Source organism: Amblyomma maculatum, chromosome 5 (genome assembly GCF_055883805.1).
Source record: "Amblyomma maculatum isolate TAMU_Amacu chromosome 5, ASM5588380v1, whole genome shotgun sequence".
NCBI classification, from domain to species: domain Eukaryota; kingdom Metazoa; phylum Arthropoda; class Arachnida; order Ixodida; family Ixodidae; genus Amblyomma; species Amblyomma maculatum.
Genome location: NC_139348.1, coordinates 69476302 through 69548390, shown reverse-complemented (window position 1 = coordinate 69548390; position 72089 = coordinate 69476302).

The following is a 72089-nucleotide window of genomic DNA, read 5'->3' as shown; positions in this document are numbered from 1 at the left end:
GAAATGGGTCAACATTCACTGCAATGTGCAGTACAAATCATGAGGCAGTGGTGGCAGAAGGTGGAGGTGCAGTGAGTAAGGTCTTACAGCACTTGAGTGCCATGCGAATTTATCATTTATTGCCTTTTAAAAGAGAGAAAGAGCAAAAAAGGACACCATGTTCATGCAAGGCTTTAGTTTTTACATGAAATCGAACTTGGTTGCATTCGTAATCACGTCTTCATGCTTCAGAAGTACTTCCACAAGATTTAGACAAATTTTATAATGAAAAAATCACACAAAGAGATGATAAAAGCGAGATGGAAGGTATTTAGGTTTTTTTTCATTAAGCAACAAGACGTGTCCAGTAAGTGCCTATTTAACTACTAGACAGAACTATCAAGACCATGCAATCACAGACCACTGATACAGTAAAGAACATGATATAGTAAATATTTTCGCTGGCCTCAGTGGCTTTACAATAAAGGGGTTCTACTGTATATATTGAAGGCTTATAGCCACACATTCTTCTTTTAGAGCACTTTGCGACAGGTTTCTGGGCCTGCAAGGGCATGCAGCATCTTATGACGTAGGGATAATAAACATATATGCAAAATAATATCCATTCCAGACACAAAAGAAAGATATTTGGAAGGAAAAACCTGCTTCTGGCAAACCGATAAATTCAGGTGGATGCTTAGTGTTCATATAGAATTACAGTTCCTGAAAATATGACGGTTCAGGCTCCAGAACTTTCAATTTTTAAAAAATTCGCAATCATTCCTGCAATAGACAATATGGATTACTAAGCATGCAAAACTGGATATTAAAGAACACAATAAAGAATATTTTTCTGCAGTAGACCAGTTACAGGCACGCATACATTACTGCGGCCAGAATAAAGAAATAATTGCCCTGACAGAATCAATCAAGCCATCTTCAATCAGCTAACTGAGGAAGATGTGTACATCGCAGATATTCTCAAGGCTGTGTACGCATATAATATTCTCAAGATAACCGTACCATTTCAAGTTCCAGCTTCTTAATTTTCACAGCTCTATTGCTTGCTGCATTCTACTATAAATAATTGCCTTACTTGTAAGGTACCAAGGAATAGTTTTCATACAGTGCTCATTATAAATTAAAGACACCAGAACAACATGCACACAAACAAGAAAAGAAGAACGGGACAGGGCACCATTCACAACAGATTTATTGAGCGGAATAAAGTACATATATATCTCACTGCCGGCATTTGCGCAAGGAACCCATTCAGCATCATGTAGTTTAAGATAAGATATGTTCAAGAAGCCCATGCCTCATACCACAGCCTCTTTCTCTGAGAAAGCATTTCTTGAACATAGATTATCTTAAACTACTTGATGCTGAATGTGATGTAGCTGAACGTGCTCCTTGCGCATGTGCCGGCAGTGAGATATATATGTACTTCGTTCTGCACAATAAATCAGTTGTGAGTGGAACTCTGTCCCGTTCTTTTCTTGTGTGCGTGCATTGTTTTGGCGCCTTCAGTTTATAATAAATAAACACGAACAAGCCCAACAAGAAGTTCTAGTAATCATACAGTGCATGCTTGTTCAGGTAAAATTATTAGTCAGCCTGCAATGAGCAACTGAGCAAGTACTACAAATTGACTTTGCATAGGCAGAAAAATGTTATGCTAGATCTCAGTGCAATGATATCTTACTTCCTTATCAGCTAGCAGCCTACCAGGTATCCATTTTCGCTCATCACAGCTAATCATATGGCCATACCATCGGCAGCCTTCCACGTGCAAGATTATATTCCGTTAGGCATACATGGGCTATTTTATGTCCAGGTACCAGGTGTGGTGCTCGGGCATCTGATTTCTTCAAAGCAATTCACAGTAGATGATGGTATAGAGAATAGTAATCTGCCTGAATATCTGAGGCCAAATATTATTTTCATTGCTTAAGCACACCTTAAAATACAATGCTTGATGTGACTACGGGATCATAAAAAATGATACATCTAGCATGACAGTGATTTTTCACTTTCACCCTATCACAAGTTCTTTGAAAAACCAGTTTAATCCTGAGCCGAAACGTTGTTTCGCACACATTTTATATTTCAGTATCTATGAAATGTTGCTATTTTGTGAATATATTTAAAAATCAAAATTTCTTAGCAGCCTCAAAAATTATTTTTTTTTTTCAAAAATGGACAATGTTTTCTACGCAAATTAAAAATAAGATTGTGTCTGGAGAAATAGTATTGTTTGCAGAACAAAACAGCACATACGCAAAAAGCACCAATATCGCTCAAATTTATTGCGCAATACACGAACTGAGAGTTCACCTAAAATTACAAGTACATTAGCCCTGTCTACATGGATTCGACACAACCGGGTTGAATCAGCGTTGAGTAAGCAAGGTTATCATTCTCGACCCGGCTGATGTCTACATGAACTCGCTTTCTAGTGAGTAAGTATCGTAGCAGAGCGTAGCATCGAGATTCGAAGTTATTGTGCAAGTTCTTACTCGTATTTGATCCCATTGTCTTTTACTATCGAAAGCTTCGATTATTTTTTATCGTTGATGAGCGCTAAAAAGCATTCATTTCGAGTGACGCTCGTCGCCGCTCCAGAGGTTTTTTCATATCCCAGAGTTCCCCATAACTAGACTCCCTGACTGGACAGCGTGTACATGCCTTTAGATAAGCGGGTCAAGCGAATTAACCTACTCCCTGCAAGCGAGTTAACGCGACCCGCTCCGCCGCCTATTTTACTCGACCCGACTGTGTATAAATGAACCCCACAACTGATTTTTCACTCGACAGACGTACTCGACCCAATTCTGCCGAGTTCATGTATACAGGGGTGGAACGCACGTGTAACAAGTAACAATGCTGCTAAGAATCCAATCTGCTTTCTTCTGGCTCCCCATCCAGTTTTCTAAAAAAACATCTTGTGTGACAAAGGAGGATATTTGGAGTTAAGCAGCTAAGCAACACAAGATCCATATGCTTGCTCTAACGCATGACTCCTCAGTGCACTTACAGTTGTAATTTGCTTGGTCATGTGGCAGTTCACTAAACCGTCTGACTAGACATGACAATCTAAAAAAAACCGGGGGATCATTTCTACTTTTATTAAGACATGCAAAAGCTTTTTTGTTGTTGACATAGCATTCAGAGACTGCGGGAGTTTGGCAGTTTTATACGTCTTATTTTGTTTGGCAGCTGTAAGGGGATGTAGAAAAAAAATATAAGTAGGGAATATAAGGGGTGACAACATCCCGAAACGAAACTAATGGACCAATGATGCACACTGCGTATCTTAAATGGCGTCACTGGTAACGTCAAACACAGAAAACCGTCCTTGAGTATGACAAATTAGAAGCCCAGGAGGTGAGTTGGTTGTGGGCAGGTAGTTGGAAACGGCAGTCCCCCTGAGAGGTAGGCGACAAGATCACTGCCACCCATTATGGGGAAAGCCCTGGCAAGCATGCAGGCAAAGGTGCACGTATATAAGAGCAATAAATGCACAAGGAATGCACGCCTGAATGAGCAGTTGCACTAATAATTTCCTTTTGTCTTGCAGCCCACCCCTCCTGCACTGTAAGCAAGTCAGCTCTGTTTTCCGAACACAGAAGCTTATGCAAAAACAAACAGAATGTTCTCTAAAATTTACAAAATTTGAACGAGTATTGCATGATGATCTCCTTTCTGCAAATGTCTTGCTCTAGGGTTACAGAATAAATTCATTGCAGCTGCGAATAAAGCGAGTTGGGAGCTAATGGCGAATCTCAATGGCTTGGGGAGAGAATTATTTATCATTGTCACTTTGAGCAAAGTAAATAGCCTGGCTTAGATCAAAGTAATATTACATGTACATGGCTGAAGCCAGTGTAGGCAACCAGAAATGTACAAGCAGTCAGTAACTGCATGTCTGTATGAAAAAATACATACAGTGCAGGCAGCAGTAAAGAAGGGAGAGTGGAAGGCGAATAACCTGAGCAATACTGAATGGCTTTCTTCTCTGCAACCTCAATACAGGCTTTCTGCGAATTCTTGTAATGCAAGCATAATCAAGTATGCTAAATATTCTATCACTTAAAGCACCTGTACTTCCCTGTTACGCAAATGACTACTTCGTCAGTTCAACAAGCTATGTCTGTTATTGTGCTATTACACAACAGGTTCACTTAATCATGCCTCAACTTGAAATAGTCACATACTGTTGAAATAAAGCAACGAAATATAGCACCAACTATTAAAGCATTGCCAGGGACATGAAGGATATCATTTTCTGCATACTGTGGGCAAGACTTCTGAACAAGTAAGTCTTGAGCTAAAAAGCCAGAAAAAGTCATATAGCATGCAATCATATAGCAAAAAGCCAGCAGAGCATTTAAATCCTTTATATAATGCAAAACAAAGGCAATGTGTCATACCTACCGAGGCAATGTTTCCTTACACACAGCATGTTTCATGGCAAGGGTCCCACAGTTGTTGACAGTTTATGCAGCGCCAAAATGTTGACGATGTTGTCTGCCTCACATTCAGGCAGCACCCCTTTGATGGCAGATGATCGCTTTTGCAACAGCAGTGCGATGATACAAGTGGAGCAGCTGGACTGCGGGCGTTATAGGCCAAAGAGCCCTAAATGCAAGTAAAGAAAGTCTCCATTAAATCGATGCCTCTAAATCATGATAACAGCATACCACGGCTCTTCTCTGTTTAGTTAATCTATGATTTCAATTGAAAGCTGTCTCAAACAATGGACTAATTGCGACTCTATGTTACACATGGCGTAACATAGCTGTGCCAGGGCGGTGGGGCGATCAGTTAGCATAACGACCGGAAAATGCATACTGATGTTTCATGAAGTCTTGATGCTGGAGCAAAGTGTCATGGTGTGAAGAACAAAATTAAAAGCATGCACGGGCGCCAAACGTGTGCTACACAACCGACGCGACTACAGGTGCGCACGGGCATAAATTTTGAGCCCGACCCGGGCCTCGTGCTACAAACCCGAACCCGGCTTGGAACTGAAATTGCCTGAGCCCACCCAGCGCTCACACTTAAGGCTCCGGCCCTGCTCGATATGCTACAACAGACCAGTTGCAAAACCTACAAGTCGGCTTCCCTGTGAGGCAGGTATTCATGCACAGTGGCGACAGAACCTGATTCAGGGATAATAGTTAGGTGCAGTACATGCATCTACCACAGTCCACACTGCTTAGGATGCAGTTCCCCACGCACAGGCCATTGTCAGAGAAAGGTTTTCGGGCATTCTTACACTGGAATAAAGGGGAAGCACTGTCCCCCTAGGGGTAAAGAAAGAAAATTTAGAAAAGGGACACTAACCGGAGAGGGTAATAGTGGGGCGACAACGCGCACGCGAATACTGTGACGAATGGGCAAGAGGTGCGGGAATTACCCTACCCGTCAGGCGATGTGCTAGCGCTGTACCCAACTATTACCCCAAAGTCTATGCCGCCATTGTGCACGAATGTCTGCCGCACCGGGAAGCTGACGTGTAGGTTTTGCAACTGATCTATTGCAGCTGAAGCAACGATATAGAAAGAATAAAATAGGCGACAATCCTTGGCGATGCATCGCGCGACGACGACGCCAACACCTGTCGCTGCCGCTGGTGCACATCGCACAGAGCGATGGACCTCAGCGACAGAGACGCGTTTTCAGCCTTGCTTTGTTAGCGCCGCCTCTTCATTTGGTAAATGAGTACAGTTACGCTATATCCAGTTTCTTCCACTAAACAGCAACACTGATGAAATTTCTTGAACCCCCCCCCTCCCCCCCCCAAAAAAAAAATGGTCCCAGCGCAGCGGCGTGCTACTATACTGCGGTGCAGACATGATTGAAAGCAGTGGAGTTTTTCTGCAACTTTCGAAAATTAGCAATATCTAGCCACACTAGCCTTTTTTGTTTTGCAATACTACCCTGCCAAGCTTTTACTAAATCGTCTCGCGGCGCTCATATATGCACGGATCAGACGAAATGACCGTCTGCAGGATTTTCGTTCATATCGGACTAGGGAAACAAACTTTGCATGCCAAAAAAAAAAAACCCAAAAAAACAACGATGGTGAGTACCCCAAAGCTTTTGCAATAGGCTGCCTCGCGAGCTGGTTCCAGCATCATGAGCGATTTTCTAAAAACCCAGAACCTGGGCGACAGCGCTGAGCGGCAATGCTTTAGCGGTCCTCAGCGCACTGCGCATCGTGCTGCCGCGCGGCTCATGCTGTTAGCGTTTTATTGCACCAGACACGAGAAAATATGCTTTTGTCCTGACTCCGCTGACTCCACCTGAGGTCACCCGAGGGAACCCGAGCGGCCGAGCCACGCGACGGCTATACGCCGTTCCAGCCACTGTAACGCCGTGAATATCCGAAGTTGGCTTTTAGGGCTACGATGCCACGCAGTTGTTTACTTTAGGAAATCAGTACTCTGCAAAACAGTAACAATTTAACTTGAAATAAGCTGCAAAATTATCTGCATCAAGTCGCGCACACTTGAGAACCAGTTTTGAAAAGTTAACAACGTAAGAAATATGCTAAAAGACGACAAATCTCCCTAGCACATGGCTTACGCAGCCTGCAGCAACAATGAAATGTAAGACAACGCTTGTAATTTAAAAAATACTCAATCTAAGAGGCTAATATTTTGCTCCAATATACACAAACGCTTTATGAAATCTGAATGAAAAAATTTGAAAACTTGCACGGAATATGTCTTGAAGAAAGAAGCATTTTCCGTGCGCGGTGCCACCGAACGTCGAGCCGAGCGAACGAGTGGCCGTTGGATGGACGAAAGAATGGAGCGCCCTCTTTGAAACAAAATACAACTGTCGCGGTCATGCCGGCTAAGCGATTCTCGCGTCATCCTTCGAGCTTTTTAGTAATCGCTTTTTCAGCAGCAGTAGTATAGATGCGCTACTCTGTGCCAGCAGCGAAGCGCGTCGTCGCCCTGGAGAGGCGCCTAGCTGCTTTGTTTATAACACCGAAACCTGTTCAAGTTGTATTTTGTGAATGCTGCGTTCTACTACGAATACCCAAACCTGTTCAAGTTGTATTTTGTCAACGCTGTGTACTACTACGAATAGTTTGCTCACTTTTAGCATACCAACAAAAATGTTTTCATACAAAAGTCCTCAATCGATTGGAATATATCAATCACACTGAAATGAGGATTTGAAGCAAGTTTGTTGAAAATTATTGAGCTAAGCATCTCAGTACCACGACTTGCCACCTCTTTATAAGCTTGTTGATACGATGCTTACATTTTTTCTCATATATCCGCACCGTCAGCATCATTCTATCTGCTAGATTAGTCGTTTGTTGGCCCGATTCATTAGGCGCTTGTTTCTTTCTCACGGTTTAGTTTCTTGAGTATATTTTATTGGCCAAGAAAATGCGGTAAAAGCACATTTATCTATGCAACCTGTTATGAGAGCCCGGAAATGTTGAAAGAAGTCTCCAGTCTGTTAGCGTTCGTATTTTTATTACTGCGCAATTCCTTGCCCTGGGCAGCGGCCGTCTTCCCCTTGGACCCTGAGTGGTGCGTCGACCCGTCCACCGCATTGGTGCACCTGCGTGGATTTCGACGCGCGCATGCAACCTCGGACCACCCCGCCGGGGTGGCGCAGTGGTTACGGCGCTCGACTACTGTTCCCAAGAACGCGGGATCGAATCCCGGCCTCGGCGGCAGCTTTTTGATGGAGGCTAAAAGCAAGGCGCCCGTGTGCTGTGCGATATCAGTGCACGTTAAAGAACCCCAGGTGGTCCAAATTTCCGGAGTCCTCCACTACGGCGTCTCTCATAGCCTGAGTTGCTTTGGGACGTTAAACCCCACCAACCAACCGCCCAACCTTGGACCTTGCTCGCATCGCATGCGGCGAGAGAGTGCGATCTGGGGAACGACAGGAGGGCAAAGTGCGCGAAGACGGGATTGAGCGGTGTGTCAGCACGGATAGCAGGCGCTGGAAAACTGTTGCGAACGAGCGTGTGCGAAACAAACATGTGTCATTGTAATCCAGTTGTTAATATACCCATTGTACCTTTTCGTATATTATTTGTGTTTCCAGTCTTTTCTTTCACATTTTTTTTTTGTTGTAATGCGAACAAGTCAGTTTACATGTGGGTATCATCTCTACATACACAATATTTGTAAAAAAAAACCACCTTCCCCGCGCACGCCTGTACTGTTCCACCAGGGAGGGAATTAGAGAATAAATAAGCTTTTATACCGATTAAGCCTAATTGTAAAACAACGACTGCTTTATTTAGTTTTTGAACTCTACAGTTATTCCTTCTTGCCATATGTAGCGCAAGCATCGTATTGCAGTGAACGACGACGGAATGGCGAAATTGGGGGTGTGAATAAAAGCGGAGAAACGTTACAGACTTCTTGTTTTCGCACTTGTGCAAAAAAAAAATAATCCAGAAATTCAAAAATTATGCTATCAATGCACTTGCATTGCATCGAATCAAATGTTGTTCTGCTGAGCTGCCGTTCTTGTATACTGGCTGCTACACGAAGCTATTTAGATTTCCTATGAAATTCAGTGTGACAAAGCCCCACGCGGATATATTTCGCGTTTCAAGTTCTTGTGAAATGTGGAAGCCGGCCCGTCGCCGTGCCGCCGGCGACTCTAGCTGACTCTGCGATCATTATTGACACTGCAGTGATTTGTATATTCGCGGCTTGTTTAGCAAATAGCCGGTGTACTCGTTTGCCGAATGAGTGTTCAAAGCTAATCATAGAGCATTTACCAGTGCCGTATGTGTGCGATATTCCATCAGTGATTAATGCGCCATGGTCATTGCAGTCGTACTTTTGATTATACACGTATGGAATGGTCTACTCTTGCAAAGCCTAAGACGTAAGTTACGCTAGCTCTACGTATGTCAAATAGGTATATGAAAGAAAAAGAGCCTTAAAGTATAGCGGTTGACGCATTGCGTCGTAAATTCCCGCCCCGGCGGCAGCCGTGTGCACCTTGAACCAGACGTGGAGCGTCAGGGCCTGCGTCTTGGATTGCATCGCGCAGCGTGTAACCCGACAACCCCACCTGCAGAGCGCATTCACTCGGGCAAGTCGGCGCCGCTGTTGCTGGCGCCATGCCTCCATGTTTTTCTTCCTTTGCTTGTGATGTTTTAGTTGCACCTAGTAAGCAGCGAACAGAGCGTCCATATTTCGGCGCGAGTGAGTGCCATCAGTGGACTGGAACAGAAGTGCGCGGTGTGTTGTAAACAAGGGCGGACGCTTGAGAAAAAACAAATGTGCGAACGAGTGCGATGAAGAAAAGTGAAACTGTAACCCAGTTATTTGTTTCAGCATATCCTTAATATTATTCATACTGAGATTGTACGTGCAGTGGTTTATCTCCATTTTTTTCTAATACTTCACATCTTAGAGCGACAACGAAACAAGAAGCGTCGATAACGATTTGCCATATGTGGGAAAGTCCATGCATATGCGGGCCGACGTTTAATTTACCGCTCAATAACCCAGCTTTAATTTAGATCACTATTGTTAAATCATTTAAGCGAACGTATGTGCTGCGATGCTTCGTATTCGTATAGCTCAAACGGCCTAGTGTATTTTTAAAGTGTATTTCGATGGAAGCGCGCTCGCTATAGTCGACCTGAGTCACGTACGAGCCTTAATAGGCCGACGCTTATAGCTCATTTTTTGCATCGCACTGCATGCGTGTCCTGCGGTAATCGTCTGTTCGAAGCCACTGTTGTTAAAACTAATACACTCAAGGGCAAAGAAATTTGCTAAAACTTTTGCAATTCTCTTCACCCAGAGCAGCAAGAATCACCCCGGGAGCAGCCATGGAATAACCTAGACCACAGCCGAATAGAATACAAAAAATAGCAACCATTGCCTATGCACGATATATGACATGTTTGTTTTGATACTTTCTAATCTCCCGGTCGGCGTGGAGCTATTTATCGCCGCCGCCGCCTTGACGGACCAGCAAACGGTGGTGAACTTTTTGATATTTGACGCCGTTGACCGATCGTCGGTCTCATCCAAATTCGTCACAGTATACATGTGGATTGATTACAGTGCCAGCTTAAGTCAATGAAGATCTAGTGTAAAAGAACATGGTGTAATCCCAAGCAACATCAACAACAGCTAGGTGGGATTAAATCAAACACGACGGAAACTAGCACCGCTGAACTATAACTATTTAGACACAAGATTTCCGAAGTATTTAAAATTGCAAAGGTAACTTGAAAACATCGATTATAACATCACAGTTAACAACTCCAAATATTAAATGAGCCTGCCAACCGCAAAAGCACGCTAATGCGGTTTCCCACGGAATATTTCCAGCCACATGCTAATTTGCATCTAATATTGACCAGTAGCTGAAATAGACAAGACAATGTTTACTAAAGTATATGCCAATGCATCTGGCGGGACATGGTAACAGAACTGACAGTATTGTCCAGCATATGCCATATATTAGCCAATGTCAGTGGAGTAATGGCTAATGCTGTTCGAAATAGCCATCCTTATGAAATGTCGATGCCAATACTGTTGATATGTAAGGTATGCCAGTGTATATCTCCATTGGCGGACCATTGTAACAAAGGTCAAATTATTGTCCAGCATATGTCGAATATTGGCCAACATCAGTGGACTGACAGCTAATGCTGTCCTTTATAGCCATCCTTATCTCATGGCAGCGCCAATACCGGTGATATGCCGGATATCCAGGCCCATCATTGCCATCCTTGTATAATGGTACCACCGATATTGTGAATGTCGTTATCATTATAAATAGGTACGAACAACATTGGTTACCAATGGAATCCTTAGGGCCAGTGTTGGACGTGTTATAGAATGGCACAACCAATACCATCCATAAGCTGGCAGCGCTGGGCCTACACAGGGCTGATCTTTGTCAACTCCCTGACAATATTGGCCCGGGCTCTTGTGCTGCCTGGGAGGTAGCGTAAGAGGGTTCTAGCACAGCTTTCGCCTTCGCTCTTGATCACGTTCTACGGGACGCTGGCGGTAACAAAGGACGTTCTACGTCCGCCGCTATGGCTTAGGGTGGCGCTGGTGAACACTCTCAAGGTTCGTATACAGACAACATAAATACCCAAGCAAGTAGCAGTGGGGACAGCGGCCGATGTAGCTCAGTTGGAAAAGCACCGGACGCGATATTCGGAGGTCGTGGGTTCGGTTCCTACCATCGGCACGTTGTTTATTCATCTACTTTGTGTTTAATTATCCTTTCCCTAAACAGGTTACATTACTAATTTTTGTGATCATCTAAGCAAAAATTAAAATAAGAGATATAATTACCATCCCCCATGCTTTCCTTGGCCTCGCCGACTGTTGACTTCTTTCCTTCGTGCATTATAACGAGCACCCTCATTTCCCCTTAATTGATCTGCTTGTAGCTTACGGGGGTCTCGGTTCTGGCAGCCTTGAAGCCATAGGTAGCGTAAGAGGGTTCTAGCACAGCTTTCGCCCTCGCTCTTGATCGCGTTCTACGTGACGCTGGCGGTAACAAAGGACGTTCTACGTCCGCCGCTATAGCTGAGGGTGGCGCTGGTGAACACTCTCAAGGTTCGTATACAGACAACACAATTACCCAAGCAAGTAGCAGGGCGGACAGCGGCCGATGTAGCTCAGTTGGAAGAGCACCGGACGCGATATTCGGAGGTCGTGGGTTCGGTTCCCACCATCGGCACGTTGTTTTTTATTCTACTTTGTGTTTAACTATCGTTCCCCTAAACAGATTACATTACTAATTTCTGTGATCATCTAAGCAAACATTAAAAAAAGACATAAAAGTACCATCCCCAACGCTTTCCTTGGCCTCGCCGACTGTTGGCTTCTTTCCTTCATGTATTATAACGAGCACCCTCATTCCCCCCCCCCCCCTATATATATATATATATATATATATATATATATATATACTATGAGATACGCTGTAATGGAGGGCTCCGGAAATTTCGACACCTGGGGTTTTTTAACGTGCACTGTCATCGCACAGCACGCGGGCACCTTAATTGCTTTTCGTCTCCATCGAAAAGCATGGTGCCCGTGTGCTGTGCTACGTCAGTGTACGTTAAAGAACCCCAGGTGGTATGTTTGGTATCATAATTATTTAGTGCGCTGGCGTGTCAGCATGACAAGGTCATTCTGGTTGAGCTTAATCGATCGGCCCGGCTTCTGTTCTGAAGCGGAAATACTCTGCCCGGTATCAGTTCCAGAAATGATGGGTTCGTCCGGTTTCTGGTTATTTAATACAGGCTGAACCGAAATGAAACCGCGCGGAGTTTTCATTCCGGAAATTCCTGTATGGTCCGCGGCCCTTGTTTCAGAAAAAAAAAACGACGTCAGACTTGAAAAAGCATACAGAGATAAAAATGACATGACCGCATTTAAAAAAGAAAAAAAAACAAATAAAAGTTTAAACTTCGTTATTCGAACTTCGGTCTTTACGGTCAACAAACACACACCCGTTGCGGTGTTTATATTTCTATTTATGTAGTCGACATTGCTCTTTCGTACTTAGTGCATTTTTGCAGGGTGTAGAATTTATGGTCGTAATTTACCGATCGCCCTTTAAACACGGTGAATCTTTATCTTGGATATCCTGAAGGGTTATCCGTGTACCGCATCTTTACAATGTATCGCTTTCTTGCAGACAAACCTCAGAATGTCGCAATTTACTAGTGCTGATGTGTTTTGTCATCGTCTTCGAACGCATGTAATATTTCTACATACAGAGATAGGCGGTTCACCAACGTTTTAATACAGCTTGTTTTAGCTTCACCTGCTGCGAGCGGAGCAGCGGCGTCAATGAATTTACTTCCGACCAAGTGTTTTGCATATGTAAACACTCGAGGAAGCGACTCCCCATGTCCGGCTAACTGGTGCACATTTCGATGGTCAGCGATGTATTTCTGTTATTCTCGAACGTATTTTTATCCTTGCTAAAGAAATGCTATGTTCTTGTTTTAACTTCCGCAGTGAAGGTGGCAGATCTTCACTCGCTGATATGAAGATGCACCGCAAGATCGTACAAGCTGCAGCGGCTGTTGCACACGCAAAAGCAAAGCTAAGCGCGTATGTACTTGCTAGCGAACACATCCACGGCTTCATATCTTCGAGGTATTTGTGAACGAAGTGTCTAAAGCTATGTCCGACGTACCCATTCGATTCTCGTAAAGATACGGCGGACGTTGATATACAGGCTCATGGCTGTGTGCACGTCGAACACGTATGACCGCATTCCGCTTGCTACGCTGTGATATCAATTAGCCGCGACTCCCGTTGAGGGGCTACGAAGAGTTCATCCATTCTAACATAGATCACGCTCTTCACTCAGGATTGTGTACGGCAAGTATCGCTGTCACGCACATAACTGCAGGCGATGCGAAGTATTGCACCAGCTCCACCAGCTGGCATCGAGATACGCACATTCACGAGCAGCTTTCGCTTCTCACTGAACTATCACCTCAATCTGCCCGTAATGCAAGCGAGCTATTCCTAGCATTTACGCTGTCTTAGATGCTACATCTACCTCCCAAGATCGAGCGCCGGCAGAAAACACACACCTCGCCGTGCAGAACGTTCGGCAGTCCAAAGTATGTATGTGAAATGACATTATGTTCGTCCCTCACACGCAGACCGAGGAAACAGGATGTTTCTAGTTAAATTCTTCGTTTGAATTCTACCTCAGAGCTGTGGCAAAAGGCATGCCGACAGATGGCTACGACGCTACTGCGGCGAGGTGCTCGTCGACGCGTTGAGGCGAAGACCTGCTACATTGCAATACATGAATGCACAACGAGAAAGCCGGAAACGCGAATGATCCGAATTCCCTACGAAAAGCAATATTGCTTGGTATTTAGGGGAAGACTAGACAAGTGCTCAGCCTGCATCTTTTTCTTGTCGTTGAATTTTCCGTACCATCATCATCATCAGCCTGATTATACCCACTGCAGGGCGAAGGCCTCTCCCATATCTCTCCACTTAACCCGGTCTCTTGCTAGCTGCATCCACTTGACCCCTGCGAACTTCTTAATCTCATCCGCCCACCTAACTTTCTGCCGCCCCCTGCTACGCTTTCCTTCCCTTGGAATCCAGTTTGTTACCCTCAGCGACCATCGGTTATCCTCTCTTCGCACTACATGTCCTGCCCATGTCCATTTCTTCTTCTTAATTTCCACTAGAATGTCGTTAACTTGAGTTATTTCTCTAACCCACTCTGCACGCTTTCTATCTCTTAATGTTACCCCTACCATTTTTCGTTCCATAGCCCTCTGGGTTGTCCTCAACTTAAGTAGAACTCTCTTGGTTAGCCTCCACGTTTCAGCCCCATAGGTGAGTACAGGCAAGATGCACCTGTTGTATACTTTCCTCTTGAGCGATACCGGTAAGCTGCTAGTCATAATCTGCGAGTGCTTGCCAAAAGCGCTCCATCCCAATCTTATTCTTCTTGTTATTTCCTTTTCATGATCCGGATCTGCGGTTACTACCTCTCCTAAGTAGATATATTCGCCTACTACTTCCAGTATTTCGCTACCTAATGTAAACTCCTGTTCCTTCCCGTACATGTAGTTTAAACCCCCGCATGCTCGAGGTTAGCGTGACCCGACTGAACGGCCGCGGAGCTTTGAAACGAGCGAGATAGGCATGCGTCGCCGGAGTTAGGTGCGCGGCAGAAAATGTGAGCTGCACATTTCGTTGCAGAAGGTGATTCTTGAAATTTTGCAGAGTATGCCATGCAAGTGATCGTTGCTACAACCCCGCTTCAATGTTACCACGGCTGGCCTACCCCGATGCGCATAAATGTTCAACCGCGGACGTATCAATGATCGAAGAGGGGACGGATTTTCATACTTTTGGGCGCGAAATCGATAGCTACCAGTGCTCAGTGTTCGAGAAAGTCTGCCGTGACCATGAACAATTCAGTGTTTCAGGTGTAGTCAGTAGCTATAAGTTTGAACAGTTCGCCTTTCAAGTCAGCGGCGCCAGCGATGGACCGGCGGAGCGAATTTCCACGCTACACCGCTGTCTTGCAAGAAAGCCTACCTAGGCGGCGTTTGACATTCTGCTTTTTGCGGGCCCCGTAATTTAAAGCAACGCCTTCAGAAACGCTTTAAATGTTCAAAAATGTATTCTCTTTAACAGTTTCACTCCAGGCTGTCAAAGCGGGCGGACCTTGATAAAACAGTTGAACACTGCAGTCGTAACGAAACACCCGGGCGTCTTTAGAGATCTGTAGAATCGCCTGGTGTAGACAATCGTCGCTATTATAAGCTACATGTTCTTGACAGCTCAATTGATTTTGTTCACATGTGTGCTTGTTTTCTTTTTTCTAAAACCTGCTAAATAATGCTAAAGAACTGTAATGATTATTATCATCCTGTCAATCAATAAAACATCAGGAGGGGCATGAAATAAAACCTTTCTAAAGCATTTATTCTGTTCTTGAGGTTTATCACGAAAGTGCTACTACAAGACGTATGAGTTGCCTTTTTAGCACTGCTGTAATCATTCTGGACGCATCACACCTCAAATTGTATTTACCCAAGCGACCAGAAACTTCTACTAGAGCTTGTTGAGGGCCTGGATCGTCTAGTGACGTAGATATTCCGGCAGTCAGGGAGACGTGTCCACTTGCCAAGGCTGCAGTACATGTGATAAAACCCCACTCATAAACAAAATTAACCAAGCATAGTGTGTGGGACATTTTATTCAGATACAACTGTGCAAGCTTTCCATGTTTTAAATTCCCATGCTTGATTCCCCAATACTGTCTGCTGCATTATGTCGGTCAACAAAAAAAGGAAAGTTCTGAAACAAAAGCTTTTTTTAATGGCATCTTCTGAAACCCCCAGAAGCTTCATAATCATCATCATCATCAGCCTGACAATACCCACTGCAGGGAGAAGGCCTCTCCCATATTTCTCCACTTAACCCGGTTCTTTGCTAGCTGCATCCACTTGACCCCTGCGAACTTCTTAACCTCATCCGCCCACTTAACTTTCTGCCGCCCCCTGCTACGCTTTCCTTCCCTTGGAATCCAGTTTGTTACCCTAAGCGACCATCGGTTATCCTCTCTTCGCACTACATGTCCTGCCCATGCCCATTTCTTCTTCTTAATTTCCACTAGAATGTCGGTAACCCGAGTTATTTCTCTGACCCACTCTGCACGCTTCCTATCTCTTAATGTTACATCTACCATTTTTCGTTCCATAGCCCTCTGGGTTGTCCTCAACTTAAGTAGAACTCTCTTGGTAGCCTCCACGTTTCAGCCCGTAGGTTGGTACAAGTAAGACGCAACTGTTGTATACTTTCCTCTTTAGCGATACCGGTAAGCTGCTAGACATAATCTGCGAGTGCTTGCCAAATGCGCTCCATCCCAATCTTATTCTTCTTGTTATTTCCTTTTCATGTTTCGGATCTGCGGTTACTACCTGTCCTAAGTAGACATATTCTGGCGGTGTAGAGTGGGCACGGTGTACCCGGCAACTGTTCTTCGTTGTGCAGGCTTTGCTGGGAACCGCCGCAGTATCAACGGCTTCGAACTTCAACTGCGCAGATCACCATATCAGCATCGACAAGAGCAAACTCGTGCGAACTATCGAACACTTTGCAGTATCAGCTCCTCGTGGTCCTGATCTTCTGGCGACACCTTTTGGTCAGCGCCGCGTGACGTCATGGGTAGCCATACCTATAAAAGAGACCCTCTGTTGCTTCAGCTTCAATGGGCACGGTGGACCCGGCGCTGCAAAGATGCTGACAAGGCAACTATTCGTTGTGCTGGTTGGTCCTTCTGTGACATTTAGCAGCGTTCGTAGTGACAACCGTTGCATTGTGGTCCTGCCGTGCCCACAGCAGTTTGCCAGTCTTGCTTACGAGTGTTTTCTGGTGTGTAAATTAGTTCTATTGGTTTGGTTTGGTAAAACTTTATTTCCCACAGTAGAGGTCCTGGAGGACACTCGACTAGACGCCAGGTGTAGAGGGCAGCTCCCACGTCGGCACAGAGAGCCCGAAGCTCTCCGCCGCCGCGCGGGCCTCCTGGACAGCCCTAAGCTGATCATGTAGTGAAGCACTTTTTAAAACTTTGTCCCAACATTTCTTGTTCTTGGCGTAGGCGTCGCTCGATGCACAACCACACAGCATATGGTTTGTCTACACGGTCACTGCACCGTTCACACACATGTTGTCCGTCGTAGTCTGGGTCGATGTGCTTCCTGCGCCAGGGGTTGGGGTATGAGTTCGTTTGGAGCAAGCGTAACGTGACTGATTGGCTGCGGGTTAATTTCTTATCCGGAAGGGGAAATGCAAGTCTGCCTAGATAAAAGTGCTTAGTGAGCTCGTTGTACGTGAATAATTGATCTCTGTACTCGATATGTAGAGTAGCAGGGGAAACCGGAGGGACGCGGTCGATGAGTCCTCGCGCCACCTCGTGTGCGACCTCATTGAGATTCCGCAGGCCGCCCCCTAAGCTGCCCATGTGTGCCGGGAACCATACGATGGAGTTATCGGTGATGTTACTTCCGCCTAAGATCCGTAGCGTCGTCTTGTCTATCCCGCCCTTGGCGTAAGCTCGAGTGGCTGCTCTAGAGTCGCTGTATACAGTTGTGAAGTCCGAGTCTTTTAGAGCTAGTGCTATCGCTGCTTGTTCAGCTACCTCTGGCTCCTTGGTGTAAAGTGTGAGTGAGTTGCGCGTACGCCCGTGTCCGTCGACTACTGCTAATGAGTAGGCATGCTTTCCCGGTATGTACGCTGCATCCACGAAAGCTGTCTGGTCGGGGACCTGTGCCGCGTCCGCAGCGAGGGCTTTGGCTCGGGCGAGCCTTCTTCCTTGATTGTGGATCGGGTGTACGTTTCTTGTGAAGGGGGACACTTTGATTGCTTCTCGCACGACTTTAGGTAACTGCAGGATGTTGTCCTTTTCTACTATGGTGTTCAGGCCGAGCTTAACGAGAATCTCTCGGCCCGCTTTGGTGCTTGATAGTTCTATGCGGCGATGTAGAAACAAATCCAGGACCAACGCAGAAGGAATTGTACGAACAAATATTTGAGGGCCAAAAAACTATTCTTGATGAAGTAAATGGAATTAAAACACAGTTATGCAGCCTTAACAATGTACTTGCCACCCTGCAAAGTGCAGTAAAAGAAATAGACACTAAATTACATCAGTCTTCTACAACCGAGTTCCAAGCTGGTCAAGTAGAAACGAAGCTGAAATCTTTAGAACAAGTGATGTCCTTTCAGACAAAGAAGCTAACCAATTTGGAGGACTATAACAGGCGTTCCAATCTGATTATATATGAAATTAAGGAGTCGGACGATGAAACAGAATCTACGATAAAAGAAAAAGTAGTCAGTGAGGTATTTCAGAATAAGCTGGGCGTGAAGTGTGAGTCAATTGGCCGAATACACAGACTAGGAAAAAAAACAAGGAAAACCGCCCAATAATTATCCACCTTCAAGATTACAACGAAAAGAAGGCGATTTTTGCAAACTGCAAGAAACTAAAAGGGTCTAATATTTATGTCCAGAATTATTATTCTCCATCCACATTCAAAAAACGAAAACTTCTCTGGGAGAGTTGTAAACAGGAAAGAGGTCTTAAAATAAAAGCTTCACTAATCCATGATAAGCTTGAAGTTGGTAAAAACACTTTTTATTGGGATGAAGGTTTAAACAAGCGTGTAAAAATATCCCTAGCAACCTCTCCCGGAACGTACATGTCTGGCGATTCCTCAAACATACAGGATTGACGGGACACTGAAGGACCTCTTAAGCAGCTCAGGCTTAAAAATGTCAATGCCCGTAGTGTAAGAAATAAAACTGATGAATTAGAAATGTTATTACTGAAACATGATCCTCATTTTACAGTATTAACGGAGACTTGGCTAAATGAAGAAATAGGTGACGATGTATTTCCTTCACGCTATACAGTTTTTCGAAAAGATAGAGGCACCAGAGGTGGCGGTGTAGCCATCCTTATCAAAAATAGCATATCTGCCTATCAGCTGGAAGATATCCCTGACCTTGAATGTTTGCGTGTCAAGATAAAGAGTTGGGGAAACAACTTTATTGTTTATGCTGTCTACAGGCCACCCGATGCCCCTGTTGAATATTTGCAAAAATTGGAAGAAGGAAAAGTCAGACATGCGAATAATAATATTGTAATAATGGGAGACTTTAATTTGCCAAATACTGATTGGGAGCGCCTTAATGCGGGGAATGTGCAGAACAAAAACATTAGCCCTACTTTCAACGTTATGCTGCGTTACAACCTAACGCAGATGGTACATGAACCAGCACGTGTGCAGGGAACATGCAGCTCAATTCTGGATTTGGTTTTTGTTAGCCGGGATTTCCCAGAATATTTCGTTTCTATAGAACAAGGACTGTCTGATCACTGCATGGTGAGCGTTACCCTTCCACTTATGCAAATTGGGGAAAACTATTCTTCAGTGCTTTCTTACAAAGATTATTCTCATTCTGATGACGTTTCTATCATAAATTACATGGAAAATATTCTTGCCGATTTTAACAGCGCCAGTGTCTGTTCCCTTTGGAATACTTTCAAAAGTATGTGTCTTCACTGCGTAGAAAAATTCATACCTACCAAGAGAAATAAAGATTACAAGTTACAGCCTGGATGACACGCGATGTGATTCATGCTAAACGAAAGTTAAAAAGGTTAAAGAAAAAGCATATCAATCTGAAAAATAAAATAAGCTCAGGATGTGCTTGAACAGAAGGTGAACGCAGCTAAACATTATTACTATAATACTTCACTGCCCAACTTCATTAAAAATGATCCTGATAAATTCTGGAAGCATATGAAGGAGAAAAAGAAATCAATTCCGCAATTAACAGTGGATGACACACTGACAGCTGATGACATAGACATAGCGCAGCACTGTAATGAATATTTTCAAAGTGTCTTTTAAGTATCAAATGTTATTACCGGGTTTTCCAAGAAGCGTGAATTTGATGCCAGTTTTGTTTTTTATGCTGGTATTGTCATTATGCTGGTAAATCTCAAAACCAAAACTACATGTGGCCCTGAGGAAATACCGAATATCGTCCTAAAGCGGTATCCTGAGCATGTCGCGAAATTTCTTGTTAAATTTTTTTCTGTTTCACTTTCGTCGGGGGAGCTCCCGGCTGACTGTAGGGTGGCCCGAGTTGTTTCGGTATTCAAAAAGGGAGATCAAAAAATACTCCAAGATTATCGCCCCATCTCTTTAACATCTCAATGTTGCAAGCTCTTGAAGCACATTGTGGCAAATTGCATCAATGAATTCTTGGCTGAAAACAATGTGCTTACAGACCTTCAGCATGGTTTCAGAAAGCGTTATTCGACTGTAACACAACTGGTATCCGCAATTCATAATTTTGCGTTATCCCTCGACAATATTGGACAACTAGATGTAATATTTTTAGATTTCACCAAAGCGTTTGATAAGGTGCCTAAGAATGATTGGCATACCTGACATTTTTGTACACCGGATTGTTAGTTATCTCACTAACGAACGCAGTACGTTAAAATTGGCGAATGCAGCTCGGCCATTCTTCCAGTCACGTGAGGGGTGCCCCAAGGTAGTGTACTGGGTCCCCTGTTATTCCTGATATATATTAATGACATCGTGAATGTTGTGAGTCCAGGTGTTTAAATCAGACTGTTTGCTGATGATTGTATTTTGTATAAAGATGTAACAACTCCACATGATCACATTGTCCTTCAAAATGATTTAAGCAACATATTAAATTGCTGCAGTGAATGGGGGATGTTTATAAACGCTGACAAATCAGTATTCCTACGTGTTACTCCTAAGAAAGCCCTGCTTGTTTTCTCTTACTCCGTTGGTTCTTCACCACTGCCAAGTACTAACAGCTACAAATACTTAGGTGTTACCTTAACTTCTACTCTGTCCTGGAGCTTACATATTAACACTATCTGCTCCTCTGCCTTCCGCAAACCCTGTTTCTTGAGACACAAACTAAAAAATGCACCCTCTTCAGTAAAGTTACTATCTTACATCTCTTTCATTATACCTAAGTTAGATTATGCATGCCTAGCATGGGATCCTCACACTAGTCAGATATCAAGCACCTTGAGAAAATCGAAAAGAAAATCAGTTCGGTTTATATTTAATAAATTCTCTAGGTTTGACTCACCCTCTCAAGCAATGAAAGATATATTCCCACCACTTGAATCCCGCGGAAAACAGCTGAGGCTAGAATTACTTTCTCTCCTGGAATAACAAGCTTGCAATAAATCAGTCCGCTTATATATCTCCCGCATCAACACACTATTCGAGACCTCATCATCCTTACTCCCTGACACCCTACTATGCACGAACTAACACGTTTATGTTCTCCTTTTTCCCTCGCACAATATCAGATTGCAACACTAATTTACAGATGGCTATGCATTGCGATTAACATTGTATAATTTCTTTATACTTTTGTTGCCGTTCTTTGTTATTATTTATACTCAACTATGCCCCTCTGCTTGGACCCAAGGGTCTGCAGTATGTAATAAATAAATAAAAATATTCGCCTACTACTTCCAGTACTTCTCTACCTAATGTAAACTGCTGTTCCTTTCCGAGGATGTTGAGCAATGCCTTAGTCTTCTGCATATTGATTTTCAAGCCTACCTTTCTACTTTTTCTGTCTAGGTCATCAATCATTATTTGCAGTTCATCCCCCGAGTTGCTTAGCACGGCAATGTCATCAGCAAATCGCAGATTAGTGAGGGATTCTCCATCTATCCTTATTCCTAACTGCTCCCATTCCAAGTCTCTGAATACTTCCTCTAAGCAAGCTGTGAATAGTGCTGGGGAGATTGTGTCTCCTTGCCTAACATCTTTTTTTATGGGAATTTTGTTACTTTCTTTATGCAGAACTAAGGTTGCTGTGCAGCCACTATATATATCTTCCAGCACTTTCACTTACGGCTCGTCTACCCCCTGATTTCGCAATGCCTGCATCACCGCCGAGGTTTCACCTGAGTCAAATGATTTTTCGTAATCAATGAATGCTATGTATAAGGGCTGGTTATATTCCGAGCATTTTTCTATCACCTGATTGATGATATGGACATGATCGATAGTAGAGTACCGTTTCCGAAACCCTGCTTGATCCTTTGCTTGATTGCAGTCTAAGGTTGTCCTGATTCTATTAGCGATTACCTTTGTAAATACCTTATACGTAACAGACAGTAAGCTTATTGGTCTGTAATTTTTAAGGTCCTTAGAGTCCCCTCTCTTATGAATGAGGATAATGTTTGCATTCTTCCATGATTCCGGTACCATCGATGACATCAGGCACTTCGTATACAGACAGGGTGGGCAGCTTTTCTAACACGATACCCCCCCCCCCGTCCATCAGGAAATCTGTAGTTATCTGATCCTCTCCAGCTGATTTCCCCCTTTTGATAGTTTCTAATGCTTTCTTGACCTCGTACTTCGTAAGAGTTGGAACGTCTGACTGTTTTTCCCTACCACCAATCTCCTTACGGTCCTGACTACTTTGGCTACTGTAGAGATCTATATAGAACTCCTCGGCTACTTTGACTATCTTATCCATATTCGTGATGACGTTGCCCTCCTTGTGCCTTATCGCGTACATCGGTTTTTGCCTATGCCCAATTTCTTTTTTACCGCTTTAAGGCTTGCCCCATTCTTTACAGCATGCTCAATTTTCTCCATGTTATACTTGCTTATATCGGCCAACTTGCGCTTATTGATTAGCTTAGATATCTCGGCCAATTAAATCTGGTCTGTTGGATTGGTAGCTTTCATACTCTGGCGTTTCTTAATCAAATTTTTCGTCTCCTTAGACAGCTTACCGGTATCCTCTCTAACGATCCTACCGCCTACTTCTACCGCACATTCAGTAATGATATCTCAGAAATTATTGTTCATTGCTTCTAGGGTAATGTCGCCATCCTCGTTTAGAGCTGAATATCTGTTCTGTAACGAGATCCTGAACTCTTCTGCCCTCCCCCTCACCACTAATTCATTGATGGGTTTCTTTTTTACTAATTTGTTGCGTTCCTTTTTCAGATTTAGGCTAATTCGGGACCTCACCATCCTGAGGTCACTGCATCGCACTTTCCCGATTACCTATACATCTTGTATAATGGCGGGGGTTGAACATATTGTTACGGGGTAGTTCAGCTTGTAGCAGAGGGCGGACGCCGAAGACAAAGCTTTCCAACGGACGTTCTCTGTGGGCACCAGCCGACGCTGTTGATCGTCGTCTTCTCTCAAAAACTCGCGACAGTCTTCTTCTTCTTTCCTTATGCGTATGCGTTCTTCTTTCCTTATGCGTTGCACCGCCTAATGTGACAATATTATGAAGTCAATTTCATTTTTAGTCTCCCCGTTAGGACTTTCCCATGTCCATTTCCGGTTCTTCCGTTTGCTGAAGAAGGTATTCATGATTCTTAAGTTATTGCGCTTTGCAAACTCAAGTAGTACTCCCTCCTGCTATTCCTAGAACCGATGCCATAGTCACCTACTGCCTGGTCTCCTGCCTACTTTTTCCCTACCTTGGTATTGAAGTCGCCCATTAGTACAGTACACTGCGTCTTTACTTTTCGCATTGCCGATTCTACATCTTCGTAGAAGCTTTCAACTGCTTGGTCATCATAACTAAATGTAGGTGCATAGGCCTGTAAGACATTCAGTTTATATCGCTTATTAAGCCTAATAACGATGCCTGCCACCCTCTCATTAATACTATAGAATTCATCTATATTACCCGCTGTATACTTATTGACAAAGAAACCTACTCCTAGTTGTCGCCTCTCTGGTAAACCTCGATAACACAGTACATGCCCATCCTTCAGTACAGTATATGCCTCATTCGGCCTCCTAACCTCACTAAGCCCTAAGCTTCATAATGCGAAACCATATTTCATGCAATCAAAGCTGGGTAGAGCCTGTAACAATTTCGCTATTGTGTGTTCAGTGGTTGGGATCCGGTTGGACAGAAAAACTAGATGTGTACATTGAGATGTTTCCGTAGGCACATAGGCTGTTAATCCTGTGGGGCTTTAGAATGGGATAAATATGTTTTCTCCACTTAGTCGCGGCAGACAGTCAAAACCGCCCACCCCACGAAGTGGTCGCAGGCGCTACTGAGCGCACGGCGACCACTGCGGGTCGTGCTCTTGGAAACAAAGGAACAACACGGGCTGACAACAAACAGGCATTTATTGCTGCAGTAACAACGCCAGTTAGCATAAAACACTCTAATCAATCTAGGTCATTCGACTCACTAGCAGGGCTACGGGAGAATGTTCGCCAACGCTAGGGCAGGGAATGTATTGTCTCCGTCCCGCAAAGAGTGAGCAGATCAGGTGGATTCTCTTCTGGGCGCTCTTCCTCGATGCTGAAGAGAAACAGTTGAATTCGGATATCCGTCCTGGAAGCGCGATAGTAGGCACGGTGTGGCACGGGCGCGTATCTTAGATGGATCAGGGCCCGTATCCCGAGTTTGCGTCGTTATCGAAAGTGTCGCTATCTCCCCGACCTCGAGTCATCTAATTGATGGAAATGCCGGAACATGATGCTGCCACCTCTTCCGGTTCCACATTGGCAACACCCGGTTCCGGATTTCGACCAATCAGATGACTCGGGGTCACGTGAGGTACCGACACTTCGATAACGACACAAAACTCGGCATACAGCCCAGTTCTGCTTCCTAGTCGTTACTATTATGTCCGCCACTGACCTAAATCAAGGCGTTTGTGGTCAGAAGAGAACTATATGTATTGATAAGAAGTGGCAAGCCGATTAAAACAAAGCATCGAACAGAGAGAAGATGTTCGATGACCGTGATATGAGGTTGAATGAAATTTCTGCAGTGCATTCGGAACTTTTATTCCTGCAGCACACAGTCTTGTCTGGAAGCATGACCGCCAGATAAACACAGAAAACAATTACTCTTTTAGATGTCTTTTAAGAGGAGAATGGCGAATGCCTACCCTTATTCTTATCATTTGCCTCTCATCGTTTGCCTCTTATCGGCGTTTGTCGCAGTGCTACATATAACTACATTTGGTTTAAAGGAAAAAAAAAAGGCACATTATCTGTCACGCTTTCTTCGCCGAGCGTGCTTAGACGGCACACCATGGCTTATGGTTTGTGGCGTTCTTTGGCGCAGATTCAAATGAGGAATTGCAGATGGCAGGAACGCTAGACAAGGAGAACACATCTCGCGGAATCTCGCGCACAGATCCAACACCTTCTTATAGGAGGCGTTGACAGATCTCGCGCACAACTCTTCCGCACGAGATTGCGTTTCATGAGCCTAGAAAGATTTTGCTTTAACAACGTTTGATAACTGAGACACAAAAAACACAAACCTGTCGAAACACCCTGCTGCTGCACGATATTCCATGATTAACTGAATTCAACCGTCTGTAATTTTCCTTGTAAATTATGCATTGGCTTATACGAAAGGAAGGGCGCAGGTACTGTCAATTTCACTTGAAAGTCAAATTATGACGTGAGGCGCGGCACCGCCGCGGTGGTGCAGTGGTAAGACGCCCGAATACTGTGCCGGAGCTCCCTGGTTCGAATCCGGCCACGACGGCTGAGTTTCGATGGAGGCGAAATGAAGTGGCGTCCGTGTGCTGTGCGATTTCAGCGCACGTTAATGACCAGGTGGTCGAAATTACTTCGTAGCCTTCCAATACGGCTCCTCTTTCTCTCTTTCCACCTTTAACTTCCACCTTCTCCCCTCCCTTTACGGCGCGGTTTAGATGTCCATAGAGCAAGTTTGACAGATACTGCGCCTTTCCTTTCCTGTGAACCAATTAAATTGAATTATGACGTGAAGCTCGGGACAAAACGCAAGTGCTGCCTGCGCGACGGGCCGCATGAGCGTAACCCTGAGCTGAGGCATATCAAGATAAAAGCTGTCCGCGTGTTCCACAATTGCTTCTTTTCATTCAGTGTATCCGTGATGAACGCTTGTGCAAAACACTTTTCTACCTTTCACTTAGTGTTCTTCAGCCATTCAAAAGATCTTTCTAAACTGGTTGTCTGAAATGGTAACATGTCAACGTAATCATTAAGCGTGCCTGAGTTACCACCCGTTATTTTGTCGGCATATGACTGTTGCACTACAGTTTATTGCATATGCATGCGCTAACAAGACAAAGAACGTAATGAAGTTGGCGTATAATACTAGGTATATGGAAGAGGAAAAACACAGAGTGAACGCTTGAATCAGATTCAACTAACCCAACTTTACACCTTATTATAAACGAAGTGTCTAAAGATAGGTCCGACGTATCCATTCAATTATTTCTCTGTGCAGGTATACGTTCGCAATCCGCTTGCTACGCGTGCATGAAGCTCTGCTTTCGCAGAGCTCTAGGCTAAGAAGGCTCGCCCATTCCGAACTTGCGCCAGACCCTTCGCTACCTATCCGGCGTGGACTGTGCAAATCTCAACGATTTTAGGCGAGATTTGTTGTCTCTACGATCAATTTCCTGCGGCCAAACCTGACCGAGGGAGGTAGGCCTAATGGCTGCGCACGCTTAGGGCGTGCCCGCTCCCAGCTGTGGCGGCTGCGGCCGCCTCACTTCGACTCGCCTCCACACCCTCAAGCTCAGAGATGCCGTATTCCGTCACCGGCACGGACATTTCGCCTGCGGACCTAGCCGACGGCACATGGACCGCGCTTGAAATGCAACGCCGATACCGCCGACCGACACCAGCGGATACGCCGCCGGCCAACGCTCAAGCGTCTGATGCCACTACAGCTCACTCAAGCCAGCGTCTCCGCAGCCGCCCACCGCCACCTGCGAAAAAACGACCACTCCCTCGCCTGCCGACGGATGACTACAAAATCGTGCTTCGCCCTCAAGGTGCATATAATATGGTGAGGCAACCAAAAAGAGAATAAAAGATTATGCCTCTGCCCCCTCAGCCCCCTCAAGGTATAGTCGACCTGAACGCCGTTGGCCCCGCCAAACTGGCCATATCTATTTATGACGCTGCTCAGATCGACGGCCGCGTGGCCATCACCGCCGACCAAGTTAGAATCCACCCGAGCAACAACACCGTCACGGTCAGTACTCCGGACAAGGATCGCGCTCTCCTCTACGCCAAGGTCCAAACAATCACCCTAGACAATGTCGCCATCCCGGTCGCCACGTACGCCCCAGCCCCCGACAACTCGGTGAAGGGAATAATCTACAGAGCCCACAGCCACGAGACCGACGCAGAGATTCAGGCTGAGCTCAAAGCCAGAAACCCGGACCTCACAGTGGTAGCCGCGCGCCGCATGGGCCGCACATGCCACTTCGTGATCACAATCGCCGGTGCCAAGTTACCCCGATACATGCGGTACCTTGGCTTTACTTTCGAAGTTTTTCCGTACAAAAGCCGCCCGGAGGCGTGCTTTAACTGCCGAAAGCTGGGCCACAGAGCGGATGTATGCCCCCATCCAAGAAAGCCAACCTGCCGCCGCTGCGGCACTGCGCACGATCCTCCCCCGGACGGACAACCACCGACATGCCAGGCGTCGTGTATTGTCTGTAAGGGAGGCCACCCTACAGGCAGCAGAAGCTGTAAATACCGCTTCATACAATCCACTCCAGCCAAGTCCTCTTCACCAACCACCGACATTGACAGCGACGTGAACGAGACAAACCCTGGACGCCAGTCTCGGCCCCGCGACCGTACCCAGAGTCGCCACCAGCCTCCTCGAGATCAATCCTTCCCCCCACTCGGCAGTGACAGCCGTTCCAGCCGGAGCCGTTCCGTCTCCGCCTCACGAAGCCCTCGGGCCAGACCCCAGACTGAACAGGCCAAGACAGTGAAGCAGGTCGCCTGGAAACCCCTCACTGAACTCACCGCCACGTCTCCCGACTCGCAGGTAAGGGAGCTGGCAGACATGGTAAAGAAACTACAACTTCAACAAGCTCAAGCGAATGCGAGAATTCAAACATTAGAATCTGCGCAAATGAACGCTAGGTTGCAACCGCAGCAGGTGGCTCGCGCTCCTACCTCTGACGCAGTCAGTGATCCAAGCATGGATACCAACGAACCTAAGCGCCCAAAACGTAAAGAGTCTCCCCCCTCTTCATTAGAAGACATCGACGCCAATTTTGAGGCCTCCGCTGCGCGTATGTCCAAATTTGAAGACACCCTACTGCAACTCACTCCCATGATCGACCGGCTCGCAGAGAGCTACGCTGCAACGGCAGCAAATATTCAAGCCCTTACGGCCCGCCTCGATGCCATCACCAGCCCACTACAGCCCACCACCCCTCCGAAATCTGAAACCCCTCCAAATCCCGCTACCTATCCACCATCCGTTATTGTCGCCACGTCGGAAAGTGAAGCCTCGAGCACCCGTGCAGGAGGTATTTTAAAATCACCTATGGCGCTCTCGCAGCGCCCCGAACCATACGCCAAACGCGATGGCTAATTCCCCCATCATAGTCTGGCAATGGAACTGCAGGGGCTTCAAGGCAAAGCGGCGGGCCTTGGAGCACTCCCTGCAGGCTCAGCCGCGTACCCCTCACATAATAGCACTTCAAGAAACATACACAGACACTAAACTTGTCAGTTACGCCGCATACAACCAGCAAAAAACCCACAGCCAAAGACCCAACACCGCGATACTGGTCCATAGAAATCTAACCGCTAATCAACTGGATTTGAACTGCGCTGAAGTCCCGCACACCTTCATAGAGGTCCTCCCGATTACCCGATCACAAGCCCCTATTCATATCCTAAATGTCTACAGCCCCCCCCCCCCCCAGCGACAAGACCACACGAGTAGCCACCCTTATCCGCAAGGCCTGCATGGTCGCAAGCACAGGAATGCTCCTCATACTTGGTGACTTTAACGCGCCGCACAGCAGTGGGGCTATCCCCACAGAACATGCGGCCGTAAAGGAGCTAAAGTATGGGAAACCGCCCAGACTATGGGACTTACACTACTCACCGACCCCGACAGACCCACCCGCATAGGTAACAGTATCACACGGGACAGCTGTCCTGACCTCACTTTTGCTCGAAACATCACAGATGCGCGATGGGAAAATCTCGGCATGAACATAGGCAGCGACCATTACGTTCTCAGCACGACATTCACAGTCACACACAGCAAAGCCCCTTGCCGCACAGTCAAGCGCACCAACTGGGACGCGTTCAGATACGTACGTACTAAAAGTGCACCGTTCCCCATCGAGGACCTGGACACCTGGACAGCCTCACTACTCCAGGATGCCGAAAATGCCACCTCCACGACTACACAAGAGGAGGATGGCCCCAACCCTGATGCCAAACTCACCCACATGTGGGAAGCACAGCGTAGCCTTCACGCTCGCTGGCTCCGACGCGAACATAACCGCCCTCTCAGACTTCGCCTCGCACGCCTTGAGCGAGAAATCGAAACTTACGCCACCAAGCTTAGCCGGGAACAATGACATCAAACATGCGACCGCCTAAACGGACAGCTAGGCTGTAAAAACTCATGGTATCTGCTTAAACATCTCCTTGATCTGACCCACACTAAGGCCACATCCCACAAGAACCTCGCCCGAGTAATACACGCTTTTCAGGGCACAAATGAGGAACTGCTCGACACTCTGACAGACAAGTACATTAACACCTCGACCGACATCCCCATCCCCGCGGCATACACGGGACTTCCAAACACCGACATGGACAGGGACATCACAACAGCCGAAGTTCATGCAGCCCTCAATCACATCAAGACCACCGCCGCAGCAGGTAACGATCATATAACTAACAAAATGCTCCGTAACCTCGATGACCAGTCCATCGAAGCACTCACGGAACTTTTCAACACCCATTGGCATGATGGTCGCCTTCCGGATACCTGGAAGCATGCCAAAGTGATCTTCATACCTAAACCGGGCAAAAAACTTGAGCTGGGCAATCTCCGACCTATTTCCCTTACATCTTGTCTCGGTAAGGTGATGGAACACGTTATCTTTAACAGGCTTAAAAACCACGCAGACAAAGAAGATCTCCTTCCTCCCACTATGATTGGGTTCAGAGCCGGACTCTCCACTCAAGACATCATGTGGCAAATACAACATGACATACTCGACCCAGGTCCCATCCGGGCCACAAGGACGATTCTCGGCCCCGATATTAACAAGGTGTTTGACAACGTATCACACGCCTCCATTTTGACAAATCTCGCTCAGATGAATGTAGGCACCCGTACCTACAATTACATCGCGAACTTCCTACATAACCGCACCGCAGAACTCCCCATTGGCGAACTCATCAGTGACAAGATTACCCTGGGCACCAGAGGAACTCCACAAGGTGCAGTCCTCTCCCCTTTCCTCTTTAATGTCACCATGAGGGGCCTTCCCCCAATTTTAAACGCCATACCTCACGTAAAACACTCCCTATACGCCGACGATATCACCCTCTGGACCAACTCTGGTTCAGACGGGGACATCCAGAATTCCCTCCAGACAGCCATTGACACTGTCCACACCTATGTACAGGCGAACGGCCTCACATGCTCCCCAACAAAATCAGAGCTGCTTGTTATCCGCGACAGGAGAGTGCGCAGACCGGCTCCCGCAGCGCTTGAGCTCATCACGCTCCACATCGACACACACCCTATACCTTCCGTTCAGACTATTCGTGTCCTGGGCATGCTAATACAGAACAATACACAGAATTCCGAAGTAATACAAAGCCTCCGCACCACAGCTCACCAAATAATCGGCCTTATTCGCCGCATCTCCACACGTCGTAGAGGCATGATGGAGGATGACCTCTGCCGGCTAACACAGGCATTCCTCATTAGCAGGATAGTATACTCCTATCCCTACTATCACCTTCGCCGAAATGATGAGGAGGCAGTTAACAGCATCATCCGCTCGGTGTACAAAGCTGCCCTAGGGTTGCCACAATATGCTAGCACACGACACCTCCTCCAACTGGGGATTTACAACACTCTTTCCGAACTTATAGAGGCACACAAGACAGCCCAAATTCATCGCCTCTCCAGCACAAATCACGGCCGTCTCATCCTTGACCGGTTAAACGTCAACCCAATAGGCGATCCCCATCCCACAGCCCCCCTCCCGACATGTGTACACAGCCGCCTCGTTGTCAAACCACTACCAAAAAACATGTTCCCTGGCCGACACGACGCGCGCCGTCAATGCAAAGCCAGGGCACTCGATGAAACCTACCATACCGATGAACACGCAACATACGTGGACGCGGCAAGGCAAGATGCAACAACATATGTGGCCTGTGCTACCACGCCGCAATCTACACTGATCTCCGCCGCCACGGTGCGTGCCCCCTCCCCCACCGCAGCGTAAGAAACAGCTATAGCGCTCTCCATCGCTGACCCGCGTACGCGTACAGTCCTTAGTGACTCAAAAAGAGCAATTCTAAATTTCTCGGCAGGCTACATCTGCCTTCCTGCTGCACGCATCCTGCGCGGCTGCACTCCCGACCACAAAATTAACCTAGTCTGGGTACCCGCCCACGCGGGCAACTCTGGAAACGATGGGGCCGACCAACTTGCCCGAGGATTAACAATCCGGGCGGTCGGTCGCACGCATCTAGACGCACTCGCTGAAGCCCTCCAGACTTTCGATGAAATTACCAATTTACACAAAAGAGACGCGACGCCTTTTCCCGCCTCCCCACCCCGACCTCGACCGAGCACAAGCCACCCTGCTGCTCAGATTACAGATCCACTCATTTCTTAGTCACTCCAGGCTATCACTAATTACTAACGGGGAATACGACCCCGCATGTCCAAATTGTAACAACGGAGAACCCGCCACTCAGGCGCACATCCTCTGGGGATGCGTAAATAACCCGCCCCCAAGGACCCTCCTGCCAGCTCCCTCTGCGGAAAGCTGGCACCAACTCCTTACCAAGCCAGACAGGAATACAAAACTTTCACTCATTTCGTGGGCCCAGGATGTCGCTCCCACCTGGGGGCCACACAGGACCCATCTGCCCTAGTTCACAACATCTGGGGCAAATAAAGTTGTCTCTCTCTCTCTCTTACGTTGCATTTTCACGATGACGCAGATTGTTGTATTCACGCGGCAAGCATCGCTTGTCACGCGCACAGGCTGCAGGCAATCGCGGCGGCGGCAGGCTACGCGACGTACTCCAGCGTTACGCAAGTACTATATTCACGATCGAGCAGTTTTCGTTTCTACGTAAATTATTAAATTGCCACCTTGATTTTTCCGTAATGTAACCTAGCATCTGCGCTGTCTTCGATCCTGTACCGACACAACACGCACATCACTGTGCAGAACACCTGTCAGTCCGTACTAGTGCCCCTAAAATTAAAGCGGAACACGGGCCTGCACAAAAAGCGCTCTCCTAATTCGTCCCAGCTGCTGAAGACATGAGCACCAAGCGCGTCAAACAGAACATTCGGCCACCTGCAGGGCGCGCCGCGAAACAAAATTTTGTTCGTTCGTGTGCTCCGTTTTATTTTGGGTGCACTGATGGGTGTACGCTATACGTATGATCCGCTTCCGTACGAACAGCGATGTTATTTAGGCACTTAGGAGAGGACTAGCCAATTAAATGCTCATCTGCATGCAGCTTCGTTTCTGGTTAAACGTCTCATGCATGGAATTTACAATGTATCCGTCCGAAGTTACAGCGTGAGCCGATCGAACGGCCACTGCATATCGTCACAATCAAGCGGAAGATATGCGGTGTCGGACATCGGTAGCCGAGATAATCACAGGTTTGCATGGAAATATCCAGGAGTAAATTGGCGGTTCAATGCTGGTGTGAAATATACAACCGAAAGACATGCTGTTTTTCACGCACGATGCCAATCGCCCTGTTACTGGCAGGATGCTCACACGGGAAATGCAGGGGCCACCGGAAGACTCACGCTTGTGCAATTGTGCCAAGTTGCACTTTTCTTGTAATTATGATCGAAACAAGCCGTCCTTACTTATGCACCCATTGACAATACTTTCAAAGTTTCGGTGCATTTTTTCAGGCTGTCGAGCTTTTAGGTGAAAGATATGCACATGTTTTTATTGAGCGTTGCCGTCTGCCTGATGCTATGACATTGCGATGCAATTTCTGCCGACACTGTTTCCGCGCGCTGGGCTTCTCCGTAGGCTTGTGCGGATGCCCACTCTAATAAGTGGATCGCCTGTCCTCGTTCCGCAGTTAGATGATCAGGCTTTGAATAGACCGATTGTCATCCAAATGATCTAATGTTCGTGTTTGTACATATAGGCTTGTGTAGATGGATCTGACAGAACAATACCATTATGCTTGATTTCGCATATAGGTAATCCAGTGTTTTAAAATACTTTCAAGAGTAGATACTATGGATGTAGGAAAAGAGGGTGGAAATATTGAGAAAAGATCGGCGTTTGGAGACGAAATGGTGGAAGTGCTGGGGAGTATAATAGCGAGGAAATGGGTACTATCAAGCAATGGGCAGGGGAATATTGGCCAAAAAGGTTGATGAAAGATAATACAGGGAGGTTAAAGGGAAGATTGTGATTGGAAACGAGGGTCCCGAGATAAGACGTGGTTCAATGAAGGTACAGTCGTGAGCAAAAGTCGTATATAACACTTAGCTGGAGACGGATCTCCAGAAAACTGCATGCCAACTTATTCTAGTAACCGTTATCTGAGATTGAGGCAATAGTGGCGATGCCCCATTTTATCCACATGCACGTGTCGCTATCGCTGTCTCTGACGCTGTCACCAGATGGCATTTCAATGCAATTTTCTCTATCATGGTCACCGGCTGAGTGTTGTATACCACTTTTGCTCACGACACTTTCAAGGGACATGTCTGAAAAGGGGAGAAAAAAATAGAGCGAAGCCGGTGGAAATGTACCGCAGGACTCAAAACGTGCAGCGCGATCTGTTAGGGAAGATAAGCGAAGGGAAGGGTATGAATGAACAGAACTTAGCGTAGGAAATTACAAGAAATAAAAATGGTGCCCATACCGCACCGTGTAAACCCCAACAGGTTGGTATGAGTGGACTGTTGCCAAGAAGGCCGGGCTCCTCTGTCAGTGGATCTTGAAGCGTTGGGGTTGGCGCGTCTTGAACTCGATCGGTGCCTTTCGGGCACGATCCAGTTCATCTCTGAGTACCGAATCCGAGTCCGGATCCTCGAGCGCGCTCACTGCCTATTCAACTTTGTTGACGAAGTGCCTCGAGGCCGGCTTAGGACTGCGCACGCACTCCGTCACATCCGTCCAAGCCCTCCAGAGAGAGTGGAGCCCAGCACCAGTATTCAATCCCTTAGGTCGGCAGATAACGAAGGCACATCCAAGCGCCAGAATTTGGCCCATGTGACGTCCCAGCTCTCACCTACGTAGTTCAACCCACAATATTCCAGCTGTGTTGAATTCCAGAAAAACATGTTCCACTGTCACCCGCTTGTCACACAAGAGGCAATTGGCACCCTATGAAAGGTAGAAACCTCTCTTCCTGCCGGTCCTCTCAGCGCTGTCACGTGGGTGCTCTTCAAAAAAAAAATTAATCAGTTTCAACTGAAATTGGGCAACTTGTAGCGGCAGAAAATGAAGCCAAGGTACGACGGTTAATGAGCACTCTCTGTGAGCTCGCACAGGCGGATGAAGAGCAGCCAGGCGAGCTCCGAGGAGATTTTAAAACTACTAAAATGAGCTATTGGGGTGCTCCGGTCCGCAGACGACAGCAGAGGGCTGGGTATGAGGCCCAACCGTGTAAGGTCTTCCGCGGCTTTGAGAGGGACCGTGTGGCACGCAATACCATCGCCAAGGTCAGGTACACTAGTAGCATTGCTAATGGGTGCGAAGAGGTTTCTGGAGCCTTTTTAATTACTACTCGGACCTTTTCAAATGTCAAGACAAGCATGACACCCTACCTACAGAAATTACTGACCACCTTCCGAAAGTTGCTCCAGCGGTAAAGGACGTAATTAATGTCCCGATCAGCACGGAAGAGTGTCGACGCACGAAAAAACAAAACTCGCTAAAAACAAATCTGCGGGATCTGATGGCACCATTTCAGAATTTTATCAAGCCTTTAGCGACGAACTCAGTCCCATTCTGGCGGCAGTCTTCGACAACATCTGGTATAGAAATTTCTATCCCACATTCAATGCGCCGAAGCTACCTTGTTCTTATACCCAAAAAGACCGATTCTGAATCCATACCCGATGTTGCAGATTTCCAACCTATCATCCTGCTGTCCGCCGATTACAAGATACTTGCCAAAATCCTGACCCGCCGTCCTGAGGTGGCCCTCAAAGATGTAGTTACCAAACCAGTGGTTTCATGGGCCGCTATATTAACACAAACCTGCTTCGAATGAGGACCATCTGCGAGGTGGCGAACGCCACGCCCTGGATCGTGTAACGTTCTTCATAATTCCCTTTGACTACAGTGAGCACGATAGCGGCCTACTGAGAGTGACAGACACTACGCCTTTATTTCCCTATAAACTACTTAAAGAACACCGGTGAACTTTAATGCGTTCAATGAAATGCTGGTTGTATTCGACAAGCGGCGTGCGATGTATTGTCACGAGGAGACGCCCTCCCAGAGCGGTCGCGAGAGAGGCCCGGAACACTGAATCTTCCCGGAATGAGGAGAACGCCTAGAGAAACGACGTCGTCAGGAAGCTCAACAACATGCTATGGCCGCCTCTAAACAAAAGCAACCGCAGCCGGAGGAAATTGAGGAAGAGGACGAGGAGGATAAAGAAAGTGATTGCAAGACTCGTCTGTGCACTGAACACGCGATAAAACTCAGTGAAAGTGCAAACTCAGCACGAAGCATAACCGCAACGTTACGCTACGTATATCTAGGCATAGCAGAGATAAGCCAGTGCCAACTTTTTTTATTACTGACGCTGCCTGGATGGATGGGTGTAATATAGGAGCGTCCCCTTTGAAACGGGGTGGTAGCAGTAGCTATCATGCTCATTTTTCTCCCTATATCTTAATTATTGTTTTAGATTAGTTAACTATACCATAATTCTATTTATTAAAATTTTGTTTCTACATCACTAACATTATGTCACTACTCTCCTTTTAAGCCACCAATCTTCCAGGCGTTTTTTGCTAGCTTCCACCACCGGTTTATTTAACCGGCCACTGGTATCTCTAAACACCAGAGCTTCAGGAACAGTGACTGCGCCTGCATCAACTTCCGGATGGATACCATTACATTCGAGTATAATATGGTCAATTGTTTCACTGGAGTTACCACATACAGCACATGCGTCATCTTCATTGTTAAATTTTTTTTGTAGCTGTGTGTTCTAAGGCACCCTGATCTAGATTCAAAAAGTAGGGCACTCCCTCTTGAGTTATCAAAGAAAGCTTAATTGCTGACCTGCCTTTTCCACTTTCGGTATAATTCCACACTGTTTCTTTTCCATCGAATTTACCTAATTTTTACCTTCGGTGTTTTTTTCCTGTTGCTTAACGCTCTTTATTTCTCCGTCCTTGTGACTAGCATACTTACTAGTTAGTTTCCTACTTCTTTTCCTCCATTGTGAGTCCACACCTTTTAAGTACAGGTATTTAAATACTTTAGCTGCCCATCTGTTACTGTCCAATTTCCTCAGGCGTTCCTCATATAATATTTTACTCTAAGCTTCCCGTATTTCGAAAGATGCCCATCCCATATCTCCCTGTACCGCCTCATTAGTGGTTTTGCCGTAGGCAGCTAGTGCTAATCGTCCAACGGCTCTCTGATTTATTTCTAATGTCGACTGTACCTCTGATTTCAGGAACAAAACCGCATTTCTGAAAGTAACACATGTGCACCATAATTCCTTTCCAAATACCCCTCAAAACCTCATACTTGTTATATCCGCACAATGACCTATGCTTCATTATCCCCTCATTTCTTCGCCATTTGGCCTTAAGTCATTGCTCATGCATTCCAATGTATGCCAATCCTTCGTTTACCCATACCCCCAGATATTTGGGTTCTGCTAAACTCTGGGTATTTCATGTCCGTGTATTTTAAGACCCTGCTCAGTTGAGTCGTTTTAAATCATCAGACCCGACTACACTGCGCTAAAACTGAAGATAGAGCGTCCACGTCGTCTCCGTAACACTTAACTAAGGTTTGCAATTCTTCCAGACTCTCAGCTAGCCGCAGAATATCGTCTGCATACATCAAACAATCCGGGGAGGCGCTGCTCTACCGCCTTTCCACCTAATCTGCGTGACAGGTTAAAACCTAGGTTATTTTCTTGTATCCTCCGTTCCTGGTTTATCATATAAAGCATGAACAGCAGCGGTGATAGAGGACAGTCTTGTCTTAATCCTTTGCATAATTAGACACCTCCAGTACTTCTTATCCCTTCGCACGTAATTTCTACTTTGTTTTCCCGGTATATTTCCCGTAGGAACTTTATTATCTCAAAACCGATACCTTCTTCTTGTTCCCTGCTTACGTTGTCGTACGCCCCGTTTATGTCCAGGAAGGCCAAATACAAAGGTCTATTTTTCACTCTAGATATTTCGATGCATTGGGTGAGCACGAACAGGCTATCATCTAAGCGCCTACCGTTTCTAAAGCCGTTCTGAAGTTCTCCGAGTAACTTGTTACTTTCTACCCATGCTTGTATCTTTAATTTCACCGCCTGCATGGCTAACCTGTGCATAACAGGTGTTATGGTAAACGGCCTGTAGGATCTTATGTGCATCCTTTCCCCTTTCCCTTTATAAATCAAATCCATTTTACTCTGCCGCCAGCTGTCCGGAATTCGCTTATTCGTTATGACTGTTTCCAAAGCTTTTAACAACGTTTCCTTACTGTTTGGACTAAGATCATTAATCACCTTGATCGAATTTCCATCTATGCCTGCAGATGGGGTTTTAGGAATATCTTTTTCTGCCTTTTTCCAGTTTTGATTGGTTAGTTCTAAGCTGCTTTGTATTCTGCTACCTTGTGTTGCTCCCTGATTTGTGGAGATTACCCTATCGTCGCTGTTGAATGACTCGGCTATAACGGATGTAAAGTAGTTCCCTGCGTTGTCTCCCTTTAAACAATTTGTCGTGTTATCTTGAATCTGATCCTGCGTTCTTTGATTCTTTTTGCCTAGCCTGCTTATATGGTTCCAGAATTTTCTTGCTCCGCCTCTAGAGGCATCGTGTATGTCAGCCATCCAGCGATCGGTGCACTGCTTTATTTTACTTTGGACGAGAGCCTGTACCTCAAGTTTCCTTTGTAGATATGATTCCCCTTTTTGGTCGATTTTCTCCTGAGATACCTGTGCTTTCTTTGCTACTCGGTATTCCTTTGAAGCAGTCCATCGTTGTTTAATAGCTTCCCTGATTTCCTTATTCCACCAGCTCCGTGGCTTCCTCTTTCCATTCCAGCGGTTGGCTACTTTAACCTCCTTAATTTTCCTCCTTAAGGGTAGTTCCACCTGTTCATAATCCCAGTCTTCAATGGGGCTTTCTTCTATTGCTTCCTCTATGTGTGCTGCTATCTGCGCTATTTGATCGTCATTTAATTTCGCGTTTACTTTTTGTCTTAGTTCCATTTCTCTTTTCATCAAGGGCCCCGTCTGCAGACTAATACGTTTATGATCACTTCCCCGACTACGCTCCCCTTCTTCGTCTATTTCCATTTTTGTGACCTTTGCATAAATTTCCTGTGACATGTGGCCGTTCATGTCCCTCAGTAGAATAACATTAGCCCGGCTCCAAACTGGCTTATATCATCACTATGACATTCAACAAGATCCTTGTTTTCTTCCATGCATTGGTGTCCTGTTCCTAAATAAACTACCCCTAGCCATGTCTTTATGCTGGCAATTGTTCCCGATACCCAGATATGTTCTTTACAAGATGATTTATGTCTTTGACAATTTGTTCCCTGGTGTATCAACAAATCTACCCCTCCAAACTTTTTTTCTGTTCTTGTTCTCTTGCACCCTTCCCAAACGCAGCCTTCTATAAACAGCGCATATTCTACATCCCTAAGATGAGTCTCGCATAGAGCGTACACACCTGTGTTGTCACCCTTCAGCTGCTGTTCTATATCTAGCCATTCAATCTTTTTCTACCTCCTTGCATGTTTAAGTAGCTGATCCTAGTGTTAAATATCGTTTTTGTACTTTTCTTTCTCGACCTCCCCCTTGTAATTTTTTGGGGCTCAGCCTCCGTTATTACACGTTCTCCTGCTTCACTTCTACCTCTGTGCATGGAGTCCTCGCAAACCCACTAAAAAAGCTACAGTCCTGCCTTTCAGGCTCCAGCCGATCTCTGCTCCCACCCTTCTGTTAAAATGAATGCCACCTCGCTGAAAATCTCTACCAAGACCTGCTTTATGCACCTCCCTGTTTACCTCAACCACTTCGAAACGCTTCTCCAGGCTTAACTTTCTTAGGTCCTGATTAACTGTCACCACGTCCTTTTCCAGCTTTCCCTTCGATCCTAGCACCTCCAAACTGTGCATACAGCTATCTGCGCTTGCTGTGTTATCTCCCTGATATCGTCAACTCCCTTTGCCATTTTGTTTATGTGGCGCCATCTAGCAGCCACTCTGAGAACAACCACCATGCTGCTATGTGCGGTTCCATCTGCGTAACAGGCGAGAAGTAGCACACATCGGCATTTCGGAACTTTCGCATGCAAATTTTTGCTTTTTGGAGGTACCTGGCTGAAGAAAAAATCTTTTCCGCAGCACCCAAGCTATTCGGTCAGAAGTGACAAAAATGTATGCTCCTGATCGGATCGCCCGAAGGCTACAAGCCTGATTACAATTAGTGTGTAACTTTTAAGGGGCATGCACAGATAGGCGATGGCGCCCAACAGGCCGCGAGGGCGGTGAAGCAAGCCAGGCACGGCGCTTTCGAACTACTTTTTATCCTTTTATGATTTCTAGAAACGGGCCGTAATAATTTGAGCAATTAAAGCAAGCGAATGTAGCCGTTTCATGTCATGTTTAGGAGCAATGCTAATCGCGCTACATTTGTTGGGTCGGCCGATCAATTCATATACTCTTTACTGATTGAGTGGCTACAGCGGAAGGTACCAAATCTCCCCTGGGGTTATATTCTTAACGATCCATTATCCATTTCGGATCCCTTTACTCTGCCCTAGGCTACTTTTGTCGGGTGCAAAGCCGGAGTGTTCAAGCGTGTACTATCAAACAATCGGATTTCAGCATTGCCTACGTAACTAAACCACCCGTTTGCTGGTATATGCGGGAAGTGGTGATGACTTTAACTTCGACGGGGTGGCGCAGTGGTTACGGCGCTCGATTACTGTTCCCAAGGACGCGGGAACAAATCCCGGCCTCGGCGGCCGCTTTTCACGGGAGGCGAAAAGCGATGCGCCCGTGTGCTGTGCGATGTCAGTGCACGTTAAAGAACCCCAGAGGGTCGAAATTTCCGGAGTTCTCCACTACGGCGTCTCTCATAGCCTGAGTTGTGTTGGGACGTTAAATACCACAAACCAAACCAAACCTTGTCGACGGCGGAAACTGCTAACCTGCAACTTTTCTGACTGGGCGCTAGCAGCGTTTGTCTGACGCTGCCGTCATGCTGACATCCAGATGAAAGAGAAAATGAACAGTTGATACTTATGAAATAATGACCCTAAATTATGTTCTATAATGACCTCATCGAAAGTTGCTTTTATCAAAAATTATATAGTACAGTGGTCGTTGCATGATTTGCTTACTTCAAGAAATCCCTCCTATTCATATGACCGTATTCCCATTTAAGAAAACTTGAAATTGGGCTAGATGGTACATTGCTTGAAGTTCCTGTGCGCTTTATCTTTAGTCAACTATTCCCATTCATTATCGGCAACAAAAACTTACAAGATGCCTGCTTTCAAAAAAAATATTGTAACGCTATTTCCCTAAATACGGTGACAACCAATTTATTAGGTATCGTTGTCTTCAAGTGGGACATGTTCCTTTATACTTTCATTAACCTCAGTTGATTGAATCGAAAAAGTTTTTTTCCCTGGCGACCTCTGTTAAATATTTGCCGCAAGAAATATTAGCCGCTTGTAGTCCAACGACTTCCGTTGCTGCACTGATATCCAGTTTTTCCTGCCCCTTCTCTACAAACCCAATGTTCGGTACTCGCACTAAAGGCTGCCAAGGCGAATTATTTTCGGTTGAGGCTTGAAATTCAGAGACTGCTCGTCGTCTCCCGATTTAAACAGTTGCAACTGGGACAGCGTAGAGCGACCCACGCGCATTCCACCATCTGTTAATCTTTTATCTTCTGTTAACCATCTCACTTTGGTTGTTATTTTCATGTCAATATGAGCAACAGAGGTTTTGCTAACCTTGACAACTCTTAGCAGCTAAACTGTGGCCTGCGGAAATGAAACGAGCAGGGAATGGAAGGAAAGTACGAGGAGAAAAAAGAAAGAACAGAGATGGGGTATGTAAAAAAGCTTAAAGCTAGCGACGCTCTCATTAGCTAACCAGCTTAGACACTTTTCTGCTATTCAAGACACTTTGTGCGCAAAAGACTGCGCAACGCGTGCGCTTTCTCCCTAGAATGCGCCCTCGCTGCTATCACCGCGTACTCACATACCAGAGAGGAGGAACGGCGCTGCATGCTTCCGGTTCGAGGCTAATTTCCTCCTGGCCGCGAAAACGGTCTATAAGGCACAAATTGCGTTTCCCAGTGGCTTGCTGCACTATTGTATGGCACAGTGATCTATCGTCCTCGTACCTGGAGCGGCCAAATGCAAACATACTGATGCGTGCAGGTCGTAACAGAAGTAATTATGACAGCATAAATTTATATGCAGAGGGCACAACTAGTAGGCGTGGAGAAGCCCTCAAGTCCAACTTTAGGAAGATGTAATGTAACGGAATCTTTCTAATTCCTTTCTTTGCATTCCTTTTTTTTTTCACTTTTGATACGTTTTTCTGTATGTTCACATAAGCTTCACTTTCCATTTCTCCTCTTGCTCTGGCAATTTGTTTCACTTGGGAATATCGATGATTGCGCTGAATTTTGTGCCACTCGCGGCTTCGCCTTTCTTGGAGGCAGATGTATATGGAATTTCGAAGCTTTATTTATTTAGCGAATATAGCGGGGATACAATGGAACATTAGCGACACTATTATAATATAGCGTTGCCGCCTACGAAAGAAAAGAACCATCCATCGCATTTTTTCTTGCAAAAAACAACAATGACTGTAACGAATTAACTGCTTCTAACATTATGCATAATTTTGCGCAGTCACGTATTTAAGTTTAGTTTTCAAGCTCTTTTACGAACGAAAAAAAAAAACGAAGTGCTCATCAAAATTAAAGAATCGACATTATAAACTCTATTCTCTCACTTACAATTAATTCTGGCCAATCCCCCAATGTGGGTATGTGCCATATCCACCTAAGGTGAAGGAGAAGAAGAAAAAGAAGAAGAACGGGCATCGAAAAGGATTCCTATCCATGTGGTTTTTGCGGAAGCATTTGAGGTTCGTAACTATTTTTATCCGCTTACTTGTATATCAAGCACTAAACGTGCGCGGAATCTGTTGACTAAGAGAAACATGTTAGGGGTGGGGTAACTTTAGGCATTTACCTTGATCGCGAAATTAGAAATTGGTGTATGTTTCCTGCTGCGGTAGGATGGTGTCAGTTCTGGTGCCGCTAACGCTGTCGTAAGCATTGAGGTGGTGAAGCCACATTTTAAGTTCGACAATTCTTGTTCGTTCACTCTCACACTGTACGCTGTCTCCGTGAACATTGCCTACATAATTTCTAACCACATGCCAAGTTTAACAAGAGTCCAAAGAGAACACAGATGAAAGAAAGAAGAGTAAGAATAAGGACAACAGATTTGAAAGGTCGAACTGCTAATCCCTAAATTTATTTGAGATCTTGTTTTTTTTTTCACCAAAATGTTATGTTTGTAATTTTACCCTAAATTCTGCTTTGTTGTTTTCATAGCTACATTTTTCAATATTTTCACTTGCCTCTATAATTTTTGTCGTCATCGCGTGTGGAAAGTTTCATGTATATGCCACTGCCGCTTGACCAATCACCCTTTTTGGGTAAGGGACATGTTTCAAAAGGCCAATACCAAGAAGTAGCAGACGGCGTGCACTAGAAACGATGTGAGGGCTACGTCATAGCTACAATATGTCGACGTGAACATTTATTTGTTAGCTTTCTCTGTATTTATTGTACTTCGGGATTAGTCATTCAATACTTGCACAAGCACTGTACCACACAGTGGATATGTGCCTTGTCTACAACGAGAAGAAGAAGGTGAGAAGAAGGACAGTGCTTGTTTAGGAGCATTGCTTCGTTTAGGAAACCGAAAATGATGGAAATTTGGACCTGTGCACTCTCTCCTAGATTTATACTGGGATGGAAAGGGATCTGTTGCAAAAATGTAGAAAATTATTTCTTCTTAATTTCTAGAGTCCGGTGGACATGAAAGTAAGGTACGATTTATTGTTAGTTCGTCTACGCACTCCTCGTATATTGGTTTGTCCTCTTTCATAAGTACGAAGCTGTGTGTCAGGTTTGGGTGTGTGTTTTGCGAAGGCGACCTAAAACGTCCTCCATGATGTGCATTTCATGACTGCATATTGATTTTCATTCCTAGAAGACAGGTTTGACAGAGTGTAGTTATTTCAATATTTCAGAGATCCTGCCATTTCACACTCAATTATCTTTGTACAAGCTTCTTGTTAGCAATCTTCATGCAGCATATTCACCCTCTGTAGTTTAGCAGGGCGGCAAAGTAGCCTGATTACTTTTTTTTTCATTACTTTTCAAGACAGCTGTCCTGCGTTCACAAAGTGTAGGGCTTCTGACCACAGGAATTCCTTGGAAATTTCATTTCATTTCATTTATTCCGCCTTAAGGGCCCGAAGGCATTACATAAGGGGGGGGGGGGGGGCAGGCTACAGATTTTCATAGGAATATATGAGACCCACACTCATGAGCTATCTAGAGTATGTATATGTATGTCCATCGCTCAGTGGAATGGCGTGAGGCCACTGTAAGAACAGATCTTGTGGTAACAACCGTTGTCTGAGGTTGTTATTTAATCGGTATTGAAGTGCCGTGCCTCTGCAGGCACTGACAAAACTCCATCATGTTATGTGATGAAGCCGCCCTTGCATGCATATAGTTATACATTTCAGAATATGCAGCGCACCACTTCATCATTTGCCTGCAATGTTCGTGCAAAAATGTCTTCTTCATTCATGTTAACCAGCATGATTAATAGATGGACCTTGTGCACAAGTCAAAAGTGCTACGAGCCAAATGTCACGAGGCTACACGACATGACAGGAGCTGCTAAATCAAGCTTACAAAGTTATATTTTGAAATATATTCCAGGACGTTTCAACTCCGAGTAAGAAATGTTACTTCTAGTTCACGGAGGCACGTTTGTACAGTTTGGTTAACGCGAGGCTTACACATGTCTATGCTAAGCTGCCGTACACATAACAGGGCAGCTTGAAAATGTATGCTAATGAGATGTGTGAGATAACATGAGACATGTATTAAGGAAGTAGTGATTAAGTTTGTAGCAAAGAGTATGTACATTAACGGGAATCCACAATGGGATCTACAGACCACAGCCATTAACGCTGGCTTATCATGCCCTACAGGTGGAAGCCAAGTGTCTTTCTAAATTTTTGACTGCTCAAGGCTAGTCATTTTGATCGTTCTCCCAGGTTAGGAAGATATAAAAATGACAGCAACGAGAATGCTCGAGACCATCACTAAAGAAGAAGTTGATCTCAGCAGCGTAAAAATACTTTACCAACGATGGGTCAGTAGTAGAGCTGACAAGATTTGAAGCCAAGCGAAAAGGCATGAAATCGAAATGCAACAAATGCAGAGATTTAGTGTTTGTCGCACTACATCTGTCTTTTTCCGCTAGTTTCATCAAGTGATTGGCAAAAGCAGTTGGGGTTTGTGGTTTTGGGGGCAGTGCAGGGTAGTAGCATAGATGCAATCTTGCCAATTACATTTGAAGTGCAATAAATGCACTGTTTTGTTTTTGTAATATGTTCATGGTTTTCATGCAAGCATTATGACAAATTTCTTCATAGAGAATATTTGCAGAAATGTGCATGCAATATGCAATAAAACTAGTGTGCTTTGTACTATCATTTTCTAATATACATTAGTTCTGTGTACGAAACCGCAGGATGCAAGTAAATGTAAGAGCAAGCATTTTGCTACTTAATCCCACTGTGTTGCCTCAGTAGTTAAAGTAACTGGCTGCTAAGCCTATTGATGCAGATTACATGATGTGTTTATGAATGATATGTTCCAGCATTTTTCACTATTACGATGTAAATACTATTAGCGTGCAGTTTAACGAAAGCTGTTTATCACCGAACCGCACTTTCGTTGCCTTCTAGGAAGATGGAACTGTAGCAGATGTAGAGGTCATTTTCAATATGACATAGATATTTCGATGACCACATTAGTAGAGAACGAAGAGCGCATTGTGAATACCACCCGGACCCTTAAATATCTTTCCATCCAAGACTTGCTTAGTGCTAAAAATCCCGAAATACTTATCTAGATGCATAATGGCTTCGCAAGGCGCTATATCGGAAAGTGGTGGGCTAATGTGTTATTGGAATAAATGCGAAGTGAAAATACGCATTCATCAAGACTGCTGTAGTGTTACTAGCGACGTCATTTCCTATTTTGAACAAGGTGTATAAAGATCACAGTGTAGAATGAAAAAACATTTTCGGGGGCTAATCTCAGGGTTAAAAATCTCGAAATACTTATCTAGATGCATAATAGTCTCGCAAGCCGCTATATCGGGAAGTGGTGGGCTTAGGTTGTTATTGGAATAAATGTGAAGTGAAAATACACATTGATGAAGACTGCTGTAGTGTAACTAGCGACGTCATTTTCTATTTTAAACAAGATATATGAAGTTCACAACATAGAATGAAAAAACATTTTTGGGGGCTATTCTTTAACATATGAAGATAAAGACAGAAAAGGAAATCTTTGGCTAATCGCACTGTAATATCAAGTCCACTCTCGGCATTGAGATATTTGTCTAAGGCGAAAGGATCATTACAATGTTTGGAAAACCTGAGCCTGAAAACTGGCCTTACGAAATTCAACATCTCGCGAGTAATCTAAGGAATGTTAGTATTTGTTCTTTTAATCTTGATAAAAATGAGGGTGGTACGCAGGATATCATAAGATGATCAAAGTAATTAACCAGAAAAGTTCCATCAAGAAATTCGGACTGTACACTAGACTTGCCTAAATATTCAACTAAGGTGTCAGTAATTATATTGTCGTCCGCAGAGGTGATGTTAGCGACGATAGCAAGCTTATGAGGTGATTTGGAAGCCGGACAGGAGAGGGCAAATAAGATGTCTTTGTTGTGTCAAGTGTCTCGCAAGAAAATTCTTTTTTTCTGCGAGATCAGCGTTTAAGACTAGGTCGAGTGCGAAATTTAATTGAGGGGCACTAGAAACAATCTGAGTAAGTTCGAAAGAGAAGAAATATTTACTACCTCTTTACTAATAGCTGTGTGCGGACCTAAGTAAACAGTGATGGCTAGTGATCAGCCGGAGTGTTACCATTGCCCATTCAGATGAAACTGGTTTGGTTTGTGGGGTCTATCATCCCAAAGTGACTAAGGCTATGAGACGCCATAGTGGAGAACTCCGGAATTTACGACCACCTGGGGTTCTTCAACGTACACTGACCTATATGCAACATTGTTCAGCTTCGTGAAATCAAATAGAGCATAAACGACATGAATAGAGGAGTCGGGTGGACGATATATATAGCACTAATGATAATGCACCCGCTATTTATGCACAGTTTACCGCACAAATATTCTTTTTCAGAAAGGGAGGGTAAAACTGAGAATTGTAGACCGGCTCGCATAACTAAGCGATGCCAGCTCCAGAGCCTTAGTTCCTGTCGAAGCGAACAGCCGTGAAGCCTAGTGGAGTAAATGCACGGTAATAAATGCCACTACGCAGCCAAATCTCGGTAATGCCATTGACATGGAATGAATGGAGAGATGCAGGGGATCCTAAATCTAGAAATTTTACCGTTGCTTCGAGCGTTAATATTAAGCACCACGGGGTTCTCAAGATGGCCCAACGAAAGTGAAGGAGGGGAGGATGCGGCAGAAGAAGCAATTAGAAAAAGCATGAGGGGTAGGGGCAATTACCAGTACGTTCGAGTTGTAGCGAAATTTTCGGATGAAAGTTTGATCGTTCGCCACGCACTTACGTCACACTACGATAAGCTAAATGAATTACACTGCTTGGTCCAAAACGACAAAACAAGGGGACTACGAGTTCGTGTGACTCACAGAGCACCGCTGTTTACGCCGCCGGAGGGGGGGCGTAACAGGGCTAAAACGCTGCAGTCGCGTTTTAGCCCTGGAGTGCTAGCCGTAACAGACAGAGCTGTGACCTCCAACCCGCGGTGCAATAAGTCACCCCGGCGGCAGTCCAGAGGCGACAAACACCAGACATGATCACGAGAGGGCACACTGGCCACCCCCACCGCCTCCCAGTCTCCCGCAGCGGCACTAACGCGTGCTTTTCGTTTTTTTCTGTGTCAAGGAGCGCGCGTCTCGCTAATTTCTGGGTGCCTTTTCGGTGGTTGATTTTGTATGCGCGTGGTTGTATTCTCCGCCGCGGAGACCGCCGCTGTCACCCTGAGTTACCCGTTCATCATATGTGCTTACGCTCCGTATAGGACAGCGCTCAGACTATCGCGCAACACGTCGACAGAAAAGTTCATGGCTCTTTGATTTCAAAACACCTTCGAAGAGCTACGCCAGGTGCAGCTTGAGTCGCAAAAACTCTGGCTGCTGGAGACAACGACTTGAAGAACGCTCTTACAGAGAAATAGCGAGGACGAAAACGATCCCAGAAGAATTCCGCAAGTCCCTCAGGGTAGCTCCAATCCCGAGAAACATAGATCTCAACCTCCACCAAGGCAGAAGAGAAGCAAGGGCCGAATTCATTCAGAAAACATATGCTCCTCAAGACACGACCGTTTATGGAAACGCGCCCTCGAGAGGAGGACAGAACAAAATGGCAGTGGCTATAGTAGTCGATTAGTCGAGCGCCTCTATGCGACACTGCACGGTAGCAGGTGCCGAGGAAGTAGTCGTTGCTCTAGCAGTGGCGGAGGGCTATAGAACTGGGCGGTCGCCAACGATACTCGCGGACTCTCAAACAGCCTGTCGAAATTATATGAATGATAGGTGGTCCGTATACTCCTCGACGCGAGTGATAAAATTAAAACCCATGGTTAAAACAAGACCACACACAAACGTATGTGTAGACCGGGACACATGGGGGTGTTAGGGAACCAAAATGCCGACAGATAGCTCGAGCATATACTACTTTCTGAGCATCCGAAGAGTCTATAGAACGTTTGCCAGCACCCAAGGCATACTCGGTAATACTAGAACACTATACAGACCGAAGAATGTGATATCCCCCATCGCACAGTTATCTCAACAATGGTGGAATTGTCATTTGGAGACAATTACAGGCAGGTTCATACCCAAACCTACGCATACTAAACAAAATGCACCCTACCATAAACGCGGACAGATTTTATTTGTAGACGCAAGGCCAGGTCAAGGTGTCTTATTGGAACAAACTATAGTTTGTTAGTGTGGTACCCATCCGTCGCACTTGAGGGCTACCACGGCTGGTAAGTATTGAGAAGTTCGAAGACGGAGGTTTTCCCGCTTGCGGCAAGAACGGAGATCTCTGCAGTTTCACTGTGTTGTTGTAATCAGGGAAGCCGATTTGAAGGGGATATGGGCCTACTCTGAGGAAGCAGTGCCATTATTAGGATCAAATATACATTTTGGTGGACCGATCACCCCAGAGGCACCGCCATAAGGTGGGGCAGAAGTCTCAGCCTCTGGGTGAGGGGTAACTTGATTATGGCTCGACGGCTTATTTTGGAAATCGGGAGGACACATCCCGAAGACATCCCGACCGTCGAGAAGGCGGACATTTTTAGCGACATGCTTTGAGGTCCGAGGTGGAGCAGCTGCCGTGATTTTAGTCAGGACCTGCTTCATTGCTGGACTGATCACTGAGGTCAGCCTCGTAGAGAGGCAGGCCTGTATATCAGTAATGGCTGCGTTTAGGCGAGTTGGTTAGACATGTTAGAAGACATATTGTTTGCTGTTGTCCATGTGTTTTTATGCTCTTTTAGGATGAACTACATGTCAGTTAGGACCGCTGTGAAGACCTGTGACGATGCAACCTGCTCGCTATATGTTCTCCGAGCTAAGGAAACTGGGAGGACTAGAAGACAATCTGCTTTCTAAAGCATCTATTTTGGCGAGCAGCGCTTGGTTTGAACCCAGGGGGTTGACATCTGTTTTTGGAGCCCGATATCAACGTGAGAACGAGAGGGAGAAGGAGAGGGACAGGAGACAACCCACAATATACTGGTCACCTGTTTGCCATTTTCACGACACAAGCCCAGCTGTTAGCCTTGTCATTTGTCTTCGTGGTCTGGGGTTTGTGACCTTTTCCCAAATACACTGGTAGTGGAGGCGTCTGTTGCACCGTGGTGTCGCCTCCGGCAGGGGACGTTTGCCGCATTTTCCCTGATGTTGGCCTGACTCCTTGGTCTTTGCGCCGGAGTCTTTTGGCTTCCCGCCAGAATGCCGTGTTGTTGGGGCCCCCGAGCGCCTGGCTGTAAAGATCGTCTACCAGAGCAGGGCAAAATTTCCGCGCACGCCGAGGAGGGTTTGTTGGATGCCCGAGTCCACAGGTTGCACGTTTCAGCTGGAAGTCATGAAGAGTCACATCCCTTCCATTGCCGGCACGTTTTGGCCACACAGACTTCAGTTTTCCCCTTTGGGTTGGGACATGTCTACCCGGTGTCTAACCATGCCGCAATTCACACATGTTGTAATTCACTTTATATGCCCGGGCCAGGGCAATTCCTGAATTATAGGGGACATACCAAGGCACAGTTTTCCCAGAGAAGGTGGCACGTTGGAGGTGCCTTATTTATCGATGTCGATAACCTCTCCGTATCGCTATTAAACCTTTTGTTGAAGAGGTGCAGCAGTCTCACACTGCGCACGTTGATGATACCTTTCAATCATTGTCGGTTTGCATAAGGTGGCCCGCATCGCAATGGAGCCTTTAGGAGACGCATGTTGAAATTCGCAAATGAGGCGATCTGCCATGTCGGCATCCGGGGTGCCCGTGATAAGATTTCCCTCCCATGAAGGAAGCAGAGGGAGAATAGCTGCTACCGACGCTACCTATAGGGTCTTGATTGCTTCTCCCAACTGACTGCATTGATGCAATTCTCGGATGGCTAGCGGTGTGTTGGTTTTAACGATGACTTGGTACTAATCAGGGTGAATCTTCATAGTGTTCTGGTTTCTACTGTGTCTGCTTATGAGCTGTATCACCCTGAGACTCCTCACCGAGCTGCACATCAATATGCTGATTTAAGAACGCCTACTACGCTGACATGACGGAGGACGCTGCATCGGTAGCTGAATCATCGTCCCGGAAGCCACATGGACATACGCACACAAACGTCTTCCTTGGGAAAGAAGGTCACCCTTCTTTAGAGTTGTGGTTATAAAACTAGCGCGTAATAAAGCACGACTTTCCTTCCCCTGTACCCGTGGTGTCACATTTTATCGGCTGCAGCAGCCGATACATGGTGTCAGAAGTTGGATGTCGCCGAAGGTGTAGTGGGGCGTCTAAGACAAGCAAGATGGAATTCCTGAAGGCACGGGAGATGCTGCCTTTGACCGGGTACATCAGCAAGCACTTGCAGGTCTTTAAACAGAAGTTGGAACTTTATTTGTGTGCTTCGGAGCCAATCGAAATACCTCGGCCCAAGTCTGCGAAGGCCGCCTTGGTTTTTAGCATCGCACGACAGGAAGCCACCGCAATCTAAAACACATTTACCTTTATGCATGGCGAGAACAAACTCGACTATGCGACGTTGTTAAAAAAGTTTGACGAATGAAGTGCGTTGCGCAACCGCGCGAAGTTCACGAGCATCTTCAGGAAACGAGTAAAAGATTTCGGTGAGCCTTTTGAGCACTTTTTGTGTGATTTGAAGACTCAAGCCCAGTCGTGAAAAATTCGGCACATTGACAGAGTCAATGATTCGAGACCGAATAGTTTTTGGCACCAGTTATAGCAAGGTGCAAAAGAAATTGCTCGCAGATAGCCAGCTCACTTTGGAAAAAGCAGAATAAATCTTCAAGGCTGTAGCATTTACGGCTGAACACCAAAATATGGGAAATGAGCGCCAGCACCAAACGGTGGACGTTATGCGAGAGAGGAAAGCCCTGTCTTTGTCAAACCGCAGCTAAAGCAATTCAAGTGCAGAAATTGTGGCCCAACCCATGCGCTGTGAAACTGCCCAGCATTCGGACGGACATGCAGAAAGTGTCAAGCAAGGAACCGTTTCGCAGTTTGCTACAAGGCAAATAACAAGGTCGACGCACTGCAAGAATCCGAAGATCTTAACGTACCCGACGCGTCGGTCAGGAGCGACTGCACTCAACGCGAATGGATAGTCGAAATATGCATGAACAGTATACTTGTGAATTGAAAGTGGACACGGGATCCCAAGCTAATATTTTGCCGTGCTGTCTCTACGGGAACGTTGATCAGAATTCATCATCACTAGCCGAGCAGCGTGATCCTGAGGTCGTATGGTTGTGGCATTGTCAAATATTTGGGTGTCCTCGGAATTCAAGTGGAGTTGAATAACCGAGGGAGCCTTTGCAACTTTTTCATAGTACTTCAGGGAAACAAAGCAGTCCTCGGTCTTCAAAACATGCGAAGAACTCGGGCTTCTGCAGCGGGAAGTTCACAACGTAACAGTGAAAAGTTCTAATAAAGTAATTCGCGATTAGCCATACTTGTTGAGCAGCACAGGCTGTTTTCGACGCCACTACCGCACGTGCTTGCGTGAAGGATCCACACCCGTTGTCTAAAGGGAGAGACGGGTACTCTGGCTCTACGAGAACAGCTTCGGCTAGAAGTGGAACTCATCGCAAAAACTGAGATCATCGCCAAGGTCACAAAAGCCCCAGAGTGGGTGAGTCCTCTCTTTATCGTTCGCAGAAAACACGGCTATATTAGTGTGTGCATGGACCCTAGAAAGACGAACTAATGAATTATGCGAGAATACTACGAAATGCCAAGGCGAGAAGATATGGAATCCAAGCTAGCTGGCGTAACAGAGTTCTCCAGACCTGAGACAAACTTCGGGTTTCATTGGAGCCCATTGCACGAAGAAACCTCCACGATTTGTACTTTTGCAACACCGTTCGGTCGGTATGGTATTTTACGGATGGCGTTCGGTATTTCGTCGGCAGCTGAAGTGCTTTAGAAAACAGTGAATGAAATTTTTCCAACGCTTCCCGGTGTGAAAGTATACGTAGACGTCATAAAAGTAGTCTGGGGCACCTCCCGGCAGGTGGACAACGAACGCTTCTGGTCAGCGCTACAAGCAGCTGAGCAGGCTGGTATAACATTTAATCGTGTGAAGGGAACAGTTGGCGATCAAGAAATTAAGTTCTTACGCGACATTACCAGTGCAGAAGGTTTAAAACCAAGCCCTTCACTAGTGAAAAGTATGTCGGAAATGCCCGCCCCTTCTGTAAACTTAAGAGTTCAGCAAGTGCTCGGGGTCGTAAACTACTGTGAAAATGTTTTACTCATGCTGCCGCAAAGAACGACTCTTCTCAGGAGCTTAATCAGACAAGACGCAGTCTTCAAATTCACAGATAACCATGCGAGTAAATGGCAACTGCTATGTAATAGCATAAGAAAACACTCGCTCCTGTAAATGTTTGACCGAGAGAAACCGACAAAAGTGTCCTGTGATGCATCCGACATAAGGAATACCGCAGCTTTGTTGCAGCGCCATAGCATTTGCCGGAACCCCGTGGCTTATTCTTCCAAAGTGCTCACTGACGCGCAGCAGAGGTATTCTCAAATAGTGAAGGAAGCAATGGCTCTCGTATACAGGTGGGAAACGTCTCATCACTTCTACGGCCTGCACGTTATTGTGAAAAGAGACCAGCGCACATTAGTTGTAATCTGGAAAAAAGCAGTTGGCGATATGCCGCCGAGCCTGCAGCGGTTCTTACGCTGATGCGTTATGACATTACAATATGCTTCGTTCCTGGAAAAAATTTCTGCTCGCCGACATACTATCGAGGGCTCCTGCCGAGAACAATGCGAGCATCCAGAGTGATGACGTGGACGTTCATGTTCTAGGTAAGGTTTGCGCACTTTTCAGCGAAGACGTATGTTATCGACTGGCCTCAGAGACGATGAAGGATCCTTATCTAAGTTCCGTGCTAAGTTGCCTAAGTGATGGTATTATATCGAAGGACCCCTGAAGTCACGTGAGGGCGAACTGTCCGAAGTTAAAGGCGTCCTGCTAAAACACAGCAAGGTTATAATACCAGCTGGCCTCTAAAGAGAAACTTCACGGCCACATGAGTATTGAGGCACGACTCAGGCACGACGTCTAGTTTTCTGGCAAAGAAGGCAGACTAACATTGAGGTTTTTATCAAAAACAAAAGCGTATGTATACAATGCGCATACAGCCAACAGAGCGAGCCATTGAAAATGCTCCCTGTGCCTGAAAAGACCCGGTACCGGGCGGACGTCTACATCTCCCAGTACAGTGGAAAATCCTACTTCTGTTTGCATGATGCGTTGTGAAACTTCCCAGAAGTAGGACGGCTCAAAGACTTGCCAGCGAGGAGCGTCATTGAGTCAACTAGCTGCATTTTTGCGCGGTACGGCATACCAGTGAAGGTATGCACGGATAACGGTTCGCAAGTAATGACTTCGCTGTCTTTGCAAAGAGATATAATTTCATAGGCACCATCTAAAGCTCACGATTCCTTCAATAAAATGGTCTCGTGGAAAAGCTGTGCAACTTGTAAATCGCGTCTTAAAGGAAACCAGCGAGCTTAAACAAGATTTCTTGTTGAAACTTATTGCTTACAGTACCACGCCGATCTCCAGCAGAGATTCTCCAGGGACCCCGCTGGGGTGGCGCCGAGGTTACAGCGCTCGACTACGGTTCCCAAGCATGCGGGATCACATCCCAGCCTCGGCGGCCGCTTTTCTATAGGGGCGAATAGCAAGAGACCCGTGTGCTGTGCAATGTCAGTGCACGTTACAGAACCCCAGGTGGTCGAAATTTTCGGAGTCCTCCACTAGGGCGTCTCTCGGTGTCTTAGCCGCTTTGGGACATTAATTTCAGCAAATAAAACCAGATTCTCTAAGGCCGCGAGCTTTGCACCACATTGTCCAAATGGTGTTGTAGTATCAAAAGTATCGCCAGACCGAAAGCCTCAAGCGGCTATTGGTTCCACAGAGGATAGGTGACGTCATTCGGGCAAGGAAGAGCCCACGGTGACCGAAAGCTCGTCTTGCGTCAGTGAATGTTTCCCAGGTCGTACGACGTCCTCATCGAAGATGGAAAAGTGCTGCGACACAACCGGCGGCACCTGCTAGCGACCAGCGAACTCTTTGAGAGGGAACAGACGGACTTCTTCGACGACGCAGGAAGCTCGAACAATTCTGCAAGCTTGGTCCATACTGATCAACTAGACAAGAAAAGTAGAAAGGTAGGCTTGAAAATAAATATGCAGAAGACTAACGTACTGTTCAACAGCCTCGGGAAGGAGCAGCAGTTTACATTAGGTAGCGAAGTACTGGAAGTAGTAGGCGAATATGTCTACTTAGGACAGATAGTAACCGCAGATCCGGACCATGAAAAGGAAATAACACGAAGAATAAGATTGGGATGGAGCGCATTTGACAAGCACTCGCAGAATATGACTAGCAGCTTACGCTCAAGAGGAAAGTATACAACAGTTGCATCTTACCAGTACTCACATATGGGGCTGAAACGTGGAGGCTAACCGAGAGAGTTCAGGACAACCCAGGGGGCTATGGAACAAAAAACGGTAGGGGTAACATTAAGAGATAAGCAGCGTGCAGAGTGGGTCAGAGAAATAACTCAAGTTACCGACATTCTAGTTAAAATTAAGAAGAAATGGACATGGGCAGGACATGTAGTGCGAAGAGAGGATAACCGATGGTCGCTGAAGGCAGCGAACTGGATTGCGAGGGAAGGAAAGCGTAGCAGGGGGCGGCAGAAAGTTAGGTGGGCGGATGAGATTAAGAAGTTCGCAGGGGTCAAGTGGATGCAGCTAGCACAGAACCGGGTTAAGTGGAGAAATGTGGGAGAGGCCTTCGCCCTGCAGTGGTATAGTCAGGCTGATGATGATGATGCAACTGTGCCACAGCTTGGCGCAGGGCCCCCAGCGCAGAATCTCCCGCGCCCTGCCCCGTCAGCACCAGCACTGAGGAGGTCAAAGAGGACAAAGCGTACCACCTCGGCTCCTCACGTACAACAAGGACTTGGTACAATTGCATTAGGAGGAGGAGGAAGATGAGGAGGAAATGCAGAAAGATTAACCAGTAAAAGCAACCGGGTTGCTACCCTGCACTTGGGGAAGGGGATGAGTGGGTGTAAAAGTTGTGAGAGAGGGACAGTTGAAGCTAGTACAGTCACATAACTGACCTGACACATCACATAACTTCACTGTCATATCATAGCAAACTCATAGCCTTTCAATTAGGCCTTTGCTTTTCAAAAAGCGGAGCAGTGCCTGGGAGGCCTTCACCGCAGACGATCGCCGTGGCCAGGGACCTAAAATCTTAATTTTAGTTAATGGGCGTCCATCGAAATGCTCCAGCGTACGGCACAGACACTGCCTTTCCTCACTGTATATCGGGCACTCACAAAGAATGTGGCCTATATACTCATCACATCCACAGTTTGTACATGCAGGGCTGTTTGTCATGCCTATAATAAAAGAATACGAGTTTGTGAATTCTACACCAACCCACAGGTGGCACAGCAAAGTTTCTTCGCGTCGGGGTAGGCTAGGTGGAAGGCGGAGCTTCAGGTCAGGGTTCAGTGATTTTAAGCGGCAGTTCGCAAACTGGCCAGAATTCCACAAGGAGAGTGTGTGTTACCGCGCAAGTGCGCGAAGCCTGCCCGCTGCGTCTGCCCTGGAAAAGGGAATCAATACACAATCACCGTCTTGGTGGGCTATTCTTGCGACCTCGTCCACCCGAAGATTGCCCGTTATGCCGCTTTGTCCTGGAAGCCATTGGAAGATGATGTCGTGTCCTCCATTAATTGCACAGTGATGAATGTGTCGTATTTCCGCAAAGAGTTGTTCATTAGCTCCATAACGAAGAGCCGCTTTTAAGGCTTGCAGGGCTGCTTTTGAACCTGTGAAAAACTACCACCGCTGGGCTCTGGACAAGTCGAGGTGTTGGGCTCGACTTGTCTGGAATTTGCGCAGTTGGTGCCATATCGACTTAATTATGGGAACAGTGGCCTGTTGCTGCACGACAGAGTGTGTGCACGTGTTTACAAGCCGGCATCCATTTCGGAGAAGTGTCTCGGTCGCACGCAAGTGCCCTTGGCGACGGCCCGTTGCCCATTTCTTTGCGGTCCAGACGCCTCTTGTGCACCCCCCGGTGGTCCGGAAGCAGCTGCTCTTCTTTGGTGGTCGCCCAACCACCCCCGCCCTCTTCGGCCAGGCGACACTGGTCGCGGACCTCTGCTTTTGAACATGGCGGCTGCGTCAAAATAAGTGGGGCGACAGAACAGGGGAGCCGGAAGCCCATAAATCGACAGTCGGCGGACACACCGCCGTTGGGACATTCATGTTCACGCAAGGCTCACCACGAGATGGCAGCAGAAGAGCATAGATCATCTTCGTAATTGCTCCGAAGTATTCCCATTCCAAGGACGGATAATACATCAATCGACTGTAGTCGTGGGGGAAGGACCGACGAGAGTGTGAAGGCACCACTTTATCTTGGGCGGATTTTTATTACCGAATGTGATCGAATCATTATGAAACCGCAAAATTTCTCTTCGCACTTCGGAAGCCTAAAATTTGACCTCAAAAAATTCTTGAACCATCTTTAACCTCGAGTTTGATCCATACTCGTAAATATGTAAATAAATTGACTCTCTCGTCTAACTTCGGTGAATCCGCTGCATCTTATTCTGCACTTCATGGGGGAACTGATAAACTTCGGAGACCATCACGAAGGGCGAGCCATCACATCCTAACTGCGTTTAATATCAAAGCAAAACGAAGCATATCAAAGTGAAAAATACATGAAAGGTGTAGCAGGGATAAGCGGTGCTACGCACTTTCTTTCTATTTGATTTGCTATGAAATCGGCCGTAATTTATTTATTATTAGCGCTCTTGAGGAATTTTATCAGGGTTTTGAAGTTTAGGGTGGTCAGCTGCTGGTATCATAGTGGATCTTGGCCTCAACATGGGGGCTGAAGAATTGAGACCATCAAAAGTCATATTTTCATCCAGCCTAACGCATGAATATTATAAAGGATTTTATGTATACAGAATATAAATGGAAGTAAGTCAAGGAAAATTATTGTCGCCTACAGGACTTGGTAAAGCCAGTGAATTGAGCAAAATATTTGCGATTGGCGGACGCCTTTCCCTTCTCGTCTCCTGGAGCCAGTACGTCGGCATCTGGAAGCAAAGCCGATGACCGTCTGTGGCTTTACCCTCCTTATCTTAATGCCCTCTTCGAAGTAGTCTCTTTCGTGGTTCAGGCTGAAAGCATTGCTGTGATCACTAGGAATACAGAGTCCTTCCAGGTCCTGCAAAAGTCCGTCGATTGTAAATAAAGTACGAAAAGATGGACTCAAGCCCTGACACCGTTGCGCGTACCTTAGTCCTCAGTTTCGAAGTTCATATTTACAGAACTGACGGGAGAGTAAACATAAACATAGCTTGTCGTGGAGCAATCAAGTACGGCCTAAAGTATCGCCGCTGCTTGGAGCGCATTCCATGTGAAGCTGCAATGCATGAGGAAGCATTTTGTTTTGTTTTCACAACCACTTGCCGGCACCAGCAGCATTAGAAGCTGCTGGTCGAGTATTTAGGGGAATTCCCAAAAGTAGAGTACATTTTTAAAAAAGGGGTGTTTACTCATTGACTCCACCCCAGCGCAGTCATACGGCTACAAAGTACGGCTAGATATCTTTCTCAGAAACTTCGTAGTTAAACATTCCTTCCCCCGACGAATTCTCGTATTAACTGTGAGGTTTCTGAAAAGGCTGCTTAGCTTTCCTCTATAGCCACATGGCTGCACTTGGCTTGATGTCAACGGGTAATTTTTTGTACTGCTGTCACTGTTGCCTGCCGCCGGTTTCCAGGCCCCGTCAAGCTGTCCCTACAGCTTTTTGCCTGGGAGACCGTCAACATTGTAAAATGTTGAAAATAAAAGTGACTTGACTTGACTTAATTACTCCCTTGTTAAAAATCGACCCACCATGGGAGATTATCTTAAATATTGAGGAATTGCGAAATATCAAGAAATAAATATTGAGGAAAATTCCAAGAGGTAGTTCACTGTGACGAAAATGTGTAGAATATTTTGCCGTTTTTTTCATTCCTCTTTTTAATGTTATGAGGAACGTTTAATTATTGTCTCTTGTCGTACTTGTTCTTGCTTATATATCGCTATGATGATCATTAAATATCATATCGTTTAGGAATAATTAGAATAAATAAATCAATATTCGACCAAAAACGTACCTACTTCGAGATACTGATCTATCGGTTCTCACCGTACTATCACCGTACTATTTGATCTTCTGACCGTCGAGGTTAAAGCTGTATAGCTTTCCTTTATAGCCGCATGGCTGCGATTGGGTGGACAATAATGATTAACTGCTTCCTTTTTACAACCGGACCTGTCCGGCTGAAACAAGTCTTTTCTTGCCCGCAGGAAAAAAAGCTCGCTGAGCCACACTTCTTGGCTACATCGGATACCATATCACCTGCCTTGGTGCTTAGTTTTCATTACATTCGCTGACGCTAATTGTCATTCGCCAAACCAGCGCTTCTAGGCCCGATGAAGGATGTAAGAACGTCCGAGATATCAGCCCACACTTAACAACGGCGGTAGCAACAGGAGGTGTACGAATGAAGCACTTCTTTCGATGTAGACAAGTCTGGCTTATTGCTGTTTACTTTTGTTATATTCGCAGTGAGGTTAATATATTCGTGATTAACAATAAAATATTTCCGCACAGACATTGCAGCATTGTGTAGCGTGATTGAGAGAGACTTTCGAAAATAACATCGCAGTTGACAAGCAGCGTCGAGTGTTGTAGCACGCAGTTCGATTATCTGAAGACTGAATGCTCTGCAATAAACGAGGACAACAAGAAGCTAAAAGCAGAAAATGCGTCATTGTTCTCTGAAGTGGATACTTTAAAGAAACTACGGTCTGGCTCTAAGCAACGTTTAAGCGATGTTCAGTAATGTTCAAGAAACAAAAACACTGAATTCAAGCGTCGTGCTGTCGCGAAGAACGAAAATCTGCCTAATATCCATCCTAAAGTTGATGACGTCTCCGAGAACCTGTAACAATGCAAGATGGTGAAATCTCGCATCGCGTCACGGCAAATATTAAGACATGCCGAAACATTATCGTTAAGTTGTGCCATCGGTTCAAGCGTCATGCGGCCATGCGGTACTTGAACAGGTACGGAAAACAAAGATTAACAAAGGCAATTGTATTTTTGGCGAAGAGATTCCGAAAGCAGCTTCCACCTACGTACACAACACATGTGCTTTACGTTTAAAAAAGTGAAGGGCATTGGCAGTCTCTCTCTCGAAAGAAAAAGGAAAAGATATGGAAATTTACCTGTACAAGAAATGAGCGCAATTTCGCGAAAGCAAGAGCTGTCTCAAGTGATCCACATCGCCTGCGTATGTGACCCAGATAAAATAGTGCAATTAATTATACACTCCCGTGACTCTAGTTGCAAATCATTATGACTCTGAAGCTTTCCTCGAGCGCAGATGTTTTGAATTTCCTTTCAAAAAACTTGGTGATGGTTTCGTTACTTCCTAATGTGAAATCATAACGTAGCCCATCAGCTGTTTAAGCTTTTCGATAGATTGAGGTATGCGTTTCGGTTCGAGCGGTGCACATATCAAGATCCGCTGCCCCCGATGCGGCGCTCTGATTGTCGCCGCACAGAGGTGGCATTGTAGGAGGAGCGCAGAGAGCAATAAAGTTATCTTGAGGTTGCGGGAGGCAGCGCGTGGCCCCTTAGGAAGGTTGCGCGGCGAAGAGATAACAGCGACCTACTTATGCCGCCGAAACCGCAAGCGAGTCAAGTCAACGTGGCTCTGCGTTTTGGCTTGAGATCCACGCAGATGTTCGCTGCTGCCGAGCCGGCGCTCCGGCAACCGGAGAACACCGTCGCCGCTACGCAGAAAGAGGGGGGGGGGGGTGCACGCAGTGGCAAATGTGGCGGCAGGAGCGCGCTGCACCAGCTGCGGAGCTGGGTACGAGGGACAACGACGATGGCTACGCAAAACGCGAAACGGGCGCTAAAAAATTGCGCTCTAAAACCGAAACGTCACTTTTTTCTTTCAATTGAACGCTGAGACGATACGTGACAAGGAAGATGCCGTCTCTCACATTCTGAAGTCCCGATAATTCACTTTTTATTTGTTAATAATAAATGAGATATGTTACCCAGATGACGATGAAGTTTTATTGTTAAAAGATCATAATACGGCGTAATTCCGTTTCCTAATAAGTAGGGTCCCGAAACTTCTTTCTCCTCATTGGTTGGCTCTCAGCGGGTCCTTGAAAAAAACCAGTCAAAAGACGAATTATAAAGAGGAAGATGAGTCACACACATCGACTGGACTAACAACAGCTCATTTGTTTGTCCAGCCGATGTGTGTGCCTCGTCCTCCTCTTTGTCCTTCGTCTTTTGACTGGTTTTTTCAAGAACATGAACAAAAGACCCAAGTTTCAACTCTGTTTCTGACCGGGTTAAACGCGATTGTTACCGAGAGGTGTCTGTGAACCCAATATAAAGAAAACAAACGCTCACTGATGGCAAGAAATGATTAATGTGAGGGTAATTGAATAGCGTTACCGTTGTCATGCCGTCACCTCGTGGCTCTGTTCACAGCTGGCTTCGGGGCTTTGAAGAACGACAATCATCCCATAATGCAACCTAAATGGTAACAATACTCAGGAAAGATCTCGGTAGCTTGTTTAAACGCAGCAATTAAAAAACAAATTCAATAAAAAGTTGCACTTACAAAATTTGACCAGATCTTTTAATTGCTAAGTGCTCAGATAAGTAGTGTCAATCCATTGCGCCACTGTAGCAACTAGTACGGCAGGCTTTAAATGCGCTTTTATTTATTTTTAGAATCTTTCCGACTTCGGTCATCAGGTGATGCTGCTCAGAGCATTCTGATTCTCAGAGCATGATCAGAGCATGAAGATGACGCATGTGCAGTATGGGGTAATTCCACTGAAACAATTGACCATATTATATTCGAATGTAATGCTAACCATCCGGGACACGACGCAGGCGCAGTCACACTTCCCGAAGCTTTGGAGTTTAGAGATACCAGGGGTCGGGTGAATCAATCTGCGGCGGAAGCTAGCAAAAAACGATTGGAAGATTAGTGGCTTAAAAGCAGAAAAGTGACATAATGATAGTAATGTAGAAACAAAAATTCAGTAAACAGAATCTAAGTATAGATAACCAATCTAAAGCAATTATTAAAATATAGGACGGAAAATGAGCATGATAGCAACTGCTAACACTCAATTTCAAAAGGGACGCTCCTATAATCCATCCATCCATTCATGGGCATAGAGTTCTATGCCGTTGGGAGAATGGAATCACGCCATAATACGCATAGGGTGAACCGAATTGATAAAAGCGGACGTGGCGTAATGTTAATATTACACAAATCACTCAAAGACAATATGATATCTCTCTTCTCAATAATACATGATTATGCAGTACTGTTCAAGCATTGTTGCTCGTATATCTTTCAGTGGTTTAGCGTCCTACCTGTGCAAAAAGTGTCTTCTTTAATCTCATTTTTTGAAGGTTTTCTCTCCTGATTAAATGAAATAAGCTAACATTAGCTTTAGGTGGCGACGCCAATACGGATTTTTCAACCCCCTGTAATGAAAATTGTGAATTAAATATGATTTTGCAAAGCATTTAGAACTACCATCATGGAGCCGACACGAATGCAGACAGTTGTCTCTACTGATGCATCCATCACCAATGTTCTGGGTGCATCCGTCAAATCTATAGCAATTTGCACTCAACTAAGTCACCATTTAACAATGTTTTCTTTTTAACTAATGTTTAAACAGTCGGAAAAAGACAATACTTTAAACATACCAAAGGATAAATGCAGATACATTACAAGCATTTCAAATCGAACTTAGAGGCGGGTCTTGCGAATGCGTGTACGAAATTTAGGATCACATGACGATTACGAGACCATAATAACGGTCCTCAAACCATTATATGACGAGTGGTTTCCTGCAAGAATTTACCGCATGTCTAGAAATGCTTGCAACACATGGATCTAAACAAACTGCATAAATATTGTAATGATGGTGGTCCTGTGGGCGAGTGCGCGGGTTGCTCGAGGAGAAGTGATGAGCGGCCGCGTGTGGAACCGTTTCGCAGTTTGCTACAAGGCAAATAACAAGGTCGACGCACTGCAAGAATCCGAAGATCTTAACATACCCGACGCGTCGGTCAGGAGCGACTGCACTCAACGCGAATGGATAGTTAAAATATGCATGAACAGTATACTTGTGAATTGAAAGTGGACACGGGATCACAAGCTAATATTTTGCCGTGTTGTCTCTACAGGAACGTTGATCAGAATTCATCATCACTAGCCGAGCAGCGTGATCCTGAGGTCGTATGGTTGTGGCATTGTCAAATATTTGGGTGTCCTCGGAATTCAAGTGGAGTTGAATAACCGAGGGAGCCTTTGCAACTTTTTCATAGTACTTCAGGGAAACGAAGCAGTCCTCGGTCTTCAAAACATGCGAAGAACTCGGGCTTCTGCAGCGGGAAGTTCACAACGTAACAGTGAAAAGTTCTAATAAAGTAATTCGCGATTAGCCACACTTGTTGAGCAGCACAGGCTGTTTTCGACGCCACTACCGCACGTGCTTGCGTGAAGGATCCACACCCGTTGTCTAAAGGGAGAGACGGGTACTCTGGCTCTACGAGAACAGCTTCGGCTAGAAGTGGAACTCATCGCAAAAACTGAGATCATCGCCAAGGTCACAGAAGCCCCAGAGTCCTCTCTTTATCGTTCGCAGAAAAGACGTCTATATTAGTGTGTGCATGGATCCTAGAAAGACGAACTAATGAATTATGCGAGAATACTACGAAATGCCAAGGCGTGAAGATATGGAATCCAAGCTAGCTGGCGTAACAGAGTTCTCCAGACCTGAGGCAAACTTTGGGTTTCATTGGAGCCCATTGCACGAAGAAACCTCCACGATTTGTACTTTTGCAACACCGTTCGGTCGGTATGGTATTTTACGGATGGCGTTCGGTATTTCGTCGGCAGCTGAAGTGCTTTAGAAAACAGTGAATGAATTTTTTCCAACGCTTCCCGCTGTGAAAGTATACGTAGACGTCATAAAAGTAGTCTGGGGCACCTCCCGGCAGGAGGACAACGAACGCTTCTGGTCAGCGCTGCAAGCAGCTGAGCAGGCTGGTATAACATTTAATCGTGTGAAGGGAACAGTTGGCGATCAAGAAATTAAGTTCTTACGCGACATTACCAGTGCAGAAGGTTTAAAACCAAGCCCTTCACTAGTGAAAAGTATGTCGGAAATGCCCGCCCCTTCTGTAAACTTAAGAGTTCAGCAAGTGCTCGGGGTCGTAAACTACTGTGAAAATGTTTTACCCATGCTGCCGCAAAGAACGACTCTTCTCAGGAGCTTAATCAGACAAGACGCAGTCTTCAAATTCACAGATAACCATGCGAGTAAATGGCAACTGCTATGTAATAGCATAAGAAAAAACTCGCTCCTGTAAATGTTTGACCGAGAGAAACCGACAAAAGTGTCCTGTGATGCATCCGACATAAGGAATACCGCAGCTTTGTTGCAGCGCCATAGCATTTGCCGGAACCCCGTGGCTTATTCTTCCAAAGTGCTCACTGACGCGCAGCAGAGGTATTCTCAAATAGTGAAGGAAGCAATGGCTCTCGTATACAGGTGGGAAACGTTTCATCACTTCTACGGCCTGCACGTTATTGTGAAAAGAGACCAGCGCACATTAGTTGTAATCTGGAAAAAAGCAGTTGGCGATATGCCGCCGAGGCTGCAGCGGTTCTTAGGCTGATGCGTTATGACATTACAATATGCTTCGTTCCTGGAAAAAATTTCTACTTGCCGACATACTATCGAGGGCTCCTGCCGAGAACAATGCGAGCATCCAGAGTGATGACGTGGACGTTCATGTTCTAGGTAAGGTTTGTGCACTTTTCAGCGAAGACGTATGTTATCGACTGGCCTCAGAGACGATGAAGGATCCTTATCTAAGTTCCGTGCTAAGTTGCCTAAGTGATGGTATTATATCGAAGGACCCCTGAAGTCACGTGAGGGCGAACTGTCCGAAGTTAAAGGCGTCCTGCTAAAACACAGCAAGGTTATAATACCAGCTGGCCTCCAAAGAGAAACTTCACGGCCACATGAGTATTGAGGCACGACTCAGGCACGACGTCTAGTTTTCTGGCAAAGAAGGAAGACTAACATTGAGGTTTTTATCAAAAACAAAAGCGTATGTATACAATGCGCATACAGCCAACAGAGAGAGCCATTGAAAATGCTCCCTGTGCCTGAAAAGACCCGGTACCGGGCGGACGTCTACATCTCCCAGTACAGTGGAAAATCCTACTTCTGTTTGTATGATGCGTTGTGAAACTTCCCAGAAGTAGGACGGCTCAAAGACTTGCCAGCGAGGAGTGTCATTGAGTCAACTAGCTGCATTTTTGCGCGGTACGGCATACCAATGAAGGTATGCACGGATAACGGTTCGCAAGTAATGACTTCGCTGTCTTTGCAAAGAGATATAATTTCATAGGCACCATCTAAAGCTCACGATTCCTTCAATAAAATGGTCTCGTGGAAAAGCTGTGCAACTTGTAAATTGCGTCTTAAAGGAAACCAGCGAGCTTGAACAAGATTTCTTGTTGAAACTTATTGCTTACAGTACCACGCCGATCTCCAGCAGAGATTCTCCAGGGACCCCGCTGGGGTGGCGCCGAGGTTACAGCGCTCGACTACGGTTCCCAAGCATGCGGGATCACATCCCAGCCTCGGCGGCCTCTTTTCTATAGGGGCGAATAGCAAGAGACCCGTGTTCTGTGCGATGTCAGTGCACGTTACAGAACCCCAGGTGGTCGAAATTTTCGGAGTCCTCCGCTAGGGCGTCTCTCGGTGCCTTAGCCGCTTTGGGACATTAATTTCAGCAAATAAAACCAGATTATCTAAGGCCGCGAGCTTTGCACCACATTGTCCAAATGGCGCTGTAGTATCAAAAGTATCGCCAGACCGAAAGCCTCAAGCGGCTATTGGTTCCACAGAGGATAGGTGACGTCATTCGGGTAAGGAAGAGCCCACGGTGACCGAAAGCTCGTCTTGCGTCAGTGAATGTTTCCCAGGTCGTGCGACGTCCTCATCGAAGATGGAAAAGTGCTGCGACACAACCGGCGGCACCTGCTAGCGACCAGCGAACTCTTTGAGAGGGAACAGACGGACATCTTCGACGACGCAGGAAGCTCGAACAATTCTGCAAGCTTGGCTCATACCGATGCAACTAGACAAGAAAAGTAGAAAGGTAGGCTTGAAAATAAATATGCAGAAGACTAACGTACTGTTCAACAGCCTCGGGAAGGAGCAGCAGTTTACATTAGGTAGCGAAGTACTGGAAGTAGTAGGCGAATATGTCTACTTAGGACAGATAGTAACCGCAGATCCGGACCATGAAAAGGAAATAACACGAAGAATAAGATTGGGATGGAGCGCATTTGGCAAGCACTCGCAGAATATGACTAGCAGCTTACGCTCAAGAGGAAAGTATACAACAGTTGCATCTTACCAGTACTCACCTATGGGGCTGAAACGTGGAGGCTAACCGAGAGAGTTCAGGACAACCCAGGGGGCTATGGAACAAAAAACGGTAGGGGTAACATTAAGAGATAAGCAGCGTGCAGAGTGGGTAAGAGAAATAACTCAAGTTACCGACATTCTAGTTAAAATTAAGAAGAAATGGACATGGGCAGGACATGTAGTGCGAAGAGAGGATAACCGATGGTCGCTGAGGGCAACGAACTGGATTCCAAGGGAAGGAAAGCGTAGCTGGGGGCGGCAGAAAGTTAGGTGGGCGGATGAGATTAAGAAGTTCGCAGGGGTCAAGTGGATGCAGCTAGCACAGAACCGGGTTAAGTGGAGAAATGTGGAAGAGGCCTTCGCCCTGCAGTGGGTATAGTCAGGCTGATGATGATGATGATGATGATGCAACTGTGCCACAGCTTGGCGCAGGGCCCCCAGCGCAGAATCTCCCGCGCCCTGCCCCGTCAGCACCAGCACTGAGGAGGTCAAAGAGGACAAAGCGTACCACCTCGGCTCCTCACGTACAAGGACTTGGTACAATTGCATTAGGAGGAGGAGGAAGATGAGGAGGAAATGCAGGAAGATTAACCAGTAAAAGCAACCGGGTTGCTACCCTGCACTTGGGGAAGGGGATGAGTGGGTGTAAAAGTTGTGAGAGAGGGACAGTTGAAGCTAGTACAGTCACATAACTGACCTGACACATCACATAACTTCACTGTCATATCATAGCAAACTCATAGCCTTTCAATTAGGCCTTTGCTTTTCAAAAAGCGGAGCAGTGCCTGGGAGGCCTTCACCGCAGACGATCGCCGTGGCCAGGGACCTAAAATCTTAATTTTAGTTAATGGGCGTCCATCGAAATGCTCCAGCGTACGGCACAGACACTGCCTTTCCTCACTGTATATCGGGCACTCACAAAGAATGTGGCCTATATACTCATCGCATCCACAGTTTGTACATGCAGGGCTGTTTGTCATGCCTATAATAAAAGAATACGAGTTTGTGAATGCTACACCAACCCACAGGTGGCACAGCAAAGTTTCTTCGCGTCGGGGTAGGCTAGGTGGAAGGCGGAGCTTCAGGTCAGGGTTCAGTGATTTTAAGCGGCAGTTCGCAAACTGGCCAGAATTCCACAAGGAGAGTGTGTGTTACCGCGCAAGAGCGCGAAGCCTGCCCGCTGCGTCTGCCCTGGAAAAGGGAATCAATACACAATCACCGTCTTGGTGGGCTATTCTTGCGACCTCGTCCACCCGAAGATTGCCCGTTATGCCGCTTTGTCCTGGAAGCCATTGGAAGATGATGTCGTGTCCTCCATTAATTGCAGAGTGATGAATGTGTCGTATTTCCGCAAAGAGTTGTTCATGAGCTCCACAACGAAGAGCCGCTTTTAAGGCTTGCAGGGCTGCTTTTGAATCTGTGAAAAACTACCACCACTGGGCTCTGGACAAGTCGAGGTGTTGGGCTCGACTTGTCTGGAATTTGGGCAGTTGGTGCCATATCGACTTAATTATGGGAACAGTGGCCTGTTGCTGCAAGACAGAGTGTGTGCACGTGTTTACAAGCCGGCATCCATTTCGGAGAAGTGTCTCGGTCGCACGCAAGTGCCCTTGGCGACGGCCCGTTGCCCCTTTCTTTGCGGTCCAGACGCCTCTTGTGCACCCCCCGGTGGTCCGGAAGCAGCTGCTCTTCTTTAGTGGTCGCCTAACCACCCCAGCCCTCTTCGGCCAGGCGACACTGGTCGCGGACCTCTGCCTTTGAACATGGCGGCTGCGTCAAAATAAGTGGGGCGACAGAACAGGGGAGCCGGAAGTCCATAAATCGACAGTCGGCGGACACACCGCCGTTGTGACATTCATGTTCACGCAAGGCTCACCGCGAGATGACAGCAGAAGAGCATAGATCATCTTCGTAATTGCTACGAAGTATTCCCATTCCAAGGACGGATAATACATCAATCGACTATAGTCGTGGGGGAAGGACCGACGAGAGTGTGAAGGCACCACTTTATATTGGGCGGATTTTTATTACCGAATGTGATCGGTTCATTATGAAACCGCAAAATTTCTCCTCGCACTTCGGAAGCCTAAAATTTGACCTAAAAAAATTCTTGAACCATCTTTAACCTCGAGTTTGATCCATACTCGTAAATATGTCAATAAATTGACTCTCTCGTCTAACTTCGGTGAATCCGCTGCATCTTATTCTGCACTTCATGGGGGAACTGATAAACTTCGGAGACCATCACGAAGGGCGAGCCATCACATCCTAACTGCGTTTAATATCAAAGCAAAACGAAGCATATCAAAGCGAAAAATACATGAAGGATGTAGCAGGGATAAGCGGTGCTACGCACCTTCTTTCTATTTGATTTGCTATGAAATCGGCCGTAATTTATTTATTATTAGCGCTCTTGAGGAATTTTATCAGGGTTTTGAAGTTTAGGGTGGTCAGCTGCTGGCATCATAGTGGATCTTGGCCTCAACATGGGGGCTGAAGAATTGAGACCATCAAAAGTCATATTGCCGCATAGAAGACGACGCCAAAGATGATGACTGCAACAGGAAGGATCAATGTGCAAGACGCCCGTAACCATCGTCGATGTGAGTAAAAATTTGTCTTCTTCAGAACGGGACCGTCTTTTGGATCTCATAGATCAATTTCGAGACTGCTTTGCTTCCGAATCGCGGATCGGCCAAACGCCTTTGACAAAACATCGAATCATCACGGATGACTCGATTCGCCCGATTCGACAAAATCCTTACCGTGTAGCTCCGAAAGAACGTGCAGCCATTCAGCGCCAGGTGGCCGAAATGCTTAGAGACGACGTTATCCAGCCGTCACAGAGCCCCTGGGCTTCCCCCGTGGTACTTGTTAAAAAGAAGGACGGCAGCTTACGATTTTGCATAGATTACCGCAAGCTCAACCAAGTAACTAAAAAAGACGTGTACCCTCTTCCTCGCATCGACGATTCCCTTGATCGCCTACGAAATGCACGTTACTTCTCATCAATGGACTTGAAAAGTGGATATTGGCAGATAGAAGTAGACGAGAGAGATCGGGAGAAGACAGCATTCGTCACTCCCGATGAATTGTATGAGTTTAAGGTCCTTCCGTTCGGTTTATGCTCAGCACCAGCAACATTTCAGAGGTTGATGGATACGGTGCTCTCGGGACTTAAGTGGCAAACATGCCTGGTGTATCTTGACGACGTGATTGTGTTTTCGGCCACATTTGAAGAGCATCTACGCCGTCTGCTAGCTGTATTTCAGGCCATACGATCTGCGGGCCTCACACTAAAACCCGAGAAGTGCCACTTCGGGTACGAGGAGCTGCAATTCTTAGGTCACGTCGTTAGCCAAGAAGGTGTCCGGCCTGATCCTGAAAAGCTCTCCGCAGTCGCCAAGTTCCCGACACCTACGGACAAAAAGACATTGCGGCGCTTCCTGGGTCTTTGCGCCTATTACCGCCGGTTTATTGCTGGTTTCTCACGAATTGCCTGGCCATTAACTTCGCTGACGCGTGACAATGCTGTCTTTCACTGGGGTGAAGAACAGGAACAAGCGTTTATTGAGCTGCGGAGACGTTTACAGACACCACCTGTCCTGGCGCACTTTGATGACGACGCCCCTACACTGCTTCATACGGATGCCAGCAACGTGGGCTTAGGTGCTGTGCTGGTGCAGCGCCAGGGTGGTGTGGAAAAAGTAATTGCTTACGCCAGCAGGACCCTATCTAAAGCAGAAGCGAACTTCTCGGCAACCGAAAAAGAATGCCTTGCAGTGGTATGGGCGGTTATGAAGTTCCGCCCTTATTTGTACGCTCGCCCCTTTCAAGTCGTTAGCGACCATCACTCGCTCTGTTGGCTGACGAATCTAAAGGACCCTTCAGGGAGACTCGCGCGTTGGAGCCTTCGATTACAAGAATTCGACATGGCAGTTATTTACAAATCTGGAAAAAAGCACGCGGATGCTGACTGCCTTTCGCGAGCGCCGGTCGAACCTTTTACTAAGACATGATGAAGACACTGCATTTTTAGGTGTCATAGATGACGCAACGCTTTCCCAACAGCAGCGAGAAGACCAGGAATTGCTCCCTCTTATTGATTTCTTGGAAAAACGAACTACCGTTGTGCCTAAGATTTTCACCCGAGTAATCTCTTCATTCTTTATTCGCAACAACGTGCTTTACAAGAAGAACTTCCGCCCTGGGGGAAACAGTCATCTACTCGTCGTCCCATCTGTTCTCCGCAGTGAAGTTCTGCAAGCGTGTCACGACGAGCCAACCGCCGGTCACCTAGGCTATACCCGCACGTTGGCTAGAGTCCAGCACGGATACTACTGGCCAAAACTGCCTGCGACAGTGAAACACTATGTACGTACGTGCATAGACTGCCAGCGCCGTAAGTCACCCCCTGTAAAACCAGCTGGCCTACTCCATCCTCTTCAAGTGCCAACAACACCTTTTAAGCAAATCGGCATGGACCTCCTGGGACCATTTCCGACGTCGACAGCCGGAAATAAATGGATAATTGTCGCCACCGATTATCTAACCCGCTACGCGGAGACCAAGGCTCTGCCAAGGGGTACCGCCGCCGAAGCAGCTCGGTTCTTCGTGGAGAACATTGTCCTGAGGCATGGCGCTCCGGCGCTCATTATAACTGACCGAGGAACTGCATTTACGGCCGAACTTTTGGAGACCGTTCTCCGCCTCAGTGGTACCAGTCACCGTAAAACTACAGCCTATCACCCCCAAACCAATGGGTTGACGGAACGCCTCAATAAAACCACTGCAGACATGCTTTGCATGTACGTTGACGTGAACCACAAGAATTGGGACGAAATTCTTCCCTACGTCACGTTCGCCTACAATACGGCACGCCAAGACACCACTCGTATGACACCATTCAGCCTCCTTCACGGGCGACCAGTAACAACTATGCTGGATGCAATGTTGCTCCCGAATGCCGACACCTACGATCTCGATCAGGACGCTGAGGAAATCGCTCAGCGTGCAGAGGAAGCCCGCCAACTAGCACGTGTGCGGATCAAGAATCAGCAAGAGCATGATGCACGACGCTACAATCATAGACGCCTACATGTCATGTACGAACCTGGCGACAAAGTGTGGATCTGGACGCCTATTCGCCGCCGTGGACTCTCCGAAAAACTATTGCGGCGATATTTCGGGCCATATGTTGTTCAGCGACGTTTACCCGACGTCACTTATGAGGTGGTGCCAGACGGGGTGTCGACCTCGAAGCGACGCCAGCAACAAGCCGACGTCGTCCACGTTGTACGCATGAAGCCGTACAACTCGGACTGACCTTGACCCCCTACTCCCTCTTATGCTCATCGGGACGATGCTTCCCGAGGAGGGGGGCAAATGCCGCATAGAAGACGACGCCAAAGATGATGACTGGGCCCCACAAGCGCGAGCCTGGAAGAGAAGGAAGTTAGAGCGCAAGACTCGTCCAGGTTGATTTATTAGACCCGTCCTATCTTTGGGTCCTCCTTGGCGTTCAATCGAGACGTGACAATATTTTCATCCAGCCTAACGCATGAATATTATAAAGGATTTTATGTATACAGAATATAAATGGTAGTAACTCAAGGAAAATTATTGTCGCCTACAGGACTTGGTAAAGCCAGTGAATTGAGCAAAATATTTGCGATTGGTGGACGCCTTTCCCTTCTCGACTCCTGGAGCCAGTACGTCGGCATCTGAAAGCAAAGCCGATGACCGTCTGTGGCTTTACCCTCCTTATCTTAATGCCCTCTTCGAAGTAGTCTCTTTCGTAGTTCAGGCTGAAAGCATTGCTGTGATCACTAGGAACACAGAGTCCTTCCAGGTCCTGCAAAAGTCCGTCGATTGTAAATAAAGTACGAAAAGATGGACTCAAGCCCTGACACCGTTGCGCGTACCTTAGTCCTCAGTTTCGCAGTTCATATTTACAGAACTGACGGGAGAGTAAACATAAACAT